The 72,089-nt window shown below is 45.4% G+C and overlaps 3 protein-coding genes across 5 annotated transcripts in view; all 3 read left to right on the plus strand.

The window, feature by feature from the left end:
• tfap4 (transcription factor AP-4 (activating enhancer binding protein 4)) overlaps positions 1-9,876 on the plus strand; it is a 15,697-nt gene extending 5,821 nt beyond the window's left edge. For 2 of the 3 annotated variants that reach the window (XM_055898430.1, XM_055898428.1), the window contains exons 3-7: positions 276-374; positions 731-919; positions 3,783-3,881; positions 5,587-5,742; positions 6,039-9,876. In XM_055898430.1, the coding sequence (XP_055754405.1) occupies positions 276-374; positions 731-919; positions 3,783-3,881; positions 5,587-5,742; positions 6,039-6,191 (696 nt within the window). In that variant the 3' untranslated portion in view covers positions 6,192-9,876. The remainder of the gene's footprint in view (positions 1-275; positions 375-730; positions 920-3,782; positions 3,882-5,586; positions 5,743-6,038) is intronic. The other variant, XM_055898431.1, reaches the window with a different exon arrangement.
• Positions 9,877-15,146: 5,270 nt separating this feature from the next.
• On the plus strand, positions 15,147-56,342 carry srl (sarcalumenin). Its single transcript, XM_055898432.1, has 6 exons — positions 15,147-16,245; positions 39,660-39,767; positions 41,551-41,646; positions 49,084-49,200; positions 50,234-50,467; positions 55,060-56,342. The coding sequence occupies exons 1-6, from the start codon at positions 16,188-16,190 to the stop codon at positions 55,872-55,874; spliced, it is 1,428 nt and encodes a 475-aa protein (XP_055754407.1). The 5' UTR covers positions 15,147-16,187; the 3' UTR covers positions 55,875-56,342.
• Positions 56,343-65,207: 8,865 nt separating this feature from the next.
• The window catches only part of LOC129833685 (adenylate cyclase type 9-like), an 8,755-nt gene continuing 1,873 nt past the window's right edge, over positions 65,208-72,089 (plus strand). Inside the window, exon 1 of the mRNA XM_055898436.1 lies at positions 65,208-72,089. This exon is cut by the window's right edge and continues 1,873 nt beyond it. Within this exon, the coding sequence (XP_055754411.1) occupies positions 67,371-69,218 (1,848 nt within the window). The 5' untranslated portion in view covers positions 65,208-67,370 and the 3' untranslated portion in view covers positions 69,219-72,089.

Raw genomic sequence — 72,089 nt, forward strand, 5'->3', positions numbered from 1 at the left:
GCTGCTACAGCACCAGCCAAGAGGCTCTTGTTGCTGCTACAGCACCAGTCAAGAGGCTCTTGTTGCTGCTACAGCACCAGCCAAGAGGCTCTTGTTGCTGCTACAGCACCAGCCAAGAGGCTCTTGTTGCTGCTACAGCACCAGTCAAGAGGCTCTTGTTGCTGCTACAGCACCAGCCAAGAGGCTCTTGTTGCTGCTACAGCACCAGCCAAGAGGCTCTTGTTGCTGCTATGTATAATTGTGTCGTAGTTATAACAGTGTTCACTCCTCTACAGGCGGCCATCTTGCAGCAGACAGCAGAGTACATCTTCGCTCTGGAGCAGGAGAAGACACGGCTACTGCAGCAGAACAGCCAGCTCAAACGCTTCATTCAGGTGAGACAGTCATCATTTGGTGTCACTAGTGTGCACCCCCCCCCCCCATTTAGTTTGGATAAGCAGTTGTTCCTACCAGCATGTGGCTCTCTAGACACACTACTGTGCTCAGAATCATTGCTTAGTTTTTTAACAATAGTAATCTGGCCTCAGTAGATGAGAAATGTTCTACTCTTCTCAGCATTTAAAATTCTGTTTACTTTCCTGTGTCCATTCCTTAGTTCATAGACTGTTCATCAAACACACTGCAATGGAAGGAATCACCCGTCGAAGTCCAAATCAACCCTATCTTAGTCCTCCATGACTTACTCTCTGACTCTCCCTCCCTCCTTTCGCTCCCTCTCTTGCTCCAACAGGAGTTCAGCGGCTCCTCCCCAAAGAGGAGGCGTGGGGCGGAGGAGAAGGATGAAGGGATCGGTTCCCCAGACATTTTGGAGGAGGAGAAGACGGAGGACCTGCGGAGGGAGATGGTGGAGCTGAGACAGCAGCTGGACAAGGAGCGCTCTGTCCGCATGATGCTGGAGGAGCATTTGAGACAGGAGGAGGTAGGAACAGACCCACAACCACAACAAGTAATTGTCAGGAACCACCTTATTCAGGGTTTGCACAGCGTGTTTGAAGTGATTGAAGTACTTGGATTTGGAGCTCAGAAAATCAAGTACTGGAAAACCTTGAGTTGAAAATCAGTCATTTCCTCAATTTGGATGTTAAAAAGTGCCTGAAAATATTGTAGGCTATTTATAAACTCTCCTGCTCCAATATAATTATCCAATGATTTCATTTCTGATCAGTTTTTGGGAGAGTTTCCCACCGTTTCAATTGATGGGTGTTGGGCTAGTTTGTTGTGGTAAAACCATTTCATGAGGTCAACAGAATATTGACTTCAACTTGCCCTTCCATTACAAAGGAAATTGTTTTTTTGTTGTTGCTTTCTCGTTTGAAAAACATGATAGGTCAATTATGATTTTTCAACGCCGATACCGATTATTGGAGGACCAAAAAAAGCCATGCCAATTTGTGTGTATGTATATATATATATATATATATATATATATATGTGTAATAATGACAATTACAACAATACTGAATGAACATTTCTATTTTAACTTAATATAATACATCAATAAAATCAATTTAGTCTTAAATAAATAATGAAACATGTTCAATTTGGTTTAAATAATGCAAAAACAAAGTGTTGGAGAAGAAAGTAAAAGTGCAATATGTGCCATGTAGGGAAGCTAATGTTTCAGTCTCTTGCTCAGAACATGAGAACATATGAAAGCTGGTGGTTCCTTTTAACATGAATCTTCAATATTCCCAGGTAAGAAGTTTTAGGTTGTAGTTATTATAGGACTATTTCGCTCTATACCATTTATACTTCCTATACCTTTGACTATTGGCTGTTCTTATAGGCACTTTAGTATTGCCAGCCTAATCTTGGGACGTCTATAGGCTTGAAGTCATAAAGAGCGCAATGCTTGAAGCACAGCGAAGAGCTGCTGGCAAATGCAGGAAAGTGCTGTTTGAATGAATGCTTGTGAGCCTGCTGCTGCCTACCACCGCTCAGTCAGTCTGTTCTATCAAATATCAAATCATAGACTTAATTATAATATAATAACACAGAAATACGAGCCGTAGGTCATTAATATGGTCAAATCCGGAAACTATCACTTCGAAAACCAAACGTTTATTCTTTCAGTGAAATACGGAACCGTTCTGTATTTTATGTAACGGGTGGCATCCATAAGTCTAAATATTGCTGTTACATTGCACAACCTTCAACGTTATGTCATAATTATGTACAATTCTGGCAAATTAATTACGGTCTTTGTTAGGAAGAAATGGTCTTCACACAGTTCGCAACGAGCCAGGCGGCCCAAACTGCTGCATATACCCTGACTCTGCTTGCACAGAACGCAAGAGAAGTGACACAATTTCCCCAGTTAAAATAAATTCATGTTAGCAGGACAGGCATTGATGATTATGGTTAGGTGCACATTGGTGCAACGACAGTGCTTTTTTCGCGAATGCGCTTGTTAAATCACCCGTTTGGCGAAGTAGGCTGTGATTCGATGATAAATTAACAGGCAGCACATCGATTATATGCAACGCAGAACAAGCTAGATAAACTAGTAATATCATCAACCATGTGTAGTTAACTAGTGACTATGTTAAGATTGATTGTTTTTTATAAGATACGTTTAATGCTAGCTAGCAACTTACCTTGGCTCCTTGCTGCACTCACGAAACAGGTGGTCAGCCTGCCACGCAGTGTCCTCGTTGAGTGCAATGTAATCGGCCATAATCGGTGTCCAAAAATGACGATTACCGATTGTTATGAAAACTTGAAATCGTCCCTAATTGGTCGGCCATTCCGATTAATCGGTCAACCTCTATACAAAACTCTTATACATCTGAAATGGCGAGGGTGAGATTAATGCTACTAGTAGCCTACATGGACAGGGGGAGATTAATGCTACTGTTAGCCTACATGGACAGGGTGAGATTAATGCTACTGGTAGCCTACATGGACAGGGTGAGATTAATGCTACTAGTAGCCTACATGGACAGGGTGAGATTAATGCTACTAGTAGCCTACATGGACAGGGTGAGATTAATGCTACTGTTAGCCTACATGGACAGGGTGAGATTAATACTACTGTTAGCCTACATGGACAGGGTGAGATTAATGCTACTGTTAGCCTACATGGACAGGCTTTACCAGTGTGCTTGCATCGCCAACATCTCTACTGGTAGGCTGTAAAATTCATTCTATTTGAATGCCAATGCATGTACCATTGGGAAGGCCTATAAAATGCACCTCGTGTTTTAGCATGATAATACACGGCCTCATGTCGCAAGGATCTGTACACAATTCCTGGAAGCTAAAAATGTGTCACCCATTGAGCATGTTTGGGGTGCTCTGGATGGACGTGTACAACAGCGTGTTCCAATTCCCGCCAATATACAGCAACTTCGCACAGCCATTGAAGAGGAGTGGGGCAACATTCCATAGGCCACAATCATTAGCCTGATCAACTCTATGAGAAGGAGATGTGTCGCGCTGCATGATGCAAATGGTGGTCACACCAGATACGGACTGGTTTTCTGATCCACGCCCCTACCTTTTTCCCCAACAGATTTATATCTGTATTCCCAATCATGTGAAATCCATAAATTAGGGCCTAATTATTTTATCTCAATTGACTGATTTCCTTATAGTCAATAGTCTTTATAATTGTAGCATGTTGCGTTTATATTTATGTTCAGTATATAGAGACCAATCCAAGGCTTTAATGACCATACTCATTAGCAATGTTGCGCAGAGATAATAGATATGACGGTGCATATTCAGTAATGGCCGTGTTATTGTCTCCAGTCTGAGTCCTACCTCTGTTAACCACTCAGGTCTGCTGTGTTGTGGTTGGTGGTACTCAGCCTGAACATGTGTTAGGAACTCACTCCGAGCAGCAGGAGAGAGCCAGCACCCCAGCCCACTGCCCACAGGTGAGACTGAGAGACATACAATCACACTTGCATATCAATACACACACATATGTTCAGAGGACGCACACATACACACACTACTGATGTGACATACATTATTGTCTCCAGAGGCACCAGGAAGACTCTAAATCGCCACAGTGAAAACGATTCAACACAACACCCATCTGAGAATAACATATAGCTGAGCTCAACGTTTACCGCGGTCAACAGCTCTGACACATTTACGGTCGACTCACCATTACCGGCACACAGATCACTACGCTTCAGTCACGTCCTCGAGAGCCCGGGAATCATTCTAGTCCCATATTTTTGTTGTTATTGCTTTTTCCTGATTCTGTTTTGCTCTCAAAATAACAAAACATTTGAATAGAAAAACAACACAACTGGATGTTATAAGTCCACAATAATGCTTAGACCACACCAGGAGACAGCTTTTGAGGTGTGGAAAAAAGAAAGGTTGATTTTGGGGTGTAGTTACACTTTAATTGAGCTGCACACCAGCCAGAGACTGTTGTTTGTGTAGCAGTGTTTCTGTAGCGCTCATTTGGTGACAGAGTTTACAAAACAAATGTCCACTCGAGTGATGCAAATAATCATGATATCATTCTGCCAGGTGGGCATAGGTCACATTTGTAGTTAACATTTAATTGATAAGGTTTTGGGGAACCTTTTTCAGAAGACAGTTGTCATGACATTAGCATCATCACTAGCGGCTACACGAGGTGGTAGACAAACGTGCGCACACAGACAGGGGCATTCCTGTGCTGTTGCCTCTTCAGAAAGTTGAAGGAAAATACGAATCACTGATGCATTTTGTTCATTTTATATGGCCCTAGAAATCCAGTCTCTGCTGTGACGGTCTCTCCCTCACGGTGGCATCTCAGGTTGAATAGGGAGCAACATGATGTCACTAGGGCTCAGGCTGGAGAATATGTAGTGAGAGGAACATAGTAAGGTCTATGGTAGTTGTTTTGTTGTTCACCAGAGGGCAGCAGAAGCTCCTAGGAAAGAGGTGTTGGGAAGATGAGTCTGCTGATGTATTTTCTTGTTATTAAATAATAAAGCTTGGATATAATCTGTTAGTCATCACGTGGCGTTTTAGGATGACTGAACCAAATGGCTTGCTCTTTCTACAAATGCACTTTTCACTGAGTGCGAGTGTCAACCAGTGTGTTTTCGGGGATTGGTTTGGGCAAGGAGAGGTGCAGAATCACTCATCTTGATCCCATGAATACAGTGCATTCAGAAAGTATTCAGACCCCTTGACCTTTTCCACATTTTGTTACGTTACAGACTTATTCTAAAATTGATCAAATGTATTATTTTACTCATCAATCTACACAATAAGGACATAACAAAACAGGTTTTTAGAAATTTTAGCAAATGTATTGAAAATAAACAACTGAAATATTATATTTACATAAGTATTCAGACCCTTTACTCAGTGCTTTGTTGAAGCACCAGTTTTTTCTTTGTCATTACGGGATATTATGTGTAGATTGGTGAGGGGGGCGAACAATTTAATCAATTTTAGAATAAGGCTTTAACGTAACAAAATGTGGAAAAGGTCAAGGGGTCTGAATACGCTGTAGTCATTTGGGATGCAAGGTGGTTTGTGATTCTGTGCAGTCTGACTCTAATGTTGTCCATCTCTAACATTCACAACGTTTATCTGTGTGACCTCTTCATCCTCCTGTCCCTCCAGGTGCTGGCCCCCAGGTCGCCCCCCGCCCCCACCCACCACCCCACGGTAATAGTCCCAGCCCCGCCTCCCCATCACGTCACCGTGGTAACCATGGGCCCGGCCTCTGTCATCAACACAGCCTCCACGTCTCGCCAGAACCTGGACACCATTGTGCAGGTGAGCCAAAGAAGAACACTAGTGGAGAAATTGTAGTTGTATCAAACGCAGGGAGAAAAAATGGCGCTCTCTGTATTTATGCAACTGTTATCTTTGGTATGTTGCAGATAGATTTTTCTTTAGTCAGTTTGTAAAACATTTGGTAGTTCTATGGAAAGTGTCCATAAAAAGTGGCAATTGTCAGTGCATTTCCACATGTGAACACCAGATGGTGGTGAAGTCACTGTGTCTGCCACTGCTGTTTGTCACTCACTCTCTGCTTCCCCCCATATCTGTCTCTCTCCCTCCATCTCCAGGCCATCCAGCACATTGAGAGCATCCAGGAGAGGGTGGGGGAGGAGGAGCAGCGCCGGGCGGTGATCGTCACCCAGGGACGCGCCCTCACAGACACAGCGAGGTCCGACACGGCGTCCGACAGCGAGGGGCCAGAGGACTGCTCACTGCCCTGAGGCCTCCCATCACACACAGGAGCCACGAGAGGGGGCCCCATACAACACCCACAATACTCTGATTATATGGCCATTTATTAGGTTGGATAGACGGATCAGCCTCACACACACACACTGAACTAGGATAGTCTACTGTAACCGGATAATTACACATGCACACTTCTTTCTGTCTCTCTTTTCTGCTTTCTTGCTTTTTCTCAAACCGGACAAAAAAATCAGTAGAAAGGTGATGGGTTGACCTGACAGTTCCACATAGCTCAAGCAGCCAGCAGCCTTCCCAACGGTCATGACGCACCCATCCAACCCACTCCCTCTCTGGGTCTGGCTTCTCCAGAGGGCTGCCTGAGGATGGAAGTGTCACACCCAGGTCCAGCCCGGTCCCTTGGCTCAGTTGGCCAATGGAGACTCTTTCTCACCTTCTCCAAATCCAACTAAGCAACTTGTGCCCAGCGAGCAGGAGAGCGCGCCTGGACAGGACAGGTGTACCCCAACCAGCAGCACAGCCGTCCCAGGCGACCCCACACCCCCCCCATACGAGAAATAATTTCTCCAAGAAGTCTTCTACTTCCTGTATCTCTTCACCATATTTCTGCCCAGTGGGATCTCCCCTGAGCGATGAGACACTGTGAGCATTCAAAGACACTTTCTGAATCAGTTCTAACACACCTTTTTGGCTCCTTAGTAAGAGAAAATGTGGTCGTTTTTCTGTTGTACTTTACAAAGAATTTGTAAGAGTTTGTGTTACAGGTTTTCTTTTTGATCTTGTGCTCTGCTCGGGGGCTCTGGATGATAAATCACAGGGATTGTACTGAAACGTGACAACACAGAAAATGCCCATATTGACGCAGCTAGAGGTCTGTTCATTTCAGTGGTGCTTACTATGGAAAGAGAAGGAGTGCACTTACGGTTCCCTCTGTCTCTCTTTGCGCCATCACACGTTTTACTGGGCTGGGTTCCCAGTAGACATTTCTGTAGGCGACACTCTCCCCTAACTACAAACACGTATGTTGGTTGCATCAGTAGTACAGATGAAAACCTGTAACACTGATTCACCCTTTTGTCTGTTGCTTCTGACATTTTGGCATCTAGCTTGTTGAATAAGCTAATCGATGGGTACGCCGTGAGTTTTTAAAACCCTTGGTGTGTTTTTGCTGTTGTACACATAGGATAGGCTGGTGTATCCAGCTCCACGCTGTAATTAGGTGGGTTGTGTCCGGGGTTAGGAAAGCCCTGTATTTGGGACAGGCCTCTGTTTGATATTGTAGGAGAACACACACACACCCCCCCCCTGTGCAATTAATGGTCCCATCATCTGATAAAGCTCCTCCCATCATCTGATAAAGCTCCTCCCATCATTTGTCCCTGAGTTTTGGAAACGTCTCTGATGTTTGTGAGTTCAGAACCTTAACGGCCAATGATATTGGTTGCCTGAGCATTTGACTATGTATTCACTAATAGGAAAAGCGTCCTGAGGGGGGGCAGGTGTCTGTGGTATCACCATACTACTCAGCATCGTGATACTTGGCTTGGTATCACGTCATAATGTTGATATTGTGACAACCCCACTCTGAAAATAGGCACCTTTTCTTGTGGTTTCCACAGATTTCTAGAATGTCTCTCTGCAAAAACATGTTTTGGGCCCTCAGCCAGGGATGCTAACTGGTATTGTCTGTTTTTATTATTGTGCTTTTGGGCGTTTATCATTCTCTCTGTGAAGTCTGTCTATGATGGTTTTGTTGTGCCCCAGATATGACAGTGGTTTTACAGGGATCACAGACACTTTTTCAAAAGCCTGAGTTTTCCCAGGCTGACCTGACTGAACCTGGCTGTATTGAAGGTCCTCCTGTCCCGTGGAGTGAGGAGGGAATGCAGACAGACATGTACAGTCATGGTGTGTTCGAGAGACACGGATTCTGTGCAGATTGTCAGATCCTTACAATACTTACAGAAATTGTGCAGAATATGCCCATGTGGATTTCACCCAGGATAACACGCTGCCTGGGGTGTGTGGAGAGGGCGAGGGGGGCAGCGGTTTGCCATAACACAGCTTCTAATGTGCAGGGTAGGCACTGTGAGGCCAGCCTTACTCAACCCTGGAGTCAGAGCGAGAAAGAGGTAGAGGCTGGCTACACCTATAGGGAAAGCCTGAACATTGTTAAATAGGAGTGATACTGTAAACCTTTTTGTCCAGAACCTCCCAATATAAATACACACTTGGCGGCTTAGGCTTTGTTTTAGTGTGCTGTGGTTTCCAAGAGGAGATGTGGATGCATTGTTTTTAGACATTCCAGAAGATTCCACCAGTACCTTTAGCATCTTTAACTGGCACTTTTCAAGAGCAAAAAGCAACGGTTTTGTCCGAGGTTATTTTTGGCCACAATACGGCCAAACGCAAAGGAATCGTTTTTTATGTAAAATTATTTGATGGCAAATTGGATTGAATTGTTGATTGTCCCTTATGTCTTCCCATTGAGTGTAGAGGGAGTCCTTTACTGCTGGACAGATGAGACGCATCTCCCTCCTATCCTTCCTTCTTGGTATTTACAGTGGATTCACACTGGCCACGTTCAAGGCCACTTCACTGCAGTCACATGCCAGAACCTCACAATGCCTGGATAGGTGTTTTTGTATCAGCTTACCACAAAATGATACTGACAACTGATGCCCGACTGGAAAGTCAGTGAGGTGGCACGCAACCACAGGTTGCTGCGTGCAGTGCGACTGCAATGTAGTCAGCCTGGAACGCGACCACTGTGTTCACCCAGGAAGAAAACCAACTTAGCCATGTTGAGTTCCATTATTTGGAAATGGTCAGTGATTCTTGAGGTGTGCCCTCTTATAAACCTTGTAATCTGGATCGGAGGGGGCAGTCCTCCGAGAAAGTCCTATTGATTGCTGAACAAAATGTTATTTTTTTTGTTTGGTTACGCTTTATGCTATGTCCGTAGAAACCTTTTCGTACCCCTTTTCAGTACCTGTGTTCAAACATTTCCTCTGCTGATGCCAAGCACTGTCCCATAGATTTTTGTGTGTATCTTCTATACGATATCTCTGTTAGATACATAACAGTTTGCCTGTGAGGTGGTCAGGGAGGGGGTCAGTGAATGGGGGGGGGGGGGTTACGATTCTAAAGCACTTACTGTACTATATATGGGAGAGGGTTCCTCTTATTTTTCTAAAAGGGGGCCTCACCTCGGCTGAAGCTCTTGATATGTTGTGAGACTAAAAGCACCCAGCTGTGTATTTCCCCCTTTCCCTGTGTCTGACCCGGTCATATATCCTGGGTGTATTCATTAGGCACCAAACGGAAGAAAATGGACTGAAACAGGGAGATACTACCTGACCTTGCTCAATAAGAAACAGTTGTTTTCCTTTTCCATTGCTACGGTGTGCCCTAGTGAATACAACCCCTGTCCCATGTCTGTCTGTCCCTCATCTCTTTGTCTGTCTGTGGTCAACACAAGACTCTCATCCTGTCTTCTCTCTCCGTCACTCACGCCCTCCTCTCCTCCCCAGCTCCTCTTTATCTGTTGTCTTATGTTTTGTTGGACAGTCAGTCCACACGGTCGTTGAGAAGCTATTATATGTAGAGTTTTTTTTAAGAAGAAACGTGTGGGTGGATAAAGAAGAGGCTTGTGCCTTTTGTAAAGACAGAATAATAAAGTTTGTACTTCGTTTTTTACAAGTTGGTCTCGTTTCTGTTTGTTATCATTTTGTGTAGCTAGCACGTTATCATTTAAGAGCAGTTTAACTGTCAGATATCTGTTTTTAAACGTATTACATTTTTACGGCAGTGCAATTTCTATGACACCGGTGATGTTATAGCAAAGAGTTAAAAAAGGGTTGTGTTCTGTAGTCTTGAAACGGGTTTTATTGAACGTGGCCCAGGTTCTCGCTCTCCTTCCTTCCCTCCTGTTGGTTCATTCTCCAGCTCTCTGGTTTATGTATATGTGTCCCTTTGTGATTGGTTGTCGTGCCAGAAGCCCCTGGGCCAACCCACAGTCAGGCTGGTCTGGCGCTAAATAAAGATGACCCACTGTCACCATCGGCGTCTGTGACAGTTTGCAGCACTATTGACTCCAGTAGGTGGCATGTCACTGTCCTCTAGTACTTCAGTGTCAATGCAGTGTTCATTTTCAGTCTCTCTCATTCCCTCACTCGTTCTTTCTCGGCCTGTCTAGCTCACAGGTTCACACTGGATATGTGATCGCCATTCAAAAACGTCCCATTGGAATTCTGGAATGGTAAGTGTTCTGGTGCCCAGACCCACTCTGAATCATGCCCCCATGATGGTACTGCAGGGATAGTGACACTCACCGTGTTATGACGGGCACTATCCATGTTGTCTGGGTGGAAATTAGCAGCTGTCAAATGGCATATTTGATTGTCAAAAGAAAGGATTCTCTGACTCCATTGTTTGCTCAAGCTATAATTGAAGCTCTAGAAGTTTCTGAATCTAGATGTTTCTGAAACTACACGTTTTCAAACCAAGGGACACCTTTTGACTTCTACAGTCTATTCCATTTCAATTCAAGAAGTACACTGAAATTCCTATTCTCAATGCTTTTCAATTAGGAAAATGTTGAATTGGAATTTAGTTTACCTCCTGAATTGAAAGGGAATTGGTCACAATCCTGGTGCTCTGTTATTCAGAGATATTCTAGGTAGGGCCAGGAGTTTCTTATCACTTGACCTGATTGGACCTCAACATGTACCTGTTCTGACTGGACCTCAACATGTACCTGTTCTGACTGGACCTCAACATGTACCTGGTCTGACTGGGCCTCAACATGTACCTGGTCTGACTGGGCCTCAACATGTACCTGGTCTGACTGGGCCTCAACATGTACCTGGTCTGACTGGGCCCCAACATGTACCTGGTCTGACTGGGCCCCAACATGTACCTGGTCTGACTGGGCCCCAACATGTACCTGGTCTGACTGAGCCCCAACATGTACCTGGTCTGACTGGGCCTCAACATGTACCTGGTCTGACTGGGCCTCAACATGTACCTGGTCTGACTGGTCACGTGGTCAGGGAAACTCCTGGTCACTAGAGCATCTGAATACACACAAAACAGTCAGCACATTCTAGACTGTTGTAGAATGTTGGGCATCTTCAATCAAAATGGTATCCACTGAAATGGGGGGGGGGGGGGGGGTAGTGATTTGACAGTAGTGTCAAGTCAACACAGCAGGAGGTGGAGAATGTTCACAATAAGGTTGTGTTTCTCTGCTCAGACGTTGCTGGAGCATGCCAGAACTTACAATGCCTGGGTAGGTATTTTACGTATCAGCTAACCACATACGGTATGTTCTAGCAATCTGGTGCGAGACGGCACAGTCTGACGTGGCACACAACCATTGGTTGATGCATGCAACGTCTGAGCAGGGGAACACGACATAAATAAACATGATAGTACCAGACTGTGAAGTTGGAGCTAGTCTCTTGTGACAGACTTGACTTCAACTGTTTTATTCCATGGTGAGCATAGGTCATCCATGGATGATCTCCACCTCCACCATTTTTTTTGCTTCTTCCCATGAATACTTCTGTTCTTCCATTTAGGTGTTCCTTGGTCTTCCACTGTTTATTTTGTCCAGTGGTTTCCTTGTCAGGGACCAGGGTCTGGTGAAGATGGATGTTCCTAGTGGTCCATCCAGCCCCGTTATCTGCATTTTATTTGGATGTCTATTTTGTCAACAAAACAAAAAAAAAGTTTATATTTGGCCAATGTATCCCCAGAATGATCCATGGACATGTTTGGTCTAGAAACAAACAAATACCATGAATTGATTGGGTTCCGAGATGATGTTGTGGAGCACATACACATGGTCACGGAGGCACAGAATGTACAGACCATGTGTAAACGAGACGGATCTAAGTCTGGAGAACATGAACATCACACACACCAAGAGGTGAGAACAAAAGTCACCCATAAGAAGGACAGTATCCTGGAATAGAGATGGCCCGAGTCAAGATATACAATGTCAAAAGCGAAAGGTACATGGGGGGGGAAATTGCGAGTTTGTTGAGGTAGTTAAGTAGCTAGGTTCAGTCAAGATTAACCATGCTTAGCTCCTCTCCAGTCCCGGCCATCCATGCAACCAGAGCCAGTCTTCTCTTTGGGGTCGGAGGTCATCCTCTCTGGATACTGTATTTATGAAGGAACCCGAGTGTGCATCTTAGAACAACCGCCACTATAGTGCACTGCGGGGACAGGACAGGAAGGTATCCTGCCTATATGAATGGCTAGACCCCTGTCTCTTCCCAACTCTACCCCCAGCCACAGACTCACAATCATGTTCACCTGCTGCAGCTCCACACCAGTCAAGTAAGTAACTAACCACCTGTGGAGATCCACTTTACACCACACATGGTACGTTCCTTCTGATGGGTTCTGTGTGTCTTATGGTGGCATTATCTTTGTTTTAGGGGGAGAAACAACCTCTTCACTGTTGTGTAAATTATGGCATTAATGTAGTGTGGGATAGCCGGGGACTTTAAATTTCTATCAGCATGTTAAACGTGCAACCAGAGGGGATAAAAACTCTGGACCACCTTTACTCAACACGCAGAGACGCATTCAAAGCTCTCTCGCCCCCCATTTGGCAAATCTGACATTAATTCTATCCTCCTGATTCCTGCTTACAAGCAAAAATTAAAGCAGGAAACACCAGTGACTAGATCAATAAAAAAGTGGTCAGATGTAACAGATGCTAAGCTACAGGACTGTTTTGCTAGCACAGACTGGAATATGTTCCGGGATTCCTCCGATGGCATTGAGGAGTACACCATGTCAATCATTGGCTTCATCAATAAGTGCATCAATGACGTCGTCCCCACAGTGACCGTACGTACATACCCCAACCAGAAGCCATGGATTACAGGCAACATCCGCACTGAGCTAAAGTGTAGAGCTGCCGCTTTCAAGGAGCGGGACTCTAACCCGGAAGCTTATAAGAAATCCCACTTTGCCCTCCGACGAACCATCAAACAGGCAAAGCATCAATACAGGACTAGGATTGAATCGTACTACACAGGCTCTAACGCTCGTCGGATGTGGCAGGGCTTGCAAACCATTACAGACTACAAAGGGAAGCGCAGCCGAGAGCTGCCCAGTGACATGAGCCTACCAGATGAGCTAAACTACTTCTATGTTCGCTTTGAGGCAAATGACACTGAAACATGCATGAGAGCACCAGCTGTTCCGGAAGACTGTGTGATCATGCTCTCCACAGCCGATGTGAGTAAGACCTTTAAACAGGTTAACATTCACAAGGCCGCAGGCGGATTACCAGGACGTGTACTGCGAGCATGCGCTGACCAACTGGCAAGTGTCTTCACTAACATTTTCAAACTCTCCCTCACATTTTCAAACTCTCCCTGGATCCTGGACTTCCTGACAGGTTCCCCCAGGTGGTAAGGGTAGGAAACAACACATCCGCCAAGCTGATCCTCAACACAGGGGCCCCTCAGGGGTGCGTGCTCAATCCCCTCCTGTACTCCCTGTTCACTCATGACTGCACTTGCCAGGCACGACTCCAACACCATCATTAAATTTGCAGATGACACAACAGTGGTAGGCCTGACAACAACGAGACAGCCTATAGGGAGCAGGTCAGAGACCTTGCCGTTTGGTGCCAGAACAACAACCTCTCCCTCAACGTGATCAAGACAAAGGAGATGATTGTGGACTACAGCAAAAAGAGGACCGAGCACGCCCCCATTCTCATCGACGAAGCTGCAGTGGAGCAGGTAGAGAGCTTCAAGTTCCTTGGCGTCCACATCACCAACAAACTAACATGGTCCAAGCACACCAAGACAGTTGTGAAGAGGGTACGACAAAACCTATTCCCCCTCAGGAGACTGAAAAGATTTGGCATGGGTCCTGAGATCCTCAAAAGGTTCTACAGCTGCACCATCGAGCGTATCCTGACTGGTTGCATCAATGCCTGGTATGGAAACTGCTCAGCCTTCGACCGCAGGGCACTACAGAGGGTAGTGTGAACGGCCCAGTACATCACTGGGGACAAGCTGCCTGCCATCCAGGACCTCTACACCAGGCGGTGTTAGAGGAAAGTGGTAAAGGTTGTCAAAGACTCCAGCCACCCTAGTCATAGACTGTTCTCTCTGCTACCGAACGGCAAGCGGTACCGGAGCGCCAAGTCTAGGTCCAAGACAGCTTGTCTGATGAAAACAGCTTGTCTGTCGAAACGTTGGACATTAATACTTTTGCATCTGAGCTCCTAGAGTGTGCGGCTCTCCTTTATTTTCCAAGAGGCTTCCCTCAAGCCATAAGACTCCTGAACACCTAATCAAATGGCTACCCAGACTATTTGCATTGCCCCCCCCCCACCCCACCACTTACACCGCTGCTACTCTCTGTTATCTATGTATAGTCACTTTAATAACTCTACCTACATGTACATATTACCTCAACTAACCGAACTAACCGGTGCCCCCGCACATTGACTCTGTACCAGTATCCCCCTGTATATAGTCTCGCTATTGTTATTTTACTGCTGCTCTTTAATTACTTGTTACTTTTATTTCTTATTCTTATCTGTATTTTTTGAAGCTGCATTGTTGGTTAGGGGCTTGTAAGTAAGCATTTCACTGTAAGCTCTACACCTGTTGTATTTGGCGCATGTGACAAATAGCATTTGATTTGATATGTTAGTTGTCTACTACCTCTGCCCAATGCCTGGTGGTGTTCAGAGTAGAGCCCTCACCCTGTAAATCTGCACTCTATTTAACAGGGAGGGGGAATGTGTACCCTAAGTCCTCAAGAAAGAGATGTTCCTGTGTAAGATACGTTCATGCATTTCCTCCTGTGATACAACAATTCCATTTAACCAGCACCAAACTGCCATGGTGAAATCCCACCATCTTCTCCAGTTTCAGAAGGCACTGTACTGTACAGGACAGAGCAAAAATAAAATTGGTCATAAACCACTCTTTGGCTTTAATACATTTTGAAGTAACATTTTTAACCTGCATATTTGAGGATTCATTTACGGTTAGACATTAATTGTTGTTGTGAGATTATTTTCACCACCGTGTCTGGTTCACTGTGATAAAGTACTAAGCCCCCATCACACTGTTTTGGAGAGCCAGGGTGACTGTGGTCTTGCTGTGCCAGCCAACACACACACACACACACACACACACACACACACAAAGACATAAACAAAGACCCATACACACACACACAGTCAAGCTCTGTCACATTTATGATTGATAACCCCCAGACATGGCATCGAAATGGACATCATTCTTTATTTTTAACAGGCCTAGAGTGAGTTCGACAGCTCATTTCAACGCCAGAATCAACCTCGTTAAAGGAAAATTATTTCTTGTGAATTGTTTGTGTAGTAAAAGTGATACAACTGTCACAGCTACAGTACTTGCTAATTGCATTCTGTTGTTGACAAGGCGTTGCTGCTTGTTCCATTTTCATCTTGATCAGATAATGGGTGTAATTTGTGAATATGGTTTATCGTAATTATTATTTTAATTATCCCTAAATCCTAAAAGATCATAATTTGCTCAGTGGGTGTAGAATGTAAATGAGTTGATTTTACCACTCATTCAACCATATGAATGTATCAGCAGTCAGTTTGTACAGCATCTAATATTACATGCTATTTTAACCCATATACCATTGTATAATATAATTTAGGAATGATTTGACAAGGAAATGCTAAACCTCTGTCCCTATGTGTTGACCTCAGTGCCCAAACTGCCTGTCTATCTAAACAAGAGACAGTCAGCTGCCGCTACGCGCAAGGCCCCATGTGGCAGCTCTGACGCCCGTGATGCCTGCCACACACACACACACGCATTGATGCCTGCCACACACACACCCTCCACCCAACGGCCCTCTCTCTTTCTCGCTCTGTCCCGCCCCCTGTTCTACCTCATACCCTTTGACTTTCTTACCTTGGTGTATATATAGTCAGTGAGGCTATCAGAGTTCTCCTGGCAGCCATCATGAAGGGTATAGTCTCAATCTGCTGCTTCTTCAGCCTGCTGCTCCTGGCCTTAGCAGGTAAGGGGCCTCACACCTTATCTACCGTTTTATGTTTATGTGGAGGTCGATATAAATAGATTTTGTATGGGTGTGTGTTTATAGGCTTAGTGTTTTTGGTCATTGGAAGACTACAGTACTGGACTGTACATGTCCTGGGGTACAGCTCATGTATCAAATGTATGAGATGTGGCATGGTTGGGTTGGATGTCTTGGCTGTCTGTATCCTTTCATTGTCCAGTCAGTTTGCTGGCTTGTAGACACACACTGGATCCATTTTACTGATCCAACATACTTTTAGTTTTATTCAAACTGGAAAAGTCTCTCTGCCAATACTTCCAGACATTATTTTCCGTGGACTAAACTGTCTTACTCTTCGGGCTTTTAGCAGATGGATTATTCTGTCAGTCAGTTGTGTGGGTTTATAGGGACAGAGAAGGTACTGTAGAAATATAGTTTTTGTATATATTTTTTTGTGTTGTTGTTTAAGCCAGGACTTGCAGGGGTCCTTCAAACAGTGGCGGTCACCTGGACACAGGCATGAGCATAGACAACCGTGTCCCTCTCTCTCTGCTACCCTGCAGCCCTATTTAAAAGGGTTTCAATGTGGTAGAACACTGGGTTCAATCAGGACAGAATATTTTAAGGGCTCCGTCCTCATCTCATCTTTTTAGAGAAACACATTTTAAAATGGTGCCAACTTGGCACATCTTGTAGTCTCTCGTTATTTTTACTGTGTGTGTGCATATATTTCTTTATTAAGCCTCATCGAGATCTTTATTGGTCACACACACACACACACACACACACACACACAGTGGGTGTGACTAATAAACGAGAAGCTTTTGGCGTGGTGACGGTGTGTCAGCTGTCCTAAAGCATGGCACCAGCTGATGGAACGTCTCAGACTGTACTAGAGAGAAGAGCTTGCCTTCCCTCACTGTATCACTCTCCCTCTCTCGCCGCCTTTGATTATTTTCTCTCTCTCTCACTTTGTCTCCCTTTCTTAAATGTCTCTCCCCCTCTCTCTGTCCCTTTCTTAGAATGTCTCTGCCTCCCCTCTCTCTGTCCTTGCTGACAAGTAGATGTCATAGGGACATGTTTGATACTTGTATCTATTGACTGATTAGCTTTTACATTTTACTGGATTGATTAATATATATTACATACTTGTATTGTCAAGTGATTACATGTATTGTCCATAGCTTTATCTGCCTTTGTGTTGAAATAAAATGCCCAGATGACATCCAGATCAGCCTCTCTCCAGAAATGTGGTGGAGGGATCTCTCGAAAGTAAAACAGTTTCTTCCTGTTACCCTTGTCCGTCCTTGGGCTCCGCTCAGCACCAGGGCAACATGCTTTCCTATCCCAATCCCAGCCTGCTGTCAGATGTCTAGGATTGGAAGGCAGGCGTCCCGTAACCGGACACCGTCTACTATAGGTCCCCCATCCCTCTTCCCCTCCTCTCCCCGCGGCCTCCTTCCACCCCTCCCCAGACCCAGCTCTACCCTTTAGCCACATTGCCTTCCCAGCTGCTGTCACCCTGCACTGTCACAATGACAATTTATTCCCAGCAGCTGGCCTTATAGGGACATGCATTATCGAGTCAGGCGGGGCTGGAGGAGGGAGGAGGCCGGAGCAGGAGCAAGGGGTCCTGACTAGAGGGACTACAGCTACGGTTGAAAGTTACTTTTTCGTAACATGTTAGGATAATCTATACAGCAGGTTAGGAGAATTAACGTGGCAGGTTAGGAGACTTAGGTTAATGTTAGGAAAAGGGGTTAGGGTTAGTTAAAATGGTCTCCTAACCTTCTACCGAAAGTAACTTCTGGTTGTAGCTGTACTCCATTGGGTCACAAACCCTGCTAGCTTAGCTTGGGCCTAGTCTGGTCCAGCAGCGTGGGTGGCTAACTATGTAGCGTTGAATAGCAAAGCAAGGTGGGTAATGCTAGCAGATGAGGCTGGTGGGAAGAGCTATAGGAGGGGTTCATTGTAATGGCTGAAAAGAAAATGTCTGTGTTTGATACCGTTCCATGTATCCCATTCCAGCTATTACAATGAGCCCATCCTCCTATAGCTAGGTTTGTTAGTGTGTAACACTGATTCCATGGAGCGCTACTGTAGGGTGTTGTTGTTCCTATGGATGGTTTGTTGATATGAGTGGAGAAGGACTGGCAGGAAGTTCCCCTGGGCTAACGAGGTTAGCATTAGCCTACTTTAGGCTTATTTTAGCATCGCCTAGATTACACTGTAAAACTGAACTGTGGGGATGTTGTCTGTATTTAACAAAATGGTTGCCAGTAAATGTTGTTTCCTTGGTATGCATGAGGTCCTTCAAAGCCCATGGAAACAGTAGTGGTAACGACTAAGAGTATTGCACTGTAGCTGAAGTGTTGGAGTGATACACTGGTTAAGAGATTGGAGCGTCCAGATGGAAATCCCATACTGTCATGTTCAGTTAGGCTATTGTATGTCATCAGCAAATTATATTACTGCAATGGTTATAAATGACATGGCTCCTTTAATTGGATTCATCACTGCTACAAAGGGATACTTGTTATCCTGACAATGTTAATGGCTATTTCTACAGGCCACCTGTTTAACCAGGAGTGGTGCTCAGACACTGTACTGCTCATTCAGACCAGGGTCGGTCTTGTCTTCCTGTTGTGTTAACTGGACCATTTTCTCTTTTCTTACTTAAAGCAGAATCCTGATTTTGGATGATTTATGCATTGAAGTCAGTGGGAGATAAGTGTTAACAGTTGATTGCTGTATTGGCCTGTGTTCCTGACTGTTTACACTAGAAGCCATAATACATTCTGGATCGAATCCCTGAGCTGACAAGGTAAAAATCTGTCATTCTGCCCCTGAGCAAGGCAGAGCAAGTTGCACCTAAGCAAGTTCTCCTGGCGTGGGTGACGTGGATGTCGATTAAGGCAGCCCCTCGCACCTCTCTGATTCAGAGAGGTTGGGTTAAATGCGGAAGAAACATTTCAGTTGAAGTCATTCATTTGTACAACTGACAAATTGTACAAATGTACGAATTTCCTTTCCTTACTAATCAGAGAAGTAACACTGAACAGAATGCTTTTGGCCCGACCTGAAGTGTGAGGAGATATGGGGTGACACGGGCAATCTTTCCCTCTGTGTCCCCCATTGATGGCAAGCAGTAGGCCTGGGGGCCCGGGGCATCCCTCCAGTGCTGGCAGTGGGGACACCCGACCCCCTCCTTCCCCTCTTGGACAAGCCTCTGTCCCCTCAGCCTCAAGGTCGGCCACTTGGTGAGTCTCTGTGGATCAGTGACAGGACTGCTGGGAGAGTAGAGTTAGATCAGCCCCTCGCAACCCCCCCATTCCGTGTCACTCCACTGTGTCCTTAGACTGATCCTCATGGTCCTCGCCCCCCTTCTGTGGAATTACCACCCGGACATGCCCTCCATCGCCCAGCTCCTAGCATCCAGAACCACGTCACCAAGAGTGCTTACACTGTGGCCTGTGACATTGGCCAGCGTAGCCTTTAAGCCATGAAATCCTTTTAAGATGTATCCCTAAAAACAGCCCCGGTCAAGGAGTCCTTCGAATGTTCTTTATCTGTAAAATAGCATGAACTCTGTGTCTCCATTTTTGACACAAGTTGACAATTGGTTTGCCCTTCGTCTGGAGTCTATGTATGGGTTTATACATATGGAGAGAGCGTGTGTGCCCTGTGTATTGGAGTTTAAATGTGTTTAAGGTATTACATGAGTATGAGTGTGATGATTGGGCCAAGGAATGTTTCCTGATCATGTGACCTGACCAGGAAGAACACTGAGATGAGACCACCTGGTTTTCCAAGATGAGGCTAGACGGGTCCTTATTCTGAATCAAGATGTTGGGGGGTGACTGAGAGAGCTGTTTGGAATGCACTCAGAGCGGCCAAAACACTCTTATAATCACTCCTGCATCCATTTAGTGAAGTAGGCCAACTGGTCTGAGGCACGGGGGGCTGTCTGAGACTGAACAGGAATGTAAACCTAAGACAGTAAAACAACCAGTAGTAGTGTGTTCCCAGCATGGCAGTTATACCTGATACTGGCTTGTTGCATGGCTACCACACTTACAGCTACTGATAGGATATGGGACTTGTCTTCTTTACTGGTATCAGACCACCACTACAACCAACATACCCCAAGGACCATTACATTCTGTTGCAACAATTAGAAGGGGGTTATAGGGGGGTCAGAAAATCCGCTCCATGTTCAGAAAGTTGCTCATAGAAATACAAAGTAAAGAGCAGGCCTAATTCTCACCTTGAAGAGAGTGCCCACTCTGTGTATTACATGTCTATTTGAGGAGAACTCCTGAATGTTGCATCCCTATGTGGAAGACACATTTTGGTTGAATGCATTCAGTTGTGCAACTGACCAGTTATCCTTCTTTCCCTTATTTGGAATGCATCATTGAGTGTCATGTGGTTTGTCAGCGGCCTCTTCAGTAGCTGCTTCAGACTTGTTAACACCTCCCTAATCATCCTCACCCTCTAGCCTACATATAGCCTATTATATAGAAAATAGATATTCATCGTCTAGCCTACATATAGCCCAGAATAATATAGAGCCCTAGAAAATAGATCCTCACCCTCAAGCCTACATACACTGAGTGTACGAAACCTTAGGAACACCTTCCTAATATTGAGTTGCACCCCCTTTTGCCATCATAACAGCATCATTTCATCTGGGTATGGACTCACACAGGAAACTGTTGAGCGTGGAAAACCCAGCAGCGTTGGAGTTCTTGACACACTCAAACTGGTGCGCCTGGCACCTACTACCATACCCCATTCAAAGGCACCAGTGGAGGCTGCTGAGGGGAGGACGGCTCATGATAATGGCTGGAATGGGGCAAATGGAATGGCATCAAACATTCCACTTAGTCCACTCCAGCCATTACCAAGAGCCCATCCTCCCCAAGTAAGGTGCCACCAACCTCCTGTGAAAGACAATTACATCTTTTGTCTTGCCCATTCACACTCTGAATGACACACATACACAATCCATGTCTCAATTGTCTCAAGGCTTAAAAATCCTTCTTTAACCTGTCTCCTCCCCTTAAATTTACACTGATTGTAAGCATTTCACTGTTAGTCTACACCTGCTGTTTACGAAGCATGTGACAATAAAAAACTTGATTTGATTGATGTGGATTTAACAAGTGACCTCAGTAAGGGATCACAGCTTCCACCTGGTCAGTCTATGTCATGGAAAGAGCAGGTGTTCCTAATGTCTTGTACACTTAGTGTATAGCCCAGTATAATATAGAGCTGTAGAAAATAGATCGGACCCTCTAGCCTACCCAGAATATAGTGCTTTAGAAAATACATCTGGACTTAACACCTCCCCTCCTAATCATCCACACCCTCTAGCCTACATCCAGCATCGAGCTGTAGAATATAGATCAGAGAGAGAGAGGACTTCTTGCCTGTTGCCTCTGGATGTCGTTACTGTAGTTTGCATCAGCCCCCGTACCCCCGCACTCTCTTAATTAACCCCCCAAGGCGCCAGGCGAACCTTCTGATATGAACCCCAGGACGTCTGTCACCCGGACCATGTGTCTGTCCTAGTTGAGCCTGTTGCCAGGCAACCGTAGTTCAGTTTGGATAAACATTCCGACAGGCAACAGGCAGCACTTCCAGTCAGAATGCTGCGGGTAGAGCTGCCGATGATGGTGTAGGCTCTGGGCTTTTGAGGACGGGTGAGACACACACTGATGTTATTCAGGCTTTAGTGGCCAGTGCTGGGAGAAGTTCTGTGTCACGCCTCAACTATAGTAGTTCATTATCTCACTGATGCACCCCAACAGGAGGAAATGTTACAATCATCCTGATACTGGTGGCAGATTCATCTCTCTCTGAATCAATACTGTGAAAGTACCAGTTCTTAGCCCTGTTATTCCCTGGTATGGCTGCATGCTCCATTATTATGGGGGCCATATCAAGTACTGTAGAGGAGGTTCATGAAGTTCATAAACTTAGTCGGTCCAAGGGTCACTGGGGGTCAGATAACAGAGAATAAAGAGAATCAAACCTTCAAAGCACTGGCAGTCTTTTGAATAGTGTATGCAGCATACAATACAGTATATTTGTATAGTGTTCCAACAATATGTAAAACATTACAGTACATTCTCTAGTACTCTCAGGTATGTAAAGATTGCACATACAGTGCCTTGCAAAAGTATTCACCCCCTTTGTGTTTTTCCTATATTGTTGCATTACAACCTGTAATTTATTTTTATTTGGATTTCATGTAATGGACATAAACAAAATAGTCCAAATTGGTGAAGTGAAATGAAAAAACATAACTTTTTTTTTTTTTTTTTATGAAGCCCCTATCTATGAAGCCCCTAAATAAGATCTGGTGCAACCTATTACCTTCAGAAGTCACATAATTCATTAAATAAAGTCCACCTGTGTGCAATCAAAGTGTCACATTATCTGTCACATGATCTCAGTATATATACATCTGTTCTGAAAGGCCCTAGAGTCTGCAACACCACTAAGCAAGGGGCACCACCAAGCAAGCGGCACCATGAAAACCAAGGAGATCTCCAAACAGGTCAGGGACAAAGTTGTGGAGAAGTACAGATCAGACTTGGGTTAAAAATAAAATATCCGAATCTTTGAACATCCCATGGAGCACCATTAAATCCATTATTAAATCATGGAAAGAATATGGCACCACAATAAACCTGCCAAGAGACTCACGGACCAGGCAAGGAGGGCATAAATCAGAGAGGCAACAAAGAGACCAAAGATAACCCTGAAAGAAGCTGCAAAGCTCCACAGCGGAGATTGGAGTATCTGTCCATAGGACCACTATAAGCCGTACACTCGACAGAGCTGGGCTTTAAGGAAGAGTGACCAGAAAAAATCCATTCTTTAAAAAAAAAAATAAGCAAACACGTTTGGTGTTCGACAAATGGCATGTGGGAGACTCCCCAAACATACGGAAGAATGTACTCTGGTCAGATGAGACTAAAATTAAGCTTTTTTGCTATCAAGAAAAACGCTATGTCTGGCACAAACCCAAAACCTCTCATCACCCCGAGAACACCATCCCCACAGTGAAGCACGGTGGTGGCAGCATCATGCGTTGGGGATGTTTTTCATCGGCAGGGACTGGGAAACTGGTCAGAATTGAAGGAATAATGGATGGCGCTAAATAGAGGGAAACCTGTTTTCAGTCTTCCAGAGATTTGAGACTGGGACTGAGGTTCACCTTCCAGCAGGTCAATAACCCTAAGCATACTGCTAAAGCAACACTCGAGTGGTTTAAGGGGAAACATTTAAATGTCTTGGAGTGGCCTAGTCAAAGCCCAGGCCCCAATCCAATTGAGAATCTGTGGAGTGACTTAACGATTGCTGTACACCAGCGGAACCCATCCAACTTGAAGGAGCTGGAGCAGTTTTGCTTTGAAGAATGGGCAAAAATCCCAGTGTCTAGATGTGCCAAGCTTATAGAGACATACCCCAAGAGACTTGCAGCTGTAATTGCTGCAAAAGGTGACTCTACAAAGTATTGACTTGGGGGGGTGAATAGTTATGCACTCTCAAGTTTTCAGTTTTTTTGTCACATTTCTTATTTCACAATAAAAATATTATGCATCTTCAAAGTGGTAGGCATGTTGTGTAAATCAAATTATACAACCCGCCAAAAAATCTATTTTAATTCCAGGTTGTAAAGCAACAAAATAGGAAAAATGCCAAGGGGGGGTGAATACTTTCGCAAGGCACTGTAAACGTCCTGCTTCGATTGCAGTGTCTTGTTCATGTGAGCAAGCGTGTGTGTGTGTGTGTGTGCTATCGTGCAAGTGCGTGTGTGCTATCGTGCAAGTGCGTGTGTGCTCTCATACACATCTACTATCAGTGTAAAACCTCCAGAGGAAGTTCTGCTGTGCTTGCTGCACCACCAGGGAGCAGAGGTAAATTAAATTAACGTTAACATGATTAGCCCGCTAGGTCTTTAGTGTCCTCTGAACCCTGTGGATTTACTCTGGGCCACGGGGAGTTTCAGGCAACCTTTACACCGGGCCAGGGGATTTCCATCAGAGAGGAGCAGCATCACTCTCTAAAATACAGTCTCATTACCAAGAGAGCCACCTAATTATTAACCACACTATTAATCTCCATGGATGGAATACTCAGATCCACACATGACTGTCAAACCCATGTGACACTGATCTAGTGTCATCGATAACAGAAACCAGTCATTCTGTGAATGATCAGTATAGACTGTAAAATTTGCGATGTTAGGCCCAACTCGTATTCCAAAAAAGTGAAGGAAGAAATGAGAACATTTATTTGATATAGATTTTCTGTGGTTCATTCCCGGGCTTATAACCAAAATGGCTGACATATAGCTGACAACAACACATCCCAGGGTCAGGGGTCAGGGGAGCATGGCTGGACACAGAGGCTTGTGCAGCACATGGTTGGTTGCTGGGGGGTAGCAACAGGTGCTAAAGCGTTTGGAGCTGGTACCCCCTGTGGCCAGAAATAACCCTACAATGGGTCAGGGGATGGAAGGAGGAGGGGGGCAGAGAATTCTCCACTCTATTTTAAGACCTAGAGTGTTAGCCGGTCTGGAGACTTAGACATCCCTAGGCCTCACTGATCTTCATTCACTGTAACTTGCCTCTGTACCAGACCACTTTAACAGGCCTCTGTATCAGACAACTAACAGGCCTCTGTATCAGACCACTTTAACAGGCCTCTGTATCAGACCACTTTAACAGACCTCTGTACCAGACCACTTTAACAGACCACTTTAACAGGCCTCTGTATCAGACCACTTTAACAGGCCTCTGTATCAGACCACTTTAACAGGCCTCTGTATCAGACCACTTTAACAGGCCTCTGTATCAGACCAGTTTAACAGGCCACTGTAACAGGCCTCTGTATCAGACCACTTTAACAGGCCTCTGTATCAGACCACTTTAACAGGCCTCTGTATCAGACCACTTTAACAGGCCTCTGTATCAGACCACTTTAACAGGCCTCTGTATCAGACCACTGTAACAGCCTCTGTATCAGACCAGTTTAACAGGCCTCTGTATCAGACCAGTTTAACAGGCCTCTGTATCAGACCACTGTAACAGCCTCTGTATCAGACCACTTTAACAGGCCTCTGTATCAGACCACTGTAACATGCCTCTGTATCAGACCAGTTTAACAGGCCTCTGTATCAGACCACTTTAACATACCACTGTAACAGCCTCTGTATCAGACCAGTTTAACAGACCTCTGTATCAGACCAGTTTAACAGACCTCTGTATCAGACCACTTTAACAGACCAGTTTAACAGACCTCCATACCAGACCACTTTAACAGACCAATTTAACAGGCCTCTGTATCAGACCACTGTAACATGCCTCTGTTTCAGACCACTTTAACATACCACTGTAACTGCCTCTGTATCAGACCACTTTAACAGGCCTCTGTATCAGACCAGTTTAACAGGCCCCTGTATCAGACCACTTTAACAGGCCTCTGTATCAGACCACTTTAACAGGCCTCTGTATCAGACCACTTTAACAGACCACTGTAACAGGCCTCTGTATCAGACCAGTTTAACAGGCCACTGTATCAGACCACTTTAACAGGCCTCTGTACCAGACCACTTTAACAGACCTCTGTACCAGACCACTTTAACAGGCCACTGTATCAGACCACTTTAACAGGCCTCTGTACCAGACCACTTTAACAGACCACTTTAACAGGCCTCTGTATCAGACAACTTTAACAGGCCTCTGTATCAGACAACTAACAGGCCTCTGTATCAGACCACTTTAACAGACCTCTGTATCAGACCACTTTAACAGGCCTCTGTATCAGACCACTTTAACAGACCACTGTACCAGCCTCTGTACCAGACCAGTTTAACAGACCTCTGTACCAGACCACTTTAACAGGCCTCTGTATCAGACCACTTTAACAGACCTCTGTATCAGACCAATTTAACAGACCACTTTAACAGGCCTCTGTATCAGACCACTTTAACAGGCCTCTGTATCAGACCACTTTAACAGGCCTCTGTATCAGACCACTTTAACATACCACTGTAACAGCCTCTGTATCAGACCACTTTAACAAACCTCTGTATCAGACCAGTTTAACATACCACTGTAACTGCCTCTGTATCAGACCAGTTTAACAGGCCTCTGTATCAGACCAGTTTAACAGGACTCTGTATCAGACCAGTTTAACATACCACTGTAACTGCCTCTGTATCAGACCAGTTTAACAGGCCTCTGTATCAGACCAGTTTAACAGGCCTCTGTATCAGACCAGTTTAACAGGCCCCTGTATCAGACCAGTTTAACAGACCTCCATACCAGACCACTTTAACAGACCTCTGTATCAGACCACTTTAACAGGCCTCTGTATCAGACCACTTTAACAGGCCTCTGTATCAGACCACTTTAACAGACCTCTGTATCAGACCAGTTTAACAGACCACTTTAACAGGCCTCTGTATCAGACCACTTTAACAGGCCTCTGTATCAGACCACTTTAACAGGCCTCTGTATCAGACCACTTTAACAGGCCTCTGTATCAGACCACTTTAACAGGCCTCTGTATCAGACCACTTTAACAGGCCTCTGTATCAGACCACTTTAACAGGCCTCTGTATCAGACCACTTTAACAGGCCTCTGTATCAGACCACTTTAACAGGCCTCTGTATCAGACCACTTTAACAGGCCTCTGTATCAGACCACTTTAACAGGCCTCTGTATCAGACCACTTTAACAGGCCTCTGTATCAGACCACTTTAACAGGCCTCTGTATCAGACCACTGTAACAGCCTCTGTATCAGACCAGTTTAACAGGCCTCTGTATCAGACCAGTTTAACAGGCCTCTGTATCAGACCACTGTAACAGCCTCTGTATCAGACCACTTTAACAGGCCTCTGTATCAGACCACTGTAACATGCCTCTGTATCAGACCAGTTTAACAGGCCTCTGTATCAGACCACTTTAACATACCACTGTAACAGCCTCTGTATCAGACCAGTTTAACAGACCTCTGTATCAGACCAGTTTAACAGACCTCTGTATCAGACCACTTTAACAGACCAGTTTAACAGACCTCCATACCAGACCACTTTAACAGACCAATTTAACAGGCCTCTGTATCAGACCACTGTAACATGCCTCTGTTTCAGACCACTTTAACATACCACTGTAACTGCCTCTGTATCAGACCACTTTAACAGGCCTCTGTATCAGACCAGTTTAACAGGCCTCTGTATCAGACCAGTTTAACAGGCCCCTGTATCAGACCACTTTAACAGGCCTCTGTATCAGACCACTTTAACAGGCCTCTGTATCAGACCACTTTAACAGACCACTGTAACAGGCCTCTGTATCAGACCAGTTTAACAGGCCACTGTATCAGACCACTTTAACAGGCCTCTGTACCAGAACACTTTAACAGACCTCTGTACCAGACCACTTTAACAGGCCACTGTATCAGACCACTTTAACAGGCCACTGTATCAGACCACTTTAACAGGCCTCTGTACCAGACCACTTTAACAGACCTCTGTCCCAGACCACTTTAACAGGCCACTGTATCAGACCACTTTAACAGGCCACTGTATCAGACCACTTTAACAGGCCTCTGTACCAGGTATCAGGCTATCAAAGGCACTCTTTATCACATGCATATACAACAAATACACTGTTGTTGTTGAAGCTGTTGAAAGGCACTATTTTGTCCTATCCGCCCTTTTATCCGCCCTGCTAACCTTTGGTTGTTGGTTGTTCTTGGGCCGTGCTGAGAGCAACATTGCGCAGTCTTTATTTTTAGCAGGTTGACTCCACTATCATGGGCAGTGAAGAAGTAAGCCTTAACCAGGCAGCGTGTGTCATCACTACCATGGCGCTGCCACCAGCGACCTACTGGCGCTGAAAGGAGCATCTGTCTAGCATTCACTTTAAGTCTGAGCGGTAGAATATGCTCATAATTATTTGCTGTGGCGTGTTGTAGCATTCACTATCCTCTCCCTTCTTACTCTGGCACAAGACAGTTTCAAGGCCCCCCGTAATCACTTCCCTTGGTTAGCGTTGACACAATGCCTGTCTTTATTCAACAGTTGACACTGGTGGAGAACGTAGGCAGGCGGAGTGAAACCAGCAGGAGGCCTGTGTCTATAGGAGGATTGTGTGTGTCTGTTTAACATGGGACGTATTGGCCTGTTCCTCTGGGTTTTATGTGGTATAATGTGGTAGTAGCTCTTTCCTGAAGTCAAATGACCTAGTGACCTCGTGGGTGGAATGTTATTCATTTTTTTCATCATTTCATAATTAACAAACATATATTTTTTAAACTTAGATAATCCGATGTTTTTATTTCACACGGTTTTGTTATTTCAGTCTACTGTGATGTATATAAAGTGTAATATTGGGATGCAAACTCAAAATGGAATACATTTCAACTCTATATATGACATGGTGCAGGTGTTTTTCATTTTTAGCCCATAGCCATGTGTGTGAGGTGGAAACTTTTGTAGATGTGTTTAAGACTGCCAAGAAACACTCTGTGTGACCCTGATTTAGCCCACTGCACTAAAAGCTTAACGGATGTTTGCCGTTTTTAAATGTCTGCTCAGTGTAAACACAGTTCCATCAGTACCTTCTAACAGCCGATGTACCTTCTAACAGCCGATGTACCATCCGTACCTTCTAACAGCCGATGTACCATCAGTACCTTCTAACAGCCGATGTACCATCCGTACCTTCTAACAGCCGATGTACCATCAGTACCTTCTAACAGCCGATGTACCATCCGTACCTTCTAACAGCCGATGTACCATCCGTACCTTCTAACAGCCGATGTACCATCCATACCTTCTAACAGCCGATGTACCATCAGTACCTTCTAACAGCCGATGTACCATCAGTACCTTCTAACAGCCGATGTACCATCAGTACCTTCTAACAGCCGATGTACCATCAGTACCTTCTAACAGCCGATGTACCATCCGTACCTTCTAACAGCCGATGTACCATCAGTACCTTCTAACAGCCGATGTACCATCCGTACCTTCTAACAGCCGATGTACCGTCAGTACCTTCTAACAGCCGATGTACCGTCAGTACCTTCTAACAGCCGATGTACCATCCGTACCTTCTAACAGCCGATGTACCATCCGTACCTTTTAACAGCCGATGTTCCATCCGTACCTTCTAACAGCCGATGTACCATCCGTACCTTCTAACAGCCGATGTTCCATCCGTACCTTCTAAAAGCCGATGTACCATCCGTACCTTCTAACAGCCGATGTACCATCCGTACCTTTTAACAGCCGATGTTCCATCCGTACCTTCTAACAGCCGATGTACCATCAGTACCTTCTAACAGCCGATGTTCCATCAGTACCTTCTAACAGCCGATGTACCATCCGTACCTTCTAACAGCCGATGTTCCATCAGTACCTTCTAACAGCCGATGTACCATCAGTACCTTCTAACAGCCGATGTACCATCAGTACCTTCTAACAGCCGATGTTCCATCAGTACCTTCTAACAGCCGATGTTCCATCAGTACCTTCTAACAGCCGATGTACCATCCGTACCTTCTAACAGCCGATGTTCCATCAGTACCTTCTAACAGCCGATGTACCGTCAGTACCTTCTAACAGCCGATGTACCGTCAGTACCTTCTAACAGCCGATGTACCATCAGTACCTTCTAACAGCCGATGTACTCTACGACTCCAAATCAGAGCTGATGCTGTTGTGTGTTCATTTGAAAATGAAAATCATCAGCAGTGTAAATGTCAATAAAACATGCTAACTGCAAGAGCTAGTAAACAAATAAGCCCGATGCCCAGTGGCCACTACGTCGTTGTTCTGGGTCATTTGATGCAGCTTTCTTTTGAGACTTGGCCAATACAAATGAAGCCAAAGAAAGTAGTAGTATATGTTTTTGTGGATTGAGTCCAAGCCTTGCAGCTAGAGTCAGAGGTCCAGGCCTTTGGCCTCAACACCACACCCACCAGGAAGGCTAAGTCCTTCCGTGGTTTGTATCATGACTCGGGGTTGTGTTCACTAGGCACCAAACAGAAGAAAGTGGACAAAAAAAAGGTACTTCCTTGTCCAATAAGAAACGCTAATTTTCGTTTTGTGTTGCATAATGTTTTGAAACGGATAACGCTGCATGCCCTAATGAACATGACCCTGGTGTAGCCAAGCAACAGTCCAGTTAGCCAGATGATCTCTTTAGCGCCCGAGGGCGTGGGGGCAGTGTTGGGAGTGAGGTGTTGAATGATAAATAGGGGTGAGGCTAAGTGGAGAGGGGAGTTTAGGAGGTCACGTATCCTCATCCTGGCTGGTTCCTTCTAGAACTTTAAACCTGAGATCCAGCTGGCCGACTGACCCCGGGGATCCTACATGGCTTAGATGTTCTACTTTCACTCCAAGTATTTCTGTGTTAAAGATCACTGGACTGTGGAAGTCACTTGATAGCTTAAATCTCTTGTCATTCAAGAGTTGTGCTATGTGTTAGAATGATGTTAAAAGTGAGAAATACTAATTTGTTAATGAATGGTTTCAATTACAGACATGAAGACACACGTGATAGTATGTGTTCTGGTATTAATTGATTTCCATATGATCCATTATTCTGGTAGATCGGTGAACATTTCACTATCTCCCCATTTCAGTGTCTCAAATAAAATGTACATCCAACCGAGGAAAATGAAAACAAATAAATATAGTGTTGTTTATGTGTTCAATTAAATGAACACAAGGAGCAGTCATTATGGCTGAAGTAAAGTCGTGCTGCCTTGACACTTAAGGCAGGTTCTAAAGCTCTATACTGTGTAATGACACTCCTATTACATATGTTGTAATATATGTATTACAGATTGTGTCCATCTGTAGTATGTACTAGATGGGATCATGTTCCCAGAATGTCACAATCCTTTAAAAGGGATACTCTGTGTGCTCCACATGTACAGTGATGACATAAAATCCCCTCTCACATATAGGGCTGAATTTCTATTCAAATGACCAAGCTTGACCAACAGCAGACTCCTGGACAGGTAATCAAATGGCTACCCGGACTATTTGCATTGTGTGTCGTCGCCCCCCCAACCCCTCTTTTACACTGCTGCTACTCTCTGTTTATCATATATGCATAGTCACTTTAACTATACATTCACGTACTACTACCTCAATTAGCCCGACCAACCGGTGCCCCCGCACATTGGCTACCCGGACTATCTGCATTGTGTCCAGCCACCCACCACCCGCCAACCACTCTTTTACGCTACTGCTACTCTCTGTTTATCATATATGCATAGTCAATTTAACCATACCTACAGTACATGTACATACTACCTCAATCAGCCTGACTAACCGATGTCTGTATGTAGCCTCGCTACTGTTATAGCCTCGCTACTGTTATAGCCTCGCTACTGTTATAGCCTCGCTAATGTAAATAGCCTCGCTACTTTAATAGCCTCGCTACTTTTATAGCCTCGCTACTGTTACAGCCTCGCTACTGTTATAGCCTCGCTACTGTTATAGCGTCGCTACTGTTATAGCCTCGCTACTGTTATAGCCCCGCTAATGTAAATAGCCTCGCTACTGTTATAGCCTCGCTACTGTTATAGCCTCGCTAATGTAAATAGCCTCGCTACTTTTATAGCCTCGCTAATGTAAATAGCCTCGCTACTTTTATAGCCTCGCTAATGTAAATAGCCTCGCTACTGTTATAGCCTCGCTACTTTTATAGCCTCGCTACTGTTATAGCCTCGCTAATGTAAATAGCCTCGCTACTGTTATAGCCTCGCTACTGTTATAGCCTCGCTAATGTAAATAGCCTCGCTACTGTTATTTTTCACTGTCTTTTTTTACGGTTGTTTTTATTTCTTTACTTTTCTATTGTTCACCTAATACTTTTTTTTTTAACTTAGAAATTGCACTGTTGGTTAGAGACTGTAAGTAAGCATTTCACTATTGTACTTTTGATTTAATTTGACCAACAGCTGTACAAATAAGAGTCTCTCCTCTTTGATCAAGTCTGACTTATGTGACTAGTTTTATGGTCCAGTTATGGATGAGGAGGTCTTCTCTGAGCCTCTGCCCCACATCAGTCACCACCAGCCGTGTGATTTGTGACAATTACACAAGCAACCTGGCATGACCTCCATTCTCCAGGCCCACGCCCCTCCTCGTAGTTTAGTTACCAGCTCAGATGACAGAACCATGCCAAGAGCAATATTCCTAGATTCTATTCCTTTTGATCCTTGGTTCAGCTTGATCTGGACAGACATCTCCAACGTTATACCTCCCAGGGCCAGAGCTTTGGAACATTTTCTGCTCTACGTTTGTGGGCGAACATTTGGTGGTATCTGGACTGGACTGAGGGGGAAGTACAGAGGAATGCATGAGGTCTGATCATGTTTGAAGGGAAGAGAACTTGATGTCTGGATTTTCACGTTCATTCAGAGACATTTTTTTAGGAGGTACAGCTTTGGTAACCATGACTGATTGATAGGTGAAAATGAGCAGTACTTGCTGACAGGATGTCATTTATGACTTTGTGTTATTTAGATGATTCAATTATACATAAAATAATATTTGATTCAATAATAAATATCTTCTCAGTTTACTGTCTAGGTAAATCCTTTGTCAATATGTTTAGTTATGAAGGAGAAGCAATACAGTAGACAATTTGCTTCCATTTACAACCCTAGTTTATGGTGTGGTTTGTTCTGTCCATATAGTTTAGGGTGTGGTTTGTTCTATCCATGTAGTTTAGGGTGTGGTTTGTTCTGTCCATGTAGTTTGTTCTGTCCATATAGTTTAGGGTGTGGTTTGTTCTGTCCATATAGTTTAGGGTGTGGTTTGTTCTGTCCATGTAGTTAGGGTATAGTTTGTTCTGTCCATATAGTTTAGGGTGTGGTTTGTTCTGTCCATATAGTTTAGGGTGTAATTTGTTCTGTCCATATAGTTTAGGGTATAGTTTGTTCTGTCCATATAGTTTAGGGTGTGGTTTGTTCTGTCCATATAGTTTAGGGTGTAATTTGTTCTGTCCATATAGTTTAGGGTGTAGTTTGTTCTGTCCATATAGTTTAGGGTGTAATTTGTTCTGTCCATATAGTTTAGGGTGTGGTTTGTTCTGTCCATATAGTTTAGGGTGTAATTTGTTCTGTCCATATAGTTTAGGGTGTGGTTTGTTCTGTCCATATAGTTTAGGGTGTGGTTTGTTCTGTCCATATAGTTTAGGGTGAGGTTTGTTCTGTCCATATAGTTTAGGGTGAGGTTTGTTCTGTCCATATAGTTTAGGGTGTAGTTTGTTCTGTCCATATAGTTTAGGGTGTGGTTTGTTCTGTCCATATATTTTAGGGTGAGGTTTGTTCTATTCATGTAGTTTAGGGTGTGGTTTGTTCTGTCCATGTAGTTTGTTCTGTCCATATAGTTTAGGGTGTGGTTTGTTCTGTCCATATAGTTTAGGGTGTGGTTTGTTCTGTCCATATAGTTTAGGGTGTGGTTTGTTCTGTCCATATAGTTTAGGGTGAGGTTTGTTCTGTCCATATAGTTTAGGGTGAGGTTTGTTCTGTCCATATAGTTTAGGGTGTAATTTGTTCTGTCCATATAGTTTAGGGTGTAGTTTGTTCTGTCCATATAGTTTAGGGTGTGGTTTGTTCTGTCCATGTAGTTTAGGGTGTAGTTTGTTCTATTCATATAGTTTAGGATGTGGTTTGTTCTGTCCATATAGTTTAGGGTGTAGTTTGTTCTGTCCATATAGTTTAGGGTGTGGTTTGTTCTGTCCATATAGTTTAGGGTGTGGTTTGTTCTGTCCATGTAGTTTAGGGTGTGGTTTGTTCTGTCCATGTAGTTTGTTCTGTCCATATAGTTTAGGGTGTGGTTTGTTCTGTCCATATAGTTTAGGGTGTAGTTTGTTCTGTCCATGTAGTTTAGGGTATAGTTTGTTCTGTCCATATAGTTTAGGGTGTGGTTTGTTCTGTCCATATAGTTTAGGGTGTAATTTGTTCTGTCCATATAGTTTAGGGTGTGGTTTGTTCTGTCCATATAGTTTGGGGTGTAGTTTGTTCTGTCCATGTAGTTAGGGTATAGTTTGTTCTGTCCATATAGTTTAGGGTGTGGTTTGTTCTGTCCATATAGTTTAGGGTTTAATTTGTTCTGTCCATATAGTTTAGGGTGTAGTTTGTTCTGTCCATATAGTTTAGGGTGTAGTTTGTTCTGTCCATATAGTTTAGGGTGTAGTTTGTTCTGTCCATGTAGTTTAGGGTGTGGTTTGTTCTGTCCATATAGTTTAGGGTGTGGTTTGTTCTGTCCATGTAGTTTAGGGTGTGGTTTGTTCTGTCCATGTAGTTTAGGGTGAGGTTTGTTCTGTCCATATAGTTTAGGGTGAGGTTTGTTCTGTCCATATAGTTTAGGGTGTGGTTTGTTCTGTCCATATAGTTTAGGGTGTGGTTTGTTCTGTCCATGTAGTTTAGGGTGAGGTTTGTTCTGTCCATATAGTTTAGGGTGTGGTTTGTTCTGTCCATATAGTTTAGGGTGAGGTTTGTTCTGTCCATATAGTTTAGGGTGAGGTTTGTTCTGTCCATATAGTTTAGGGTGTGGTTTGTTCTGTCCATATAGTTTAGGGTGTGGTTTGTTCTGTCCATATAGTTTAGGGTGAGGTTTGTTCTGTCCATATAGTTTAGGGTGAGGTTTGTTCTGTCCATATAGTTTAGGGTGAGGTTTGTTCTGTCCATATAGTTTAGGGTGTGGTTTGTTCTGTCCATATAGTTTAGGGTGTGGTTTCTTCTGTCCATGTAGTTTAGGGTGTGGTTTTCGGTATAAATTAGCTTTACACTTCGTCTTAGACACTGAGTAATTCAGAACATAAAAATTATATCTACCGTGACTGTTTTACTGGAGGCCTATGTGTCAAGCAGCCAAGGGTGGATAGGTACTCGACTACGCCACGTAGATGTATGTATGAGTACTCCAGCATGACCATCTATCACCTGCGTGACTTCTGAAACTTGTGAAGGACTTTAAGTGGAAGTCCCTCGACTAAGAGTCAAATACCGATCTCCCGTGACAGGACCCACACGAAGGCAGCATCCGAGTTTTACGACCCCCTAGGTGTAGCAGTATGAATCAGGGTGATATCCCGGCTGCCCCTAAATATAGCTCTGCTCTGTAGCTGTAGTCATAGAAATATAATTACTAGAACAGTCAAAGCCCCTCCAACCACCTCAGAATGGGTACACTCAATATGGCTGACATGGTATTACTCCTGTGGGTACAGTCAGTCAATATGGCCGCTGGTCCACCCATTACAGAATATTGACTTGAATTGGTAAACCTGTTCTAGTAGTTATATTTCTATGGCTGTAGTGCTGCTGTGTAACCTGACCTGGTTATGGGCCCCTAGTGGCCCCTGTACGGTACAGTCAGAGGCCATAAAATGATGGTTGTTCCTGGGTAGTGGGCACACAAGGACAGTCCTAACAGGCTGATAAGTCTACAACAGAGGGTTATATTTGGAGGTGGTGAAGCAGAGAGGCAGAGAAAGGCTGACGTATTCTCCTCTCTTTATGACAAGGGGGTTGTTAGGGTGTGGAGCAGAGAGAGAGAAAGAGTGTGTGTGTGTGTGTGTGTGTGCGTGCGTGCACACTCCTATGCCAGGTTGTTATGAAACTGGGGATTCCCCCACTACACACACAAACACTATCTATGGTGGTGTTGTGAAACCATGGCTAGGTGAAACACACATGTATTTTCAGCAGTCTGTCTAATAGATGAACTGATCATACTGTAGTAGCAGCTGTGATCAAATGCAATAAATAACATAGACATTCAAATGTGGAGATCACACACACACACACACACACACACACATACACACAGAGAATGCTAGAATGCTAATGAATGGGGACACTGCTAAATGTACCCCCCTGGAGGAATTGTTCATCCCACAGCCATGTAACTGGATATAAATATATCTCATTCAACATCCCCTCTCCTCTTACAGTATGTCTCTGGGTCTGGGAGACAGATAGACAGGAATCTCTCTGGGCCTGGGTAACGGATAGACAGGAATCTCTCTGGGCCTGGGAGACGGATAGACAGGAATCTCTCTGGGCCTGGAAGACAGACAGGAATCTCTCTGGGCCTGGGAGACGGATAGACAGGAATCTCTATGGGCCTGGGAGACGGATAGACAGGAATCTCAATGGGCCTAGAAGACAGATAGACCGGTATCTCTCTGGGCCTGGGAGACGGATAGACAGGAATCTCTCTGGGCCTGGGAGACGGATAGACAGGAATCGCTCTGGGCCTGGGAGACGGATAGACAGGAATCGCTCTGGGCCTGGAAGACAGATAGACAGGAATCTCTATGGGCCTGGGAGACGGATAGACAGGTATCTCTCTGGGCCTGGAAGACAGATAGACCGGTATCTCTCTGTGCCTGGGAGACGGATAGACAGGTATCTCTCTTGGCCTGGAAGACAGATAGACAGGAATCTCTCTGGGCCTGGGTAACGGATAGACAGGAATCTCTCTGGGCCTGGGAGACGGATAGACAGGAATCTCTCTGGGCCTGGGAGACGGATAGACAGGAATCTCTCTGGGCCTGGAAGACAGATAGACAGGAATCTCTATGGGCCTGGGAGACGGATAGACAGGAATCTCTCTGGGCCTGGAAGACAGATAGACAGGAATCTCTCTGGGCCTGGGAGACGGATAGACAGGAATCTCTCTGGGCCTGGGAGACGGATAGACAGGAATCTCTCTGGGCCTGGAATACAGATAGACAGGAATCTCTCTGGGCCTGGGAGACGGATAGACAGGAATCTCTATGGGCCTGGGAGACGGATAGACAGAAATCTCTATGGGCCTGGAAGACGGATAGACAGGAATCTCTATGGGCCTGGAAGACGGATAGACCGGTATCTCTCTGGGCCTGGAAGACGGATAGACAGGAATCTCTATGGGCCTGGGAGACGGATAGACAGGAATCTCTATGGGCCTGGAAGACAGATAGACCGGTATCTCTCTGGGCCTGGGAGAAGGATAGACAGGAATCTCTATGGGCCTGGGAGACGGATAGACAGGTATCTCTCTGGGCCTGGAAGACAGATAGACCGGTATCTCTCTGGGCCTGGGAGACGGATAGACAGGAATCTCTCTGGGCCCGGGAGACGGATAGACAGGAATCTCTCTGGGCCAGGGAGACAAATAGACATGTAGACATGTATCTCTCTGGGCCCGGGAGACGGATAGACAGGAATCTCTTTGGGCCTGGGAGACAGATAGACATGAATCTCTCTGGGCCTGGGAGAAGGATAGACGGGTATCTCTCTGGGCCTGGGATGCAGATAGACAGGAACCTCTCTGGGCCTGGGAGACAGATGGACAGGAATCTCTCTGGGCCTGGGAGACAGATAGACATGAATCTCTCTGGGCCTGGGAGAAGGATAGACGGGTATCTCTATGAATATCCTAACTGCAGCTTTTATGAGAGGACTTGTTTGGTAGCCACACAGCCTGTGGCTGAGTTGGAGGAAAGGTGCTTGCAGTACAACTGATACTAGCCACTTTAATAATGTTTACATATCTCACATTACTCATCTCATATGTATATACTGTATCCTTCACTATCTATTCTTCACTATCTATTGCATCTTAGCCGCTCTGTCACTTCTCATCCATATATTTTATACTTATATATTCTCGTCCCATTCCTTGATGAGATTGTGTGTACTAGGTTTTGTTGTGGAATTGTTAGATATTACCTGTTAGATACTGTCAGATCTAGAAGCATTAGCATTTCTACACTCACAATAACATCTGCTAACCATGTGTATGTGACCAATAACATCTGCTAACCATGTGTATGTGAACAATAACATCTGATAACCATGTGTATGTGACCAATAACATCTGATAACCAGGTGTATGTGACCAATAACATCTGATAAATATGTGTATGTGACCAATAACATCTGCTAACCATGTGTATGTGACCAATAACATCTGCTAACCATGTGTATGTGACCAATAACATCTGCTAACCATGTGTATGCGACCAATAACATCTGCTAACCATGTGTATGTGACCAATAACATCTGCTAACCATGTGTATGTGACCAATAACATCTGCTAACCATGTGTATGCGACCAATAACATCTGCTAACCATGTGTATGTGACCAATAACATCTGCTAACCATCTGTATGTGACCAATAACATCTGATAACCATGTGTATGTGACCAATAACATCTGATAACCATGTCTATGTGACCAATAACATCTGCTAACCATCTGTATGTGACCAACACATTTGATTGGATTTTGAATGTTGATTGGATTTGACATCACAAAGGGTTGTTTTCCTCAGTTTATACAACAGAACATATCACTTCTACTCATCCTCTGGCTTTGTTTTCACATACTGTGTGCTGCCACTGACTGACTTTTCATAGTTGTTCATTTCATAGTTGTTGTTTCTTATGCGTTAGAATCCATTAGTCATTTTATTTCTAGATTGACACCCATCCCTGTAGACCCCAGCAATAGAGAGACTGAGACAGCGCTGATGGAAATGACCCTTGATGTAGCATGGTGGTAATTGGCCACTGTAAAGCCTCTACTGGAACATTGACAACCCGCAACAGTCAGCACCTCTCTGTCCATTCAGTTACATTTAAAGGGTGTTATTGGCACGGGAAACATATGTTTACATTGCCAAAGCAAGTGAAATGGATAAACAGTCACACACACACGTTTTGTCCTAAAACAGGATTTACAATCTCAGGAAGTAGTGCACCATGTAGGGAATAAGGAACCATTTGGGATACAGAAGCCATAGAGGGGGTCAGCAGACATAGAGGGGGGTCAGCAGCCATAGAGGGGGTCAGCAGACATAGAGGGGGGTCAGCAGCCATAGAGGGGGTCAGCAGACATAGAGGGGGGTCAGCAGACATAGAGGGGGGTCAGCAGCCATAGAGGGGGTCAGCAGACATAGAGGGGGGTCAGCAGACATAGAGGGGGTCAGCAGACATAGAGGGGGGTCAGCAGCCATAGAGGGGGGTCAGCAGACATAGAGGGGGTCAGCAGACATAGAGGGGGGTCAGCAGCCATAGAGGGGGGTCAGCAGCCATAGAGGGGGTCAGCAGCCATAGAGGGGGTCAGCAGCCATAGAGGGGGGTCAGCAGCCATAGAGGGGGGTCAGCAGCCATAGAGGGGGGTCATACCAGTAAATTATGCCACTTTTAGGCTGTGATTGCAAATTATGTTTTAGCACATATGAACCTTCCCCATTTCCCTCCCCACCAGCCTCATCTATCATGCCAGTTAAACCAGTCCAATATGCAAAGATTCACTAGCAGAGACTGACTTCAGACCTGCTGTTTCTCTCCACAGAGGAGGAGGAGGTGGAGGATGTCCTGAGCAACATCCTGAGAGACAGATCACACATCGACGAGACGCTGAGGCTGGCCTCTGAGGAGAACGCAGCAGAAAACTATCATGGTAAATAATACGTTAAATATATTACTGAGGCCCAGAGTTGTTCCTGGTCAGGTCACGTGGTAAAGAAAAACTCCTGTCCCTAAATATCAAGTCTGATCACATCTTAATAGGCTGTAGAGCTTTAGATATTGTTGACGTTATCAAACGTCATTGTTGAGCATTAGCATTATTACAAAGATATTGTGAGATACAAGAAGACATGCAGTAGAGCGCTTTGCAGATATTCACGAGACATGTTTGCACCTGGTGTGACATGGGACATGTACCAAATAGCACCCTATTCCCTGTGTAGTGCACTTCCTTTGAGCAGGGCCCATATTGCTCTGATCAAAAGTAGTGCACTAAATAGGGAATAGGATGCCATTTGGGATGTAGAATTGGTTCTGAATGTGTCACCTTATGTCTATTAAATACCTGTCAAATGCCAGTAGTGTTATTACAGAGACAAATGCATATTTCTGTTCAGATAAATGTACTCAGTATGTTCCCAGTCCTGCTCTGATGTGTCATTATACTAATCTATGGGTTAATGAAGCACATCATAGAAAGTAATGATGGGTGATCCTCTATGGGTCTGTGGGTACTTGCCTGTGTATGAGTGCCTTCCAAATTACACCCTAGTCTGTATATAGTGCACTACTTTTCACCAGGCTCATAGGTCTCTGGTAAAAAGTAGTGCACTATATAACGAATAGGGTGCTTTTTTGGCACGCAGGCTATAGCTTTAGTTAGAGAAAGAAACACGTGGTGCCAGAGCCTTAATGGACCTCTTCTCCATTAGCGCTAATGGGCAACATCGTTAGTGTTAACGAGTCCCAAATCTTCTGTTTTTAATCTGTTTTCCTTTTATCTCCGCTCTCTCCCTCTCTCTCCCTCTCTCTCTCTCTTTCTATCTCTCTCTCTCTCTCATCCCTCTCTCTCTGAACCCTCCAACTCATTCTCATTCCATAATGACTTGTTTGTCATTTAATCTAACCTTTTCTTACTGTTCTACCGCTCCTGTTTAACTGAAACTCCTGTACTTTACCTCTCTTTCATCTACACTCCTTATCATCTTATTATGTTTCCTTCTCTTCTCTTACCGTTCTACCTCTCCTGTTTAACTGAAACTCCTGTACTCTACCTCTCTTTCATCTACACTCCTTATCATCTTATTATGTTTCCTTCTCTTCTCTTACCGTTCTACCTTTCCTCTTACATAAACCAACTCTACCTCATTCCATCTACATTCCTTCTTACCATGGATACCAGGGTTCAAATACTTTGACTCTTGGGGGTGCCCAATACCACACTTAAAATATATAGACTCTTGGGGTTGCCCGAAGCCACTTGGGGGTGCCTGATATTGATATTTTTGACAATTATGGGGGGGCTTACATTGATGTTTAAATTCATATGGTGGCCCTAATTGTTATGGGGGATGCCCAGCCTCTCCTATGTTTAAATTCATATGGTGGCCCTAATTGTTATGGGGGATGCCCAGCCTCTCCTATGTTTAAATTCATATGGTGGCCCTAATTGTTATGGGGGATGCCCAGCCTCTCCTATGTTTAAATTCATATGGTGGCCCTAATTGTTATGGGGGATGCCCAGCCTCTCCTATGTTTAAATTCATATGGTGGCCCTAATTGTTATTTGGGGATGCCCAGCCTCTCCTATGTTTAAATTCATATGGTGGCCCTAATTGTTATGGGGGATGTCCAGCCTCTCCTATCCCCCGCTGTCATTTGAACCCTGTTCTTACCATCCTCCCCTCATTCTCTCTCTTTCTCTCCCCCTCCAGCTGCTATTCAGAAGTTACGTAAGATCTACCACGCAGCCATCAAGCCCATGGAACAGGCCTATAAGTACAACGAGCTCAGAGCACATGAGATCTCAGGTACAGTGAGGGCTTTGCTTGGCACACTGCTACCGCTTCAAGTTGTTAGTGTGTGTTGGCTTGATCTCAGATCTGTTTGTGCTAGCATGTCACCTTTTCATTTATTAGTTGACATGATAGCACAAACAGATCTGGGATCAGGCTAAGTGTGTGTGTATGTGTGGACTGGTTTCCCTGTTTGGGTTGACATGGTGACTGAGGGTTTGAATCCTAGCTAGTGGTCTGTGCACTTAACTTGAACTTTTGCATAAATCCTGCATAGAAGTCAACTTGAGTTGCGTACACGGACCTCAAGTTAGCATTTGGACCTGACTGCTGACTGATCTGTTTCCGCACAACACACTCCTCCCTCATAGGATGGAGCAAAGAGAAATCTTTGCAATCTGTCTCCTAGGCTGGCATCACTCTGGTCAAGAGATATACTGTATATAGGATTTATATCCCTATGGAAGAACCCACCGCCATAGATGTTTTAAATACAATGAGTGTCTCAAGAGCTCATCAGTATCATATATCCATTGTCATATAAATGTGTATGTAATGTGCTATGTAAAGCCCATGTTGAGCATCAGGAATAGAGCCATATACATACAATCAATTATCATGTATTACTGTAATAGAGCCATATACATACAATCAATTATCATCTATTACTGTAATAGAGCCATATACATACAATCAATTATCATGTATTACTGGAATAGAGCCCTATAAATACAATCAATTATAATGTATTACTGGAATAGAGCCATATACATACAATCAATTATCATGTATTGCTGGAATAGAGCCATATACATACAATCAATTATAATGTATTACTGGAATAGAGCCATATACATACAATCAATTATCATGTATTACTGGAATAGAGCCATATACATACAATCAATTATAATGTATTACTGGAATAGAGCCATATACATACAATCAATGATCATGTATTACTGGGATAGAGCCATATAAATACAATCAATTATCATGTATTACTGGAATAGACATATAAATACAATCAATTATCATGTATTACTGGAGTAGAGCCATATACATACAATCAATTATCATGTATTACTGGAGTAGAGCCATATAAATACAATCAATTATCATGTATTACTGGAATAGAGCCATATACATACAATCAATTATCATGTATTACTGGAGTAGAGCCATATACATACAATCAATTATCATGTATTACTGGAGTAGAGCCATATAAATACAATCAATTATCATGTATTACTGGAATAGAGCCATATACATACAATCAATGATCATGTATTACTGGAATAGAGCCATATACATACAATCAATTATCATGTATTACTGGAATAGAGCCATATACATACAATCAATGATCATGTATTACTGGAATAGAGCCCTATACATACAATCAATGATCATGTATTACTGGAATAGAGCCATATAAATACAATCAATGACCATGTATTACTGGAATAGAGCCATATAAATACAATCAATGACCATGTATTACTGGAATAGAGCCATATAAATACAACCAATTGTCATGTATTACTGGAATAGAGCCATATAAATACAATCAATTATCATGTATTACTGGAATAGAGCCATATAAATACAATCAATTATCATGTATTACTGGAATAGACATATAAATACAATCAATTGTCATGTATTACTTAATCTAATATACTTGCTATTGTTCCATTGAAAAAAACTGAAGTGGTTCTTCCATATGAATATAAACACCCTTGCACATATTCAACTACTGGTAATGCAACACCGTGAGACGTGGAGAGCTATGGCATCCTGTTCTTTGATCCTGGTAAAGGGTAATGCAACACCGTGAGACGTGGAGAGCTATGGCATCCTGTTCTTTGATCCTGGTAAAGGGTAATGCAACACCGTGAGACGTGGAGAGCTATGGCATCCTGTTCTTTGATCCTGGTAAAGGGTAATGCAACACTGTGAGACGTGGAGAGCTATGGCATCCTGTTCTTTGATCCTGGTAAAGGGTAATGCAACACTGTGAGACGTGGAGAGCTATGGCATCCTGTTCTTTGATCCTGGTAAAGGGTAATGCAACACTGTGAGACGTGGAGAGCTATGGCATCCTGTTCTTTGATCCTGGTAAAGGGTAATGCAACACCGTGAGACGTGGAGAGCTATGGCATCCTGTTCTTTGATCCTGGTAAAGGGTAATGCAACACCGTGAGACGTGGAGAGCTATGGCATCCTGTTCTTTGATCCTGGTAAAGGGTAATGCAACACTGTGAGACGTGGAGAGCTATGGCATCCTGTTCTTTGATCCTGGTAAAGGGTAATGCAACACTGTGAGACGTGGAGAGCTATGGCATCCTGTTCTTTGATCCTGGTAAAGGGTATTCCCACACCGTGAGACGTGGAGAGCTATGGCATCCTGTTCTTTGATCCTGGTAAAGGGTAATGCAACACTGTGAGACGTGGAGAGCTATGGCATCCTGTTCTTTGATCCTGGTAAAGGGTAATGCAACACTGTGAGACGTGGAGAGCTATGGCATCCTGTTCTTTGATCCTGGTAAAGGGTAATGCAACACTGTGAGACGTGGAGAGCTATGGCATCCTGTTCTTTGATCCTGGTAAAGGGTATTCCCACACCGTGAGACGTGGAGAGCTATGGCATCCTGTTCTTTGATCCTGGTAAAGGGTAATGCAACACTGTGAGACGTGGAGAGCTATGGCATCCTGTTCTTTGATCCTGGTAAAGGGTATTCCCACACCGTGAGACGTGGAGAGCTATGGCATCCTGTTCTTTGATCCTGGTAAAGGGTAATGCAACACCGTGAGACGTGGAGAGCTATGGCATCCTGTTCTTTGATCCTGGTAAAGGGTATTCCCACACCGTGAGACGTGGAGAGCTATGGCATCCTGTTCTTTGATCCTGGTAAAGGGTATTCCCACACCGTGAGACGTGGAGAGCTATAGCATCCTGTTCTTTGATCCTGGTAAAGGGTATTCCCACACTGTGAGACGTGGAGAGCTATGGCATCCTGTTCTTTGATCCTGGTAAAGGGTAATGCAACACTGTGAGACGTGGAGAGCTATGGCATCCTGTTCTTTGATCCTGGTAAAGGGTATTCCCACACCGTGAGACGTGGAGAGCTATGGCATCCTGTTCTTTGATCCTGGTAAAGGGTAATGCAACACTGTGAGACGTGGAGAGCTATGGCATCCTGTTCTTTGATCCTGGTAAAGGGTAATGCAACACTGTGAGACGTGGAGAGCTATGGCATCCTGTTCTTTGATCCTGGTAAAGGGTAATGCAACACTGTGAGACGTGGAGAGCTATGGCATCCTGTTCTTTGATCCTGGTAAAGGGTATTCCCACACCGTGAGACGTGGAGAGCTATGGCATCCTGTTCTTTGATCCTGGTAAAGGGTAATGCAACACTGTGAGACGTGGAGAGCTATGGCATCCTGTTCTTTGATCCTGGTAAAGGGTAATGCAACACTGTGAGACGTGGAGAGCTATGGCATCCTGTTCTTTGATCCTGGTAAAGGGTATTCCCACACTGTGAGACGTGGAGAGCTATGGCATCCTGTTCTTTGATCCTGGTAAAGGGTAATGCAACACTGTGAGACGTGGAGAGCTATGGCATCCTGTTCTTTGATCCTGGTAAAGGGTAATGCAACACTGTGAGACGTGGAGAGCTATGGCATCCTGTTCTTTGATCCTGGTAAAGGGTAATGCAACACTGTGAGACGTGGAGAGCTATGGCATCCTGTTCTTTGATCCTGGTAAAGGGTATTCCCACACCGTGAGACGTGGAGAGCTATGGCATCCTGTTCTTTGATCCTGGTAAAGGGTATTCCCACACCGTGAGACGTGGAGAGCTATGGCATCCTGTTCTTTGATCCTGGTAAAGGGTATTCCCACACCGTGAGACGTGGAGAGCTATGGCATCCTGTTCTTTGATCCTGGTAAAGGGTAATGCAACACTGTGAGACGTGGAGAGCTATGGCATCCTGTTCTTTGATCCTGGTAAAGGGTAATGCAACACTGTGAGACGTGGAGAGCTATGGCATCCTGTTCTTTGATCCTGGTAAAGGGTACCGTAGGATACCATTTAGATGTTTCTCTCATCACCTTTTTTCTTCATCTTCTTTTCTTCACCATTTTCATCTTTTTTGTTTTAAAGATTTTTAAGGAAGGTTTAAAAGTTAAGTACCTTAATATAACTCTTATTGCAGTATTGTTATAGATGTTACTAAGCAGTTATTATAACCCATGTTGTGCATTATAATGCATTATGCATAGCCCATAAGGCATTAGAAAAGGCATTATAATGCCTTATAAAAAGGGTATTCATAGGTGTTCATGTTATTTTTTATAACATGTCTTCTGGGGGATGACTTTCACCCCCCCTTGGTCAACCTGTGCAGACCCAACTTTCACCCCCCCTTGGTCAACCTGTGCAGACCCAACTTTCACCCCTCCTTGGTCAACCTGTGCAGACCCAACTGCACTCCCCCTTGGTCAACCTGTGCAGACCCAACTGCACTCCCCCTTGGTCAACCTGTGCAGACCCAACTTCACTCCCCCTTGGTCAACCTGTGCAGACCCAACTTCACCCCCCCCTTGGTCAACCTGTGCAGACCCAACTTCACTCCCCCTTGGTCAACCTGTGCAGACCCAACTTCACCCCCCCCTTGGTCAACCTGTGCAGACCCAACTGCACTCCCCCTTGGTCAACCTGTGCAGACCCAACTTCACTCCCCCTTGGTCAACCTGTGCAGACCCAACTTCACCCCCCCCTTGGTCAACCTGTGCAGACCCAACTGCACTCTCCCTTGGTCAACCTGTGCAGACCCAACTTTCACCCCCCCTTGGTCAACCTGTGCAGACCCAACTTTCACCCCCCCCTTGGTCAACCTGTGCAGACCCAACTGCACTCCCCCTTGGTCAACCTGTGCAGACCCAACTGCACTCCCCCTTGGTCAACCTGTGCAGACCCAACTTCACTCCCCCTTGGTCAACCTGTGCAGACCCAACTTCACCCCCCCCTTGGTCAACCTGTGCAGACCCAACTTCACTCCCCCTTGGTCAACCTGTGCAGACCCAACTTCACCCCCCCCTTGGTCAACCTGTGCAGACCCAACTGCACTCCCCCTTGGTCAACCTGTGCAGACCCAACTTCACTCCCCCTTGGTCAACCTGTGCAGACCCAACTTCACCCCCCCCTTGGTCAACCTGTGCAGACCCAACTTCACTCCCCCTTGGTCAACCTGTGCAGACCCAACTTCACTCCCCCTTGGTCAACCTGTGCAGACCCAACTTCACTCCCCCTTGGTCAACCTGTGCAGACCCAACTTCACTCCCCCCATCTTGAAGCAAAGTTCGCCCTCTTGTGGCCTGGCATGGTCTTTAACCTACACACAAATACTGAACCTCCTGACATAATCAGAATAAAAGTTTTTTTATGAAGCTCTAAGCCATCCCATAATATTCAGACACTGTGTTAAAAAGGTTTAGAGGGAGCCAGGTGTTATCGAAGCAATGGTTTGTTCCCTTGACTGAGAAATTCCTTGAAGATGTTGCTATGTCTCCCTCTTTACTGTAATTTGACTAACTGTCACATAACGAATTGAACTGTATGGAGTGTAGTGCACAGGAAGGAATGATTGATCTAGACCCCCCCCCCCCCCCCCCCGCCGCCGCCGCCACCTGTTGTCAAGTAACCTTCAACTTCATCCATTATAGATCTGCATGTTTGACACTTCCAGTTAAACGTGATTATTCCCCGACATCTCTCCTTCCCTCTCACTCTCCCTCCCTCATCCCCACCTCACCACCCCTTCACCTAACAGCCGGACGAACACTGGGGGATGGGAACACAGGTTGGTATAGTGGGGGGACCTTTGCCGAAGCATGGCACTGACTGAAGTGCTCACCCCCCTCTTTCACACTCCCGGGACCCCAGCCATTGGACCTTGGTATGGACCAGTTTGGTTGTTTGGAGCAACCAAATGATCCTGTATCACAATTGTCATCAGTTGTGAGATAGGCATTTTCATTCACATAACTTTGAACTGCTGTAAATTTGAGCAGAAATCATTTGCATTTCAAAGAACTACTGTAATGGAAAATTTAAAGTCATTTACGAGGTCATTTTATGAATCTGATTATATGACTGAACGTTCACAAAACAATTGAGGGACCTATTTCCCCTTGATACTAAGCAAATACAGTATACAACTCTAACTCAGTCTCTTAATTCTATACTAATCAATTACAAAGGGGAGATACTCAATCTGCAGTTACACATGAAAGGATTCCCTGAGGTCTCGTCCATTACAATTGGGATGCTTAAAGGCACTACCCCATTGGATCAAAGATGTGAAGAGCCCTACAGCATTCAAACATGCCTTTAGTGTAAACAACCAGTATGTACATGTATGGGGGAGGGTCGGGGTTCAGTTGGTGCAATGGGTTTCACCTGGATTCACCTGGTCAGTTTCTCTCATGGAAAGAGCAGGTGTTCATAATGTTTTGTCCACTCAGTGCATGCCTGCGCTCTGTGCCAGACATAGAAATGGGAATGCCTCAATGCAGGGCATGTCTAACATACTGTATTGAAATGGCATCATCCTCAAACTAATGAAATCAACTCCGGTGAAGAACCACAATTTCTATAGTTGCACGTGGTCTAGCTTTGCTGTCATATGCTACTTTATTGTCTGTCACCTACAAGCATGTGCACCATGCAGCCTGTGGTTGAGGAAGCATCAAGCCTGCATCCCATTGGCCATTGCACTGGTTCCTGACCCCTACAGTTGAGAAACATGTTCTCAGACACTGAGAGGTCTGGAACCTTTGCAATACATGCTGAAATTTCTACGTTGTCAGCTGGCCAGCTTAGAACAACTCAAGCTTTCGTTGACCATGGTAAGAACATGGCCTTCCTTTCAGGGAAGCATCTCATTCCCTTTATTTGAGTGTGATTGTAGGTAACAGTATGAGTTGTTTCCATTTGAATACACTCCCGGTGAACAGGCTGTTGTGATTTATCAGATTAGGTTTCAGACGTACTGGAGCGGCTATGTCTCTGGTCTCCCATGTCGTCATGAGTGCAGTGAACATCCATGGCTCTAACCTCCTCCTCCTCCTCTCTCTACCTGACAGATGGGGAGATCACCTCCAAGCCCAGTGAACCTCCATGGCTCTAACCTCCTCCTCCTCCTCTCTCTACCTGACAGATGGGGAGATCACCTCCAAGCCCAGTGAACCTCCATGGCTCTAACCTCCTCCTCCTCCTCTCTCTACCTGACAGATGGGGAGATCACCTCCAAGCCCAGTGAACCTCCATGGCTCTAACCTCCTCCTCCTCCTCTCTCTACCTGACAGATGGGGAGATCACCTCCAAGCCCAGTGAACCTCCATGGCTCTAACCTCCTCCTCCTCCTCTCTCTACCTGACAGATGGGGAGATCACCTCCAAGCCCATGGTGTTGTTCCTTGGGCCCTGGAGTGTAGGCAAGTCCTCCATGATCAACTACCTGCTTGGCCTGAAGGACAGCCCCTACCAGCTGTACACAGGTAAGCCCCTTCAAACTTCACCTGGTTTCTGATAGTCCTGTTTTTTCACCTGGTTTCTGATAGTCCTGTTTTTTCACCTGGTTTCTGATGTACCTGTTTCTTCACCTGGTTTCTGATGTACCTGTTTTTTCACCTGGTTTCTGATGTACCTGTTTTTTCACCTGGTTTCTGATGTACCTGTTTTTTCACCTGGTTTCTGATGTACCTGTTTTTTCACCTGGTTTCTGATGTACCTGTTTTTTCACCTGGTTTCTGATGTTCCTGTTTTTTCACCTGGTTTCTGATGTACCTGTTTTTTCACCTGATTTCTGATGTTCCTGTTTTTTCACCTGGTTTCTGATGTTCCTGTTTTTTCACCTGGTTTCTGATGTTCCTGTTTTTTCACCTGGTTTCTGATGTTCCTGTTTTTTCACCTGGTTTCTGATGTTCCTGTTTTTTCACCTGGTTTCTGATGTTCCTGTTTTTTCACCTGGTTTCTGATGTACCTGTTTTTTCACCTGGTTTCTGATGTACCTGTTTTTTCACCTGGTTTCTGATATTCCTGTTTTTTCACCTGGTTTCTGATGTACCTGTTTTTCAAATCAAATTAATATATTTGTCACATGTGCGGAATACAACAGGTGTAGATCTTACTGTGAAATGCTTACTTACAAGCCCTTAACCAACAATGCAGTTTTAAGAAAATTGAGTTAAGAAAATATTTAGGAAATAAAGTTTATAAAAAAGTTACACAATAAAATATAAATAACGAGGCTATATACAGGCGGTACCAGGACCGAGTCAATGTGCGGTTAGTTGAGGTAATTGAAGTCATTTAGGTTTTTCACCTGGTTTCTGACGTACTTAACTCTTCACTCTACCTACTGACTCCTCCTCTTCTGCTCTATCATCTTCTCTCATTCTTCTGTTCCTCCTGCCTCTCCCTCCTTCACCAACCCCTCTGCATCTTCTCCTCTTTTCCATCCCCCTCTCTCACATCTTTCTCTTCCCCTGTCTCATCCCTCTCCCGTCTTTCTCTGCCTCTGTCTGCCAGGTGCTGAGCCCACCACCTCTGAGTTCACTGTGATCATGCACGGCGAGAAGACCCGCTCCATAGAGGGTATCGTCATGGCGGCCGACAGCTCGCGCTCCTTCTCGCCCCTGGAGAAGTTCGGGCAGAGCTTTCTAGAGAAGCTGATCGGCATTGAGATGCCCCACAAGCTGTTGGAGCGCGTCACCTTCGTGGACACACCTGGAATCATTGAGAACCGCAAGCAGCAGGAGAGAGGTAAGGCACACAGAGAGCAGGAGAGAGGTAAGGCACACAGAGAGCAGGAAAGAGGTAAGGCACACAGAGAGCAGGAGAGAGGTAAAGCACACAGAGAGCAGGAGAGAGGTAAGGCACACAGAGAGCAGGAGAGGGGTAAGGCACACAGAGAGCAGGAGAGGTAAGGCACACAGAGAGCAGGAGAGAGGTAAAGCACACAGAGAGCAGGAGAGAGGTAAGGCACACAGAGAGCAGGAGAGAGGAAGGCACACAGAGAGCAGGAGAGAGGTAAAGCACACAGCGAGCAGGAGAGAGGTAAAGCACACAGAGAGCAGGAGAGAGGTAAAGCACACAGAGAGCAGGAGAGAGGTAAAGCACACAGATAACAGGAGAGAGGTAAAGCACACAGATAGCAGGAGAGAGGTAAAGCACACAGAGAGCAGGAGAGAGGTAAGGCACACAGAGAGCAGGAGAGAGGTAAGGCACACAGAGAGCAGGAGAGAGGTAAGGCACACAGAGAGCAGGAGAGAGGTAAGGCACACAGAGAGCAGGAGAGAGGTAAAGCACACAGAGAGCAGGAGAGAGGTAAGGCACACAGAGAGCAGGAGAGAGGTAAGGCACACAGAGAGCAGGAGAGAGGTAAGGCACACAGAGAGCAGGAGAGAGGTAAGGCACACAGAGAGCAGGAGAGAGGTAAGGCACACAGAGAGCAGGAGAGAGGTAAGGCACACAGAGAGCAGGAGAGAGGTAAGGCACACAGAGAGCAGGAGAGAGGTAAGGCACACAGAGAGCAGGAGAGAGGTAAAGCACACAGAGAGCAGGAGAGAGGTAAGGCACACAGAGAGCAGGAGAGAGGTAAAGCACACAGAGAGCAGGAGAGAGGTAAAGCACACAGAGAGCAGGAGAGGGGTAAAGCACACAGAGAGCAGGAGAGAGGTAAGGCACACAGAGAGCAGGAGAGAGGTAAGGCACACAGAGAGCAGGAGAGAGGTAAGGCACACAGATAGCAGGAGAGAGGTAAGGCACACAGAGAGCAGGAGAGAGGTAAGGCACACAGAGAGCAGGAGAGAGGTAAGGCACACAGAGAGCAGGAGAGAGGTAAAGCACACAGATAGCAGGAGAGAGGTAAAGCACACAGAGAGCAGGAGAGAGGTAAGGCACACAGAGAGCAGGAGAGAGGTAAAGCACACAGAGAGCAGGAGAGAGGTAAGGCACACAGAGAGCAGGAGAGAGGTAAAGCACACAGATAGCAGGAGAGAGGTAAAGCACACAGAGAGCAGGAGAGAGGTAAGGCACACAGAGAGCAGGAGAGAGGTAAGGCACACAGAGAGCAGGAGAGAGGTAAAGCACACAGAGAGCAGGAGAGAGGTAAGGCACACAGAGAGCAGGAGAGAGGTAAAGCACACAGAGAGCAGGAGAGAGGTAAGGCACACAGAGAGCAGGAGAGAGGTAAAGCACACAGATAGCAGGAGAGAGGTAAAGCACACAGAGAGCAGGAGAGAGGTAAGGCACACAGATAGCAGGAGAGAGGTAAGGCACACAGAGAGCAGGAGAGAGGTAAGGCACACAGAGAGCAGGAGAGAGGTAAGGCACACAGAGAGCAGGAGAGAGGTAAAGCACACAGAGAGCAGGAGAGAGGTAAGGCACACAGAGAGCAGGAGAGAGGTAAAGCACACAGAGAGCAGGAGAGAGGTAAGGCACACAGAGAGCAGGAGAGAGGTAAAGCACACAGATAGCAGGAGAGAGGTAAAGCACACAGAGAGCAGGAGAGAGGTAAGGCACACAGAGAGCAGGAGAGAGGTAAGGCACACAGAGAGCAGGAGAGAGGTAAGGCACACAGAGAGCAGGAGAGAGGTAAAGCACACAGAGAGCAGGAGAGAGGTAAGGCACACAGAGAGCAGGAGAGAGGTAAGGCACACAGAGAGCAGGAGAGAGGTAAGGCACACAGAGAGCAGGAGAGAGGTAAGGCACACAGAGAGCAGGAGAGAGGTAAGGCACACAGAGAGCAGGAGAGAGGTAAGGCACACAGAGAGCAGGAGAGAGGTAAGGCACACAGAGAGCAGGAGAGAGGTAAAGCACACAGAGAGCAGGAGAGAGGTAAGGCACACAGAGAGCAGGAGAGAGGTAAAGCACACAGAGAGCAGGAGAGAGGTAAAGCACACAGAGAGCAGGAGAGGGGTAAAGCACACAGAGAGCAGGAGAGAGGTAAGGCACACAGAGAGCAGGAGAGAGGTAAGGCACACAGATAGCAGGAGAGAGGTAAGGCACACAGAGAGCAGGAGAGAGGTAAGGCACACAGAGAGCAGGAGAGAGGTAAGGCACACAGAGAGCAGGAGAGAGGTAAAGCACACAGATAGCAGGAGAGAGGTAAAGCACACAGAGAGCAGGAGAGAGGTAAGGCACACAGAGAGCAGGAGAGAGGTAAAGCACACAGAGAGCAGGAGAGAGGTAAGGCACACAGAGAGCAGGAGAGAGGTAAAGCACACAGATAGCAGGAGAGAGGTAAAGCACACAGAGAGCAGGAGAGAGGTAAGGCACACAGAGAGCAGGAGAGAGGTAAGGCACACAGAGAGCAGGAGAGAGGTAAAGCACACAGAGAGCAGGAGAGAGGTAAGGCACACAGAGAGCAGGAGAGAGGTAAAGCACACAGAGAGCAGGAGAGAGGTAAGGCACACAGAGAGCAGGAGAGAGGTAAAGCACACAGATAGCAGGAGAGAGGTAAAGCACACAGAGAGCAGGAGAGAGGTAAGGCACACAGATAGCAGGAGAGAGGTAAGGCACACAGAGAGCAGGAGAGAGGTAAGGCACACAGAGAGCAGGAGAGAGGTAAGGCACACAGAGAGCAGGAGAGAGGTAAAGCACACAGAGAGCAGGAGAGAGGTAAGGCACACAGAGAGCAGGAGAGAGGTAAAGCACACAGAGAGCAGGAGAGAGGTAAGGCACACAGAGAGCAGGAGAGAGGTAAAGCACACAGATAGCAGGAGAGAGGTAAAGCACACAGAGAGCAGGAGAGAGGTAAAGCACACAGAGAGCAGGAGAGAGGTAAAGCACACAGAGAGCAGGAGAGAGGTAAGGCACACAGAGAGCAGGAGAGAGGTAAAGCACACAGAGAGCAGGAGAGAGGTAAGGCACACAGAGAGCAGGAGAGAGGTAAAGCACACAGATAGCAGGAGAGAGGTAAAGCACACAGAGAGCAGGAGAGAGGTAAAGCACACAGAGAGCAGGAGAGAGGTAAAGCACACAGAGAGCAGGAGAGAGGTAAAGCACACAGAGAGCAGGAGAGAGGTAAAGCACACAGATAGCAGGAGAGAGGTAAAGCACACAGAGAGCAGGAGAGAGGTAAAGCACACAGAGAGCAGGAGAGAGGTAAAGCACACAGAGAGCAGGAGAGAGGTAAAGCACACAGAGAGCAGGAGAGAGGTAAAGCACACAGATAGCAGGAGAGAGGTAAAGCACACAGAGAGCAGGAGAGAGGTAAAGCACACAGAGAGCAGGAGAGAGGTAAGGCACACAGAGAGCAGGAGAGAGGTAAGGCACACAGAGAGCAGGAGAGAGGTAAGGCACACAGAGAGCAGGAGAGAGGTAAGGCACACAGAGAGCAGGAGAGAGGTAAGGCACACAGAGAGCAGGAGAGAGGTAAAGCACACAGAGAGCAGGAGAGAGGTAAGGCACACAGAGAGCAGGAGAGAGGTAAGGCACACAGAGAGCAGGAGAGAGGTAAGGCACACAGAGAGCAGGAGAGAGGTAAGGCACACAGAGAGCAGGAGAGAGGTAAGGCACACAGAGAGCAGGAGAGAGGTAAGGCACACAGAGAGCAGGAGAGAGGTAAAGCACACAGAGAGCAGGAGAGAGGTAAGGCACACAGAGAGCAGGAGAGAGGTAAAGCACACAGAGAGCAGGAGAGAGGTAAGGCACACAGAGAGCAGGAGAGAGGTAAAGCACACAGAGAGCAGGAGAGAGGTAAGGCACACAGAGAGCAGGAGAGAGGTAAGGCACACAGAGAGCAGGAGAGGGGTAAAGCACACAGAGAGCAGGAGAGAGGTAAAGCACACAGAGAGCAGGAGAGAGGTAAGGCACACAGAGAGCAGGAGAGAGGTAAGGCACACAGAGAGCAGGAGCGCTGAAGATCTTGTAACAAACTCAGGCGGTAGCACGACCGGGGCTCAAACACAAGGCATTGCGACTGTCAGTCCAACAGCTTTGCCATGGCTGTTTTTCTAAGTTATGTCGCTACAGTATCTTCAGTTCAAATTCACATGAACATGAAGTATTAAACATGATCACCTCTTATCATCAGATAGACTGAGGAATTTTAAGACAGTGGTGACCCCTAAAAACCTGTCAATCTCTAGGGTTTATGTTACACAATTAGACCTATACATCTATCTACATCAATAAATAATAATCAGTGTTATGTAATAATAATCTACATTCATTTTAAGATGTAAGTCGCTCTGCATAAGAGCGTCTGATAAATGCCTAAAATAGAAAATAGAAAAATTGACATTTAGGAATCAATCTAGCCTCAATTGTGTTAAATGGAATTCAACCAAGACTACTGACTGTCCAAGATGTTGATGTTACATGACCCTGTTTCTACCTCCTCCCTCCAGGCTATCCCTTCAACGACGTGTGCCAGTGGTTCATCGATCGTGCCGACCTCATCTTCGTGACCTTTGACCCCACCAAGCTGGATGTGGGCCTGGAGCTGGAGATGCTCTTCCGCCAGCTGAAGGGACGTGAGTCCCAGATCCGCATCATCCTCAACAAGGCAGACAACCTGGCCACCCAGGACTTGATGCGTGTCTACGGTGCCCTCTTCTGGTCGCTGGCGCCCCTCATCAACGTCACAGAGCCCCCAAGGGTCTACGTCAGCTCTTTCTGGCCTTACGACTACGCACCCGACACCAGCCGCGAGCTGTTTAAGCGCGAGGAGATCTCCCTCTTGGAAGACCTAAACCAGGTGATCGAGAACCGCATGGAGAACAAGATCGCCTTCATCCGCCAGCATGCCATCCGGGTGCGTATCCACGCCCTTCTGGTGGACCGCTACGTTCACACCTTCAAGGACAAGATGAGCTACTTCAGTGACCCCGACCTGGTATTCAAGGAGATCGTGGACGACCCGGACAAGTTCTTCATCTTCAAGTCCATCCTGGCCAAGACCAATGTGAGCAAGTTCGACCTGCCCAACCGTGAAGCCTACCAGGACTTTTTCGGTGTGAACCCGATCGGCAGTTTCAAGTCCCTGTCCGCCCAGTGCTCCTACTCAAGCGGCTGCCTGCTGGACAAGATCGAGAAGGCCATCACCAGCGAGCTGCCGGGTCTTCTAAGCAGCATCAACCCAGGCAAGGCCCCCCCCGGCCTGTCCTCCTGCGAGGCCACTGGATGCGGAGACAAGCCTAAGAACCGCTATCGGAAAAACTGATAGAATACGAGAGAGAGGGGGAGGGAAGAGGAGAAAGGAAGAGGAGGAGGTGTGAAGGAGTGATAAAGGGGAACGGTGACATTTGTCAGACCCCCGGTCTTGTCAGAAGCCTGTAATGTTGTTGTTTGAGGAGACAGAGGAGAAGGGAAGGGTTCATTTAGAGGGTTGTTTCTCAGGAGAACAAGAGGTGGTGGTGTGTTGAGGATTTGGGGAGAGGAAGAGATGGAGGGAGGGAGGGAGGGTTGGTTTGTGTGTCTGATTTGGCAGCTGAGAATAATAGTTGCTTGGAGAGATGAGAAGATTACAGAATAACTAATCTCCCTCCTCTCTCCCTTGCACAACCACAACGAACTGTCTGTTATTGCGGGAAAAATATGTAAAATTGTATAAAACCAAAAAATCGTGAGACTGAAACAGTCACCCACCAGCTCCCTTGTATGTGAATAAAATGGGAAATTGGAAACAGGAGTTGCCAATTTGTTTTACAAGATCTTATTTGAAAAATGCATTTCAGCAGGTCTCACTTCTCTGTGACGTTCTTTGTCTTTCTTTTTGAAGTCTGGGTTCAGTCCTTTCCACAGACATTACATCTTCATCTTTTCTCTCCTATGAAGGCATTATAAGCTCAGCCGTTAGGTTTAATAACACTGTGGAGATACCTTTAAACACTGCATGTTAGATGACAGATGGTATTTATTTCATAACAGATGATATCATAGGTGCATGTATTTACCTTTCTCACTTTGAACTTTCAATAATGTTCCCTTAAACAACTGACAACCCTTATGGTGCAGTCCCAACAACCCCTATGTACGGTGCTGTAAGATGACAACCCTTATGGTGCAGTCCCAACAACCCCTATGTACGGTGCTGTAAGATGACAACCCTTATGGTGCAGTCCCAACAAACCCTATGTACGGTGCTGTAAGATGACAACCCTTATGGTGCAGTCCCAACAACCCCTATGTACGGTGCTGTAAGATGGTCCACTCTGTTGGCCATCTTTCTTTTATATGCTTCTTCTCGCTCTCAGGTTGTTGACAGCCTGTAATATGAGCAGAGACGAAAGAGGAAGTGAGACATCCTACTCCCTTATTTTTTCTGGTTCATATGCAGTCCATGAACTAAGTAGACCAGACACAGCTGTTATCGCATTGGTGTCTATGGGAGAACACCCCTTAAGCAGACAATTTTTTTCAATGGTAAACGGCCTGAGTGGGACATCTTCATTTATCCACCATCTTTGATATGAGCAGTGTCTTGAATGCAGAGGTCAGGGTCATGATCTTCACATCCTATTGGTGGCAGGGGGGGGGGGGGGGGGGGGGGGGGGGTTTGGGTGTACTCTGATTCACTTCTTAACTATGCTTACTTTGCTGTTGTTGTTTGAGTATATACATTTGCTGGCTTAGTTGCCAGGTCTGTTTGTGCTTTAGCCCAGACCTTCTATCATATCGCATGACAAAGTACAAACAGAGAAGAGTTGGCTAAAGCACAAACAAGTCTGGCAACCCAGCCATGAATCTTCCATTGTCTGATAGGAATTCAATATTGTATTTCAAAGTTTTCTTTCTCCTTTTAAATGATACGCTTGCCAGCTTTTTAGCTGAATGACCAACAGGATAAAAAAGTGAAACATGTTACATGAATGAAGGAGAACTTTTTCATGGTGTGACAGTAAATAAACCAAATGATGTGTGTTTGAGTGTGACATGTATGTCTTTATCCATTTCTTCTGCAGGTTAGCGAGCCATTTACAGGTCTTGTAATAATTATGTATCTTTCAGCCCCACTGTACATAGTTCAACATAGGTCATTGATTACATGAGTAGCCAATCATTACAAAACATAGATTGTTACACACAGTTATATATTTATTACACAGTATAATGACACATTGCAACACACAGAAACTAGTGCCAAGAGGTTGTATTGGATTTTCTGAGAAAGATTGTTGAGTAACTCCCTCAGAGGATGCTGCATCCTTCAGTTCACGTTTAATGTATTGCCTTTATGCGCTCTAGAACAGTGGGACTTCCTCTTTAGGGAGGTAAAGAAGAGAAGTAGAAGGGAGGAGGGAACGGATTCATGACTATTGGCAGCCCTTTGACCTCTGTGAGAGTTGAGGGCTGTGAGTAGAAGTCACCCAAAGGCTCAGATCTAGGATCAGCTTACCCTCACCTAACCTTAACCATCAGGGGGAAGAATGCAACACTGACCTCAGATCAGCGTCTAGGTGCAACTTCATCCTACTCTAAGCTGAGTCTGCTGAGCTGAACCTGACCTGAGGTCTCTCCTCTCCTACTACAGCCAGGTGGGGATCAACTGGGGTCTATTCAGTGATGTGAAACCATCTAAATGTTGTTGATCGAAGTAGAATGAATAGAGCTGACATGATTCCCTGTTCTATCTGACAGGCAATCAGATGTGTTCTACTCTAAACATTTATCAGATGTGTTCTACTCAAAACATTTCTATCAGATTTGTTCTACTCAAACCATTTATCCAATGTGTTCTACTCAAAACATTTATCAGATTTGTTCTACTCAAACCATTTATCCAATGTGTTCTACTCAAAACATTTATCAGATTTGTTCTACTCAAACCATTTATCCAATGTGTTCTACTCAAAACATTTCTATCAGGTGTGTTCTACTCAAAACATTATCAGGTTTGTTCTACTCAAAACATTTCTATCTGAATGTTCTGTAACATTACATCCGCTTGAACAGGGAGGTGAATGTGAGGTGCATGGCTCACTAACAACATTAGAATAAGTAATTGGCGTCCTCAACTCCAAAGTTTGTAGTAGCAAAAAGTATTTTGGCTGCCGGGTTCAAAAGGCATACACTGGACAAAAGGAAACATCTACTCACTGAAATATTCTTGAAGTTTATGTATTTTTTTTAGCAGCAGAGGTCAGAGCAAATGGAGGCGTTTCGGCAACAGCTTTCGTCTGAACAATATTATTTTATTTTATTCTCCACTAACAACATTAGACGTCCAATCCCTTGTGTTAACAGACGAGTCACTTATCCTCACCCTCTCTTCCTCACCTTCACTAACAATTGTTGATCAACAGGGCCCTTACAATGGTTCACTGCAAAAAGGAAGAAAAAAATCGGTGACAATTTCACTGCAGTAATAAAAAATGGATGAACCTAAATAAAGCATGTGTACAATACTGTGAGTGCCTCTGCCAGCTCTGCTTTCTGTGCACTGTGTTCAACACGTTTGGTTTGGCGTTTCTAGACCTCCTAGTTAACTCTGTAGTTACAGGGCATGTCCAGCAGAGAGAGATATGTCGTACAGTAGCCTACAGTACACATGATTCAGTACAGTAGCCTACAGTACACATGATTCAGTACAGTATCCTTCAGTACATTGATTCAGTACAGTAGCCTACAGTACACATGATTCAGTACAGTAGTCTACAGTACATTGATTCAGTACAGTAGCCTACAGTACATTGATTCAGTACAGTATCCTACAGTACATAATGTAGGCTGCATGATTCAGTTTCAGCATGTCTACATTGTGCATATATTCTGCTTAACCTGATCGTGAGATCATAGCTCCCCACTTTGAAGAGAGGTAAGCCCAATAATGTGAACACTGCTTTATTTACACAATAGTAGTTTTGTTCACTGTTCTCTGATGAAAGGGAAAGTGAAAGGGGATACAAGTGTCAAGGTGCCTTCTGGTTGTAGTTGTTGTTTACTTTTACTGTGGTTGTGGTAACTAAGAGACACACAATGCATGCAGACACACACACACACATTTACATTTTCATAGTTCTTCACAACTCAAGTCACCTCAAGATTGAGTTCTCTCAAGTCCTGACCCTCTCTCTCCCTCCCCTTCCTCTTTCATCTCCTCTTCCTCCCTCATCTGTCGTTCTCCTTCATCTCCTCTTTCACTCCTCTCCCTGGAATGTGTAATATTCTGACGTCTGAGAATGTCTGAACTCATTACTGGTGTGAACATGCTGGACAGGCTGAGGATTTTCCTCTCGCTCTGTTAGGAGGGGATAACCTGCATGCCTGTCTGTCTGCGTGTGTCTGGCTACCTGACTGCCTGTGCATGCGTGTGTGTGTCTCTGCGTGCATGTGTGTGTCTGGCTACCTGACTGCCTGTGCATGTGTGTATGTGTCTCTGCGTGCATGTGTGTGTCTGGCTACCTGACTGCCTGTGCATGTGTGTATGTGTCTCTGCGTGCATGTGTGTGTCTGGCTACCTGACTGCCTGTGCATGTGTGTGTCTGGCTACCTGACTGCCTGTGCATGTGTGTGTCTGGCTACCTGACTGCCTGTGCATGTGTGTGTCTGGCTACCTGACTGCCTGTGCATGCGTGTGTGTGTCTCTGCGTGCATGTGTGTGTCTGGCTACCTGACTGCCTGTGCATGTGTGTGTCTGGCTACCTGACTGCCTGTGCATGTGTGTGTCTGGCTACCTGACTGCCTGTGCATGTGTGTGTCTGGCTACCTGGCTGCCTGTGCATGTGTGTGTCTGGCTACCTGACTGCCTGTGCATGTGTGTGTCTGGCTACCTGACTGCCTGTGCATGCGTGTGTGTGTCTCTGCGTGCATGTGTGTGTCTGGCTACCTGACTGCCTGTGCATGTGTGTATGTGTCTCTGCGTGCATGTGTGTGTCTGGCTACCTGACTGCCTGTGCATGTGTGTATGTGTCTCTGCGTGCATGTGTGTGTCTGGCTACCTGACTGCCTGTGCATGTGTGTATGTGTCTCTGCGTGCATGTGTGTGTCTGGCTACCTGACTGCCTGTGCATGTGTGTGTGTGTCTCTGCGTGCATGTGTGTGTGTGTGTACTTGTACCTGCATCCATGTGTGATCTCTCTACCACCTTTACATTTTATTATACACTAGCCAAGTGTGTCTGTAAGCACTCTCTCTAATCCTCATCCATCTCCACAGCAAAGCTGTGTAAAGCTTTATCTTGGCCGGGTCGCAGTTGTAAATGAGAACTCGTTCTCAACTGGCCTACCTGGTTAAAGGTGAAATAAAAAATAAATAAAGCCTGAGCAGGTTCAGGTGAGCTCTAAAGGTGTCCTCCTCCGTTCTGTTTAATATAATCCACTCTCCTCCTCTCTGATATCCTCAACCCTACAGGGCTACAGACTGGAAAGACCAAAGAGGAGACAGTAATCCCACTGCCAGCCTGATCTCTCAACCTGACACACACACACACACACACATATGAACGAATTAATACACACACACACACACACACACACACACACACACACACACACACACACACACACACACACACACACACACACACACACACACACACATCATTTGAGTCTACAGTGAAGGGCTGACTCAGCAGGGGTTTTACTGGAGTGTGAGGTGAGAGTGTGTGTCACATACTGTAACTTCAATCATTAAGGGCTCAATCATTGAGGAATCTGTAGTGCATGAGCTTTACAGATTTAATAGAGCCCTAACTTTAGGGTGGGTGTATATTAGTGGGGATATTTAGAATAAAACTCCTGAGATGGAAGATAACTCAGGAGAAGTGGTTGTGAATAAACCAGGGCATAATACAGTCATATTAACCACATCCAAAAAGGGCACCCTATTCCCTTTATAGTACATTATGTTTGACCACGGCCCATAGGGCTCTGGTTAAAAGTAGTGCACTTTATAGGAAATAGGGTGCCATTTGGGGCATACATTTCATGTTGGATATAGCATATTCCATGGGTGCAACTTTGGTTTTTGTGGGGGGACATAATTTTTTATCCGGTTGGATTAACACTCCAAACAGCCTACCCGACCGCTTGGAGGCGTCCACATGATCCTAAAGCACACCGTTGCTTCGCTTTGTATCACATTCCAATGATAAAACTAGGGGGGGACAAAAATGCATCCCCAGTGAAAGTTGCACCCATAGCATATTCAGGAGTCAAGTGTTTGCAGACGAGAGTTGTCTTCTTAATAATGAAGAGGAGCGACCCATGTTGTGATGTGAGACTGTGAGCGCTGGTAGCAGCAACGGCCTATCCCTGGCTGTCAAATTTCCCTCTGTTGTTTGCTGTTAGTTTGCCTAGAGATTCTTTATATAGCCGTGGCTGAAAGCCTGGCACCCTTCTCTGCTGTCTCTATGTTTGGGATACAGTGCTTGACAATAAAGCGCAGGGCAGGTTATTTGTCGTTCCCACGAATCCAGCCGGACAGAGCAGGAAGTTACTCCAAACTGTACTTCCCTTCTCATGTCAAGCGGATGGCCTCAATATTCCATTGATGGAAAAAGGTAATCAAATGTCATACTTGAGTAAAAGTAAAGAAATGACTCAAGTAAAAGTGAAAGTCACCCAGTAAAGTACTACTTGAGTAAACATATTTGGTTTTACATATACTTAAGTATCAAAAGTAAATGTAATTGCTAAAATATATATAAGTATAGAAATTAAAAGGCATTTGTATAAATGATTTCAAATGACTTATATTAAGCAAACCAGACCCAACAAGTTTTTAATTATTTTAATTTTACGGATAGCCAGGGTAGTGGCGATTTTAGCATGTACATCTTGGTGGGGCAAACGTTTAATTGTTTTTTAAGATGCATGCCAGCAAAGCCACAACACAACACTAAACAATACATTCATTGCACTATAACAGTGTCAAACGGTGCCAACAAACTGCTAGGGCCTACATAGAGCTGTCCCAACAGCAGAGCTTTCTTTTCAGCACCATAGAGTGAATCCTTACCACCACTACACCTGGATATCAGCAGAGCCTTGTCTGGCAGTGAAACAATTCATTCAGCCTCATTAAAAAACATAGCTGATACGGCTGACATGCTTAAACAAATGTGCTTTCTTCTGACAATTGAGATCTACAAACTATGGCGTAAGGGAACGATGAGCGGATAACAGGCCATCCTTAATTCCGATCAAGACATTAATGAGCGAGCTAAGATGAACGTAGTCAATATAACTATTTGTTCAGCACTTTTGAAATGTATTCAGAACATGGGCTGCTCTTATAGTATTCTCCCTGTACACCAAATCAGAACAGTAGGATAAGTACAGGGGTTATATAAGCAGACAATGAAAGCTCTTACAATACTTGATGATGATGTTTCTCTAAAACAGGTTATAGGCTACATGTGCACCACCAAGTCAGAACAGTAGGCTAAGTAATGAGGGGGAAAGGGACCAAATAATTAAGGTGAGGCACATGGGCTACTAACAGCTTACTAAATAACATACACTTAGTATTACTTTATTGGCTACAGTATACATTTCTCCTTGGCATATTACATAATTTATGCATCAGCATACAATACAAATCTTGGCATGAAACTTTGTCATCAAAGTCTGGCATTCTCTGGATTCATGACAACTGCTTTCAAGACAACTGGGAACTCTGAAAAAACAAGGTTGAATCATAACGTCAGTGTTCTTCAGATTGGAGCTCTAGAAAGAAGCCCGAGTTCCCGACTTGGAATTCCGAGTTGGATGACCGTTCAAACATTTTTTTCACAGTCGGAGCTGTTTTTTTTTCCAGAGTTCCCACTTGTCTTGAACTCACTGAAGTCTGAGATTTCCCAGTTCAGAGTTTAAAGTTGTTTTGAAGGCGGCAGAAGTCATGCTGGATTGACAGCATGGCCAATGTATTCAACCTTTTCTGGCCCATGGTGTTGTGTGTGAATGTTTATCCTTTTAAGCTTGGAAAAGAGACCCTTAAACCCAGACTTGGACCACAGGCAGGCAGGGGAATAGCAGGCAGGGGAAGTGAAATACTAATTGCTTTGCAATGCTTGCAGTTAGCCACTGATTCCTTCCAAATCACTCATTGTTGAATTTGCAATTTCCAACTTGTTGTGTAGTGTTTATGTCCAATGGCCGATGAGCACCGATACGTTTTATCTAGAATTTCTCTTCATATGACAAGGATTGAAAACGATTTTCCAGTGTCAACGTTATTCATGATGATGACTACTTGTCTTGCTTGCTAGATTTTGAAAGTATGATGTTGACATGTACAATCAAAGCTATGGTAGAGATAATGTGATTTGACGTAATTTTATCTGTGGCCAATGACCTTGAGCCTTCTTGGATGGGCACTTCTATGTAAATCTATGGCAGCACCCAAGGGGTTTGAACTTTCTAGCTCTCCCTGTAGATTTTGCAGTGACGTAGTGTCCCCATGAGTAACAGAACACTGAGCCAATCATGGTACAACTATAGAAGATTACTAACCCCTACACTCTGTATTTTCCGCTGGCTGCCCCTCCACCACGAAAAGCACCGAGCCAGGCTGAAACACCTGCAAATGTGTTTTTACATTGTTTGCAAACTGATATGTGACACACAGTAGTGCTAAAATAACATGCAAAACAGGCAGGGCTCAAAACAGGTGGGTCTCTGCCCCACCTGCCCTGAATGACGGGTCTCCACTGAGCCAGGGGCATACATGACGGGTCTCCACTGAGCCAGGGGCATACATGACGGGTCTCCACTGAGCCAGGGGCATACATGTTGGGTCTCCACTGAGCCAGGGGCATACATGACGGGTCTCCACTGAGCCAGGGGCACACTCCAACACTTAGACATGATGTACAAACAAAGCATGTCTGTTTAGTGAGTCTGCCAGATCAGAGGCAGTAGGGATGACCAGGGATGTTCTCTGTTTAGTGAGTCTGCCAGATCAGAGGCAGTAGGGATGACCAGGGATGTTCTCTTGATAAGTGTGTGAATTGGACCATTTTCCTTCCTGCTAAGCATTCAAAATGTAATGAGTACTCTTGGGTGTCAGGGAACATGTAAAACTTACATTTTTTTCTTCAGGATTGTAGTAAAGTTGTTAAAAAATATCAATAGAACCTCAAAAACGGCTTAAGTAGTTCTTTAAAGTACTTTTACTTAAGTAATTTACACCACTGCAATATTCAACTGTAAAGTTAACTCCGAGACTACAGTTGAAGCCTACATACAGTAGCCTATAAAAACCTTTCAATGTCACTTTCTAAGTCTATAATGAATGCATGGGGAGGAGTGCATAATAAATAGAGAATAGATAGAGCAATAGAAATGACAGGGGATATTAATACATTTAGTGGGCTAGCATTTCCCATGACATTTGATTGTAATAGTTTGTTCCCAATATTGAAGCCTGGGGACATGGCACCGTTAATAGTATCATAAGTGAGCTGTTCTCTCTGGGGGTTGCTGCTGTCTTTGTTCAGGGCTGCACCCCGCCCTAGCACGCCTCCACACTCACTTTGTCATGGTTCCACGAATACCCCCTACACTACGGATAAAAACACCGGTGGTCTCGGTAACATCCGTGGTAGTGAGTGAGGAGCCCACATCTCTTCGAGAATATGGCTGGCGAGGTGAGGGCGTGTACCGAAGCGCTCACTGCGGGTAAAAAAGAAAAGGACACCCCACCTACCCCTGAATACGTGCTCGCCACCCTCCAGTCTTTCCCTTTCTCGCTTTTGCGTGCACGCACCTAAACACGTCCGCCCCCCTGTCACTACTCTCGTCCCTCTCTGACCCAAAGTCAGACGCACACATTTATACACAAGCGGGTGGACGGCGGATTCTGAAATCTCCGTGAAGATGGTGGTACCGGGGCCGTTTTTTTTAACTGTGCTTGGATAGCTCACATAACGCTTTACAGCGGTATCCATTGTGCCTCTTCTGGAAAGAAAGACCGGCGAATGGCCAGTCAACGGGGATAGGAGAACATCTCAAAGCGATGGAGAGGAGCGGACGGGAAGTGCGTTTAAATAGCTAAACCCGCAAATCTGCCTTGAATAAAATAGAAGTATTTGGACAGAAGAAAAAGACGCCTGCTTCTTCATGCAATTGAGTTGAAGTGGGGGATCAAGGAGCCGCTTGTCTGTTCAGGGAGGACTCGGTGTCCGGGGGATACGAGGAGGGGAGAAAGCTTGTAATTAGCCCATATTCTGCACTTGCTATTCGTCTGCGACTCAATGGGAAGAATAGTGGTGTGGGAAAAGTTTCCATCACACGAGCAAAGGAGGACGGAAAGGGGCTACATACAACCAAGACTGGCTTCAGCCGTGGCCCTGTATGGATGGCAGACTGAAGTTTACTGACAATTAAATTGCCGGTCACTCGTGGAATTATGGGAGAAACCAGTGCCAGTTATCAGGAAATTCAAATAAATGTTATGTTAACTTGACTGTTATTGTTTGATTGTATTATCAAAACAATATTTACTCAACACAGACTGAGCATGGGCTGGATCCAATAAAGTAGGTATTTGCGCGTGTAGGCCTACACTTGATCTCCAATTCAACTGTAGGTTTACTACATTTTGCAGCTCTTTGCTCTATTCTGCCACCTTGTCCTCTTCAAATTGCCCACTTCTCTCAGCGTGGATCCCGGGAATAGGAGGCGCAGCTTTGGAAATTCCGGAGAGGGAACTCAGGAAAGGACGGGGCTCCATCCATGGAAATACTTACGAATAGGCCTTTTCCCAATCACAGCAAGAGCATGTGGATAAAGAAGGATAATGGGCATTAGACGTCAGTGTTTGTTTTCTCTTTCTTGTTTATGTGAAGACATTTCCGCCTTAAATAACCCGGCATATGTCAAACAATAGTTCCGTAACTGTGGCTTTTCTTGCCTTTACAACGCCGGCGCTTGGGTTTATTTGGGGAATACAGGATAAAGTTCCACACACACTGTTAAGTGTTTACGCGTGAAGTTTGAAAGGATTATTTTTCTCATATATCACTGTAAATTGGAAGCAATTTCTGAATGCATTATAGTCTACTAGCTTAAAAGCATTACCATGTAATATATAACATATAAGAGGACAGGCAGGAGGCTACAGTTCTGATGACTCGAACATAAATGCAGACGCGATCTAAAATCAATAGAGGCTTATTTTGACAGTGCATGTACAAAGAATTGCTATGCAGGCAGCCAAGTAGTGAGAGCATGAAGGAATTTGATCCAGGTTTCAGTTGCCATTATCTGAAGAATTTGTACCAATATATCAGTAGTCTACAGTCGGCTATTTAGTCAGGGGAGAGCCTTGGAAATGCTACTGAAATGCTACTGAATACTACTTTAGTAGTATTACACAACTACGTGTCTACAGTCAACATAATTATGTTATGTAAGATTTTGACTTCTTCCCAAATCTTTTTCAATGAGTCAAAAACAGTTGTCAGTACTTGGACTGGAACAGAATAAACTGTGCGACACAAGTGCGTCAAAACAGAGGGGAAAGTATAAGAATGCGAGTATTGACGTCATGAGGGGCAATAATTAACAGGTCAGAATCCAGTACAGGTCACGTGTCAGACTTTTTCTTTGGAGATGTTTTCTGTTAGTGCATCATTTATTTCCCCCAACTTTTGCTTTTAATTTACACTTGTTCTAGTCTAGAGGGTACCACTCAATACATTCATAGCCTACATTGCCTTGCAAATAGCAATTTGCTCTATTATTGTCTAAATACTGCTAGATTAAAAAGCAACATGGCATCCCCCCAACATCAGCAGCTGCTGCCTCACAACACAGAGGTGAGCTGTGACTCAAGCGGCGAGGGCAGCGTCTCCGTGAGGATCAGCAGTAGTGTCAAACACAAGCACGGGGGAGGAGCCGGGGCGCTGGGTGGCATGGGAGGAGGCTTCATGGGGGGCGGGTCCAAACACTGCAAGTACAGCATCTCCTCTAGCTGCAGCTCAGGAGAGTCCGGGGTTCTCAGGCCCGTGGTTAAGGGGCTGCGAACCCAGAGGAAGATGCCCCAGCTGTTCGAAAGGTCTGCTGGGCACTTCTGGGACCCAAAGTTTGACTCTCCCATCCTGGAGGAGGCATGTAGGGAGAGGTGCTTTCCCCAGACCCAGCGGAGGTTCCGCTACGTCCTCTTCTACCTGTTCGCCGCCAGCCTCCTCTGGGGGGTGTACTTCAGTGCCAACCCCGACCGGTGTGACCGAACTGCCTTCCTCGTCCCCACCGCCTGCTTCCTCCTCTTCTGCCTCCTCCTCTTCCTTTTGACATTCACAAGGATCTACGCCCGCTGCTACAACCAGGCGTCGCTGCTGCTCATCGTGGTGACCTTTGCCCTCACCCTGGCACCACAGATCCAGACAGCCAACTTTAGGGACCTGGAGACCCTCCCTCCTGAGGATGTGGTGGAGGATGTGGGGGACTTCAGTGGCATGGAGCCCAGGAATGTGACCTTCAACCGGGACCTACCCACGGGCAGCGCCTGCCTATCTCCAGTAGGGACCTTCTCCCTGGGCATGGAGGTGCTGCTGCTACTCTACAGCGTCCTCCACGTCCGACTCTATGCCTCGGTGCTACTGGGACTTCTCTACTCTGTGCTCTTTGAAGCTCTGGGATGGCTTCACCTCACCCAGGCTGCTGGGGATGGTTGGAGCCAGGCCTCGGAGGGGTCAGACTCTGACTGGCACACTCTACGCTGGCTGGGGCCAGCCAAAGCTTTGCTCCACCTGTGCGCCCACGCCATCGGCATCCACCTTTTCATCATGTCTGAGGTGCGATCGCGAAGCACCTTCCTCAAGGTGGGCCAGGCCATCATGCACGGCAAGGACCTGGAGGTGGAGAAGGCGCTGAAAGAACGCATGATCCACTCTGTGATGCCTCGGAGGGTGGCTGACGACCTGATGAAGCAGGGCGACGAGGAAGGCTTGGCGGGCGGGAGCTCGGCCAAGCGCTACTCCAGCAGCGGCGCGGCGGCCGTCATCTCCAGTCCCAAGAACAACAAGAGGAATAAGACCTCAATCCCGAGAGGCCAGATCATCTTCAGACCCTTCAACATGAAGCGCATGGAGCCCGTCAGCATCCTCTTCGCGGATATCGTAGGCTTCACCAAGATGTCTGCCAACAAGTCGGCCCACGCTTTGGTGGGGCTCCTCAACGACCTCTTTGGACGTTTTGACCGGCTGTGCGAGCTGACGTGCTGTGAGAAGATAAGCACCCTCGGGGACTGCTACTACTGTGTGGCAGGCTGCCCTGAACCTCGGGCCGACCATGCCTACTGCTGCGTAGAGATGGGGCTGGGCATGATCCAAGCCATCGAACAGTTCTGCCAGGAGAAGAGTGAGATGGTTAACATGAGGGTGGGTGTCCACACGGGCACTGTCCTGTGCGGTATTCTAGGGATGAAGCGATTTAAGTTCGACGTGTGGTCCAACGATGTGAACCTGGCCAATTTGATGGAGCAACTGGGCGTGGCTGGGAAGGTGCACCTATCAGAGGCCACCGCCAACTTCCTGGATGACCGGTACCAGAGGGAGAACGGACGGGTCACTGAGAGGGTTGGACAGAGCGTGGTGGCGGACCAGCTAAAAGGTACGTGACCAGCTGGTTGCAAGGCGGGGCTTGATTGCTTTCAGTGGTGGAAAAGTACCCAATTGTCATACTTGAGTAAAAGTAAAGACACCTTAACAGAAAATTACTAAAGTAGAAGAGAAAGTCACCCAGTAAAATACGAGTTGAGTAAAAGTCTAAAAGTATTTGGTTTTAAATATACTTAAGTATCAAAAGTAAGTGTAATTGCTAAAATATACTTAAGTATCAAAAGTAAAAGTATACATCATTTCACATTCTTTATATTAAGCAAACCAGACAGCACGTTTTCTTCTTTTTTAAATGTACGGCTAGCCAGGGGAACACACCAACACTCAGACATTTACAAATGACGCATGTGTGTTTGGTGAGTCCGCCAGATCAGAGTCAGTAGGAATGACCAGGGATTATCTCTTGGTAAGTGAGTGAATTGGACAGTTTCCCTGTCCTGCTAAGCATTCAAAATGTAACGAGTATTTTTTGGGTGTCAGCGAAAATGTACAGAGTAAAAAGTACATACTTTTTTAATGTATGTAGTGAAGTAAAAGTTGTCAAAAATGTTAATAGTAAAGTACAGATACGGCAAAAAACTACTTAAGTAGTACTTGAAAGTACTTTTACTTATGCTTTCCAGTATTGCCTGGCTGTCAGGAGTTAAGCACAGATTGAGATGTTGTTGTGATTGCTAAATGTAACATGATATCCAGTCTTGTGCATTTGCTTTAGCATGGCATGGAGAGAGTCAGAAGCAACATTGATATTGATCTCTCTATGCAGTGGAGCATTTTAACATACCCTGGGACTGTTCTGGTTCTGCTGGTTCTGCCTTACTGACGGCCTCTCTATCAAATAACATTTTAACATACCCTGGGACTGTTCTGGTTCTGCCTTACTGACGGCCTCTCTATCAAATAACATTTTAACATACCCTGGGACTGTTCTGGTTCTGCCTTACTGACGGCCTCTCTATCAAATAACATTTTAACATACCCTGGGACTGTTCTGGTTCTGCCTAACTGATGGCCTCTCTATCAAATAACATTTTATTTGTCACATGCGCCGAATACAACAGGTGTAGCCCTTACCATGAAATGCTTACTTACAAGCCCTTAACCAACAATACAGTTTAAGAAATAAGGAAATTACATAACAACAACGAGGCAATGTACTGGGGGTACCGGTACCGAGTCAATGTGCGGGGTACAGGTTAGTCGAGGTAATTTCACGGTAGGGGTAAAGTGACTATGCATGGATAATAAACAGCGAGTAGCAGCAGTATAAACAAAGGTGTGTGTGGGGGGGTCAATGTAAATAGTCTGGGTGGCCATTTGATTAATTGTGATCTATCGGTGCTCTACTGATGCAGCAAGGTCACCTAACGGCAGTTTCGCAACACAGGCAGCAGTAATAAGGACGTTACGGCTGTTCAGTTTCACTTAGTAAACCTATGTGGTTTTTCTGAAAACCCTGACACCTGTATGCTGTGTTTATGTGCTGCAGTACGGTGCACCCATTTCTGTTCTGAATGAGAGCTTTATATAGGGCGAGTAGGGACACTACATCAAAGGTGATTGGTGGTTCCCTCTTTGTTGTCCGTGACAGCGAGACACGTGGGGCCTGGCACTGGTCAAGGTCAGCACCTGCTTCACAGTGTCGTATGTCATACGTTGGGGACATCAGGGGGGTTCAGTCTGTTGGGAGGTGCCCTTTGTGGCTGACTGGGTGTTGGTTTTATGTGACACTGAACCACAAACAGACGGTTGTACCCCTCTCTCCCCTGTCCTCCCCCTTATTTCTGTTCCCTGTTCAGTTATACTGCCTGCCTGCCTGCCACCCAGACGTCGTCCTCAATGTGACCCTGTTCTCTTACCCTGGCTCTGAACCTCCAAGGGATTGTCTTACCTTAGCGAGACTATTTCCTTAGGGGGAGACACTATAGACGCAAACTGTTACAGACCTATATCTATCCTACCCTGCCTTTCTAAAGTCTTTGAATCCCACTGTACCTTCTCCGCTATGCAATCTGGTTTCCGAGCGGGTCATGGGTGCACCTCAGCCACACTCAAGGTCCTAAACGATATTATAACCACCATCGATAAAAGACAAGACTGCGCAGCCGTCTTCATCGACCTGGCCAAGGCTTTCGACTTTGACAATCACTACATTCTTATCAGCAGACTCAACAGCCTTGGTTTCTCAAATGACTGCCTCGCCTGGTTCACCAACTACTTCTTAGATAGAGTTCAGTGTGTCAAATCGGAGGGCCTGTTGTCCGGACCTCTGGCAGTCTCTGTGGGGGTGCCACAGGGTTCAATTCTCGGGCCGACTCTTTTCTCTGTATACATCAATGATGTCGCTCTTGCTGCTGGTGATTCTCTGATCCACCTCTACGCAGACGACACCATTCTGTATACTTCTGGCCCTTCTTTGGACACTGTGTTAACTAACCTCCAGACGAGCTTCAATGCCATACAACACTCCTTCCGTGGCCTCCAACTACTCTTAAATGCAAGTGAAACTAAATGCATGCTCTTCAACCGATCGCTACCAGCACCTGCACACCCGTCTAGCATCACTACACTGGACGGTTCTTACTTAGAATATGTGGACAGCTACAAATACCTAGATGTCTGGTTAGACTGTAAACTCTCCTTCCAGACTCACGTTAAGCATCTCCAATCCAAATTGAAATCTAGAATCGGCTTCCTATTCCACAACAAAAGCATCCTTCACTCATGCTGCCAAACATACCCTCGTAAAACTGACTATCCTACCGATCCTTGACTTCGGCGATGTCATTTACAAAATAGCCTCCAACACTCTACTCAGCAAATTGGATGTAGTCAATCACAGTGCCATCTGTTTTGTCACCAAAGCCCCAT

The sequence above is a fragment of the Salvelinus fontinalis genome, chromosome 34 (assembly GCF_029448725.1).
Source record: "Salvelinus fontinalis isolate EN_2023a chromosome 34, ASM2944872v1, whole genome shotgun sequence".
Lineage (NCBI taxonomy): Eukaryota > Metazoa > Chordata > Actinopteri > Salmoniformes > Salmonidae > Salvelinus > Salvelinus fontinalis.

Excerpts from the sequence above, each read along its gene's own strand:
- srl (XM_055898432.1), top strand. The coding sequence starts at position 16,188 with ATGAAGGGTATAGTCTCAATCTGCTGCTTCTTCAGCCTGCTGCTCCTG. Across the intron at positions 16,246-39,659 it reads GCTGCTCCTGGCCTTAGCAG|AGGAGGAGGAGGTGGAGGAT; the intron begins GTAAGGGGCCTC and ends TTCTCTCCACAG. Across the intron at positions 41,647-49,083 it reads CAGAGCACATGAGATCTCAG|ATGGGGAGATCACCTCCAAG; the intron begins GTACAGTGAGGG and ends TCTACCTGACAG.